The 71254-nt window shown below is 40.3% G+C and overlaps 4 protein-coding genes and 1 pseudogene across 24 annotated transcripts in view; 1 reads left to right on the top strand and 4 right to left on the bottom strand.

The window, feature by feature from the left end:
* The first annotated feature begins 890 nt into the window (after positions 1-890).
* TMEM126A (transmembrane protein 126A) lies at positions 891-9767 on the top strand. The gene is made up of 5 exons (XM_062196811.1): positions 891-1021; positions 3754-3853; positions 7102-7295; positions 7981-8095; positions 9398-9767. Exons 2-5 carry the CDS (start codon positions 3762-3764, stop codon positions 9588-9590), a joined length of 594 nt encoding a protein of 197 aa, XP_062052795.1. The 5' UTR covers positions 891-1021; positions 3754-3761; the 3' UTR covers positions 9591-9767.
* Positions 9768-11200: 1433 nt separating this feature from the next.
* Positions 11201-18795, bottom strand: CREBZF (CREB/ATF bZIP transcription factor). Of its 10 annotated transcripts, none has more exons than XM_062196808.1 (4): positions 17424-18795; positions 17136-17213; positions 15970-16038; positions 14206-15353 (listed from the first exon to the last, which is right to left on the bottom strand). In XM_062196808.1, the coding sequence occupies exons 1-2, from the start codon at positions 18530-18532 to the stop codon at positions 17198-17200; spliced, it is 1125 nt and encodes a 374-aa protein (XP_062052792.1). In that variant the 5' UTR covers positions 18533-18795; the 3' UTR covers positions 14206-15353; positions 15970-16038; positions 17136-17197. The 10 variants fall into 10 exon arrangements, with proteins under 10 accessions (XP_062052785.1, XP_062052792.1, XP_062052791.1 ...); XM_062196807.1 differs by having other exon boundaries at positions 16792-17213; XM_062196801.1 differs by adding an exon at positions 11201-14199 and having other exon boundaries at positions 15235-17213.
* A 1127-nt stretch (positions 18796-19922) lies between these two features.
* LOC133764606 (interleukin enhancer-binding factor 2-like) lies at positions 19923-21434 on the bottom strand (annotated as a pseudogene).
* Positions 21435-35864: 14430 nt separating this feature from the next.
* Positions 35865-38129, bottom strand: CCDC89 (coiled-coil domain containing 89). Its single transcript, XM_062198286.1, has one exon. It carries the CDS (start codon positions 37961-37963, stop codon positions 36851-36853), a length of 1113 nt encoding a protein of 370 aa, XP_062054270.1. The 5' UTR covers positions 37964-38129; the 3' UTR covers positions 35865-36850.
* A 10151-nt stretch (positions 38130-48280) lies between these two features.
* Positions 48281-71254, bottom strand: part of SYTL2 (synaptotagmin like 2) — a 127245-nt gene continuing 104271 nt past the window's right edge. For 5 of the 12 annotated variants that reach the window (XM_062196819.1, XM_062196816.1, XM_062196814.1 and 2 more), the window contains 9 exons: positions 69784-69878; positions 66902-67021; positions 65453-65622; positions 64178-64280; positions 61657-61827; positions 54938-55016; positions 52790-52889; positions 50886-51091; positions 48296-49322 (listed from right to left, as the gene is read on the bottom strand). In XM_062196819.1, coding sequence (XP_062052803.1) covers positions 49177-49322; positions 50886-51091; positions 52790-52889; positions 54938-55016; positions 61657-61827; positions 64178-64280; positions 65453-65622; positions 66902-67021; positions 69784-69878 — 1190 coding nt within the window. In that variant the 3' untranslated portion in view covers positions 48296-49176. Of the gene's footprint in view, positions 49323-50885; positions 51092-52789; positions 52890-54937; positions 55017-61656; positions 61828-64177; positions 64281-65452; positions 65623-66901; positions 67022-69783; positions 69879-71254 lie in introns of all 12 variants that reach the window. The other 7 variants (XM_062196822.1, XM_062196817.1, XM_062196815.1 and 4 more) reach the window with 3 other exon arrangements.

The raw sequence follows: 71254 nt of genomic DNA on the forward strand, positions 1-71254 counted from the left end.
GCCCAAGTGCTTGGGCCACTGCATCTGCGTGGGAGACCAGGAAGAAGCACCTGGCTCCTGGCTTCAGATCATCGCAGCTCTGGCTGTTGCGGCCATTTGGGGAGTGAACCAACAGAAGGAAGACCTTTCTCTCTGTCTCTCTCTAACTCTACTGTCAAATAAATAAAATCTTAAAAAAAAAAAAAAAGTGCTGGGCCAGCACTGTGACAAAGCAGGTTAATCCTCCACTTCTGGTGCCCCATCCCATTTGGGCACCGGTTCTAGTCCTGGCTGCTCTACTTCTGATCCAGCTCTCTGCTATAGCCTGGAAAAGCAGTAGAAGAAGGCCCAAGCACTTGGGCCCCAGCACCCTTGTGGGAGACATCGAGGAAGCTCCCGACTCCAGCCTTCGGATCTGCCCAGCTTTCCCCGGACCCCCACCTTGCGGCTATTTGGTGAGTGAACCAGCGGATGGAAGACACTTCTGACTCTGCCTCTGCCTCTCTGTAACTTTGCCTTTCAAGTAAATAGAAAATATGTGTAGCAAAGAAATCACAGATTTTTTGTTTGTTTGTTTTAACTTTTAAACCTAAAAACACATCCTATGCTAAGGGCAGTGCGGTTTTCACATAGCCCAAGTCGTCAAGAGGTAGATTCTCCGGACCCGGAAGTTGTTTCGTGCGGAAGGTTGGTTTTCAGAAAAAAAAAAGAAAGTCGTATTTAGGGTCACCCAACGTTTATATCCAAAATTTCACATTTTCTAAAGGCTCTGTACTGTTAAGGAGGGTGTGGGCGAAACGAGTACCTGCACTGCCAGCCAGCCCTCACCGCTCCGCCGCCGGGCTCCTCCCCAGAGCTGGAAGTCGTTCCTGGCCGCAGCCTCGCTCCCGGAGCCCAATCAGCGGCCGTCGCTCCGCAAGGCGGCAGTCACGTGCTGGCTAAACATGGCTGCGTTGGAGAGTTGAGAAAAAGCTACAGTGCGAGCCTCCGCCGTGGCTGAGGAAGACCAGGGGCGGCACCGGCTGCAGAGAGCGAGCACAAGGTACTGGCAATCCGGGGAAATGAGCGAAGTAAATGTCCCGGGGTCAGCAGCGCGGTGCGGTGGCACGCTTGTCACTGGCAGCGCGGGAATGGGACCTGGGAGGAGGGGCGGCTGCCCCACAGTGCTTTTGGCCTAGAAAGACCTTATAGTTGAGCCAGGTCAACAGAAAGGGAAACAACGCTTGTGGTTAGATTTAATCTCAGGTTTACTGCCAAGTTGCACGGTGACCTTGGCCAAATTTAATTTTCACTTTACACATTGCCTATCTTTCCGCGCTCTCCTGCAAGTGATAGTCAATGCAAAAACCTTTTTGAAATGTTTGTAGTATTTAGAAGTGGCATGGTCCTTTGATAGGCATTTATTATTAATAACGGCGATATAAAGCCCATAGGTGTTGTCCGAAAGTTTGCTGACTCTGCTCTCGGGTATGCCTTTAAGTCAAAATTGCCAGTGTGTGTCTTCTACATCCTAAATAATAACAAATTCTTTTTCAAAGTGGTTGTTCCCACTCAGATACAATTTACACTTCCACCAGCAGCACACACTAGAGATGCAGCTACCATACATATCCTTCAGTGATTGAAATGGTCAGATTTTAGGTTTTGCTAACTTATGGATACCTATTGGTATCACATTCCCTGATTATAATGAAAGTGAACCCATTTTTAGGTTTAATGCCTGTTTGAGTTTCTGCTTTTTTATCTGGGTGTGCACAAATATATTAGGAGCCTTTAAAAAGTTCATGGAGGGGCAGGTGTTTGGTGTAGCAGTTAAGATTACATATGATGCCTACATCCCATATCAGAGTGCCTGTGTTTGAGTTCTGGATCTACTCCTTTTAACCTACTGCTAAGTTGCACTTAGGGAGGCAGAAATGATGGTTCAAGGACTTGGGTCCCTGCTACATACAGGGGAGCCCTGGGTTGAGTTCCCAGCTTCCTACTTCTGCCTGGCCAGTCCTGGTTGTTTCAGGCATCTGGGGAGTGAACCAGCAAATGGGAGATCTCTCTCTCTACCTTTCAAATTTCTAAAAAAAAATGTTAAGTTCATGGAATATACATATTATGAAAAAACTAAGCATGGATTTGAAATTTTTTTGCACCAAAATAAACTTGTACTCACTTATTACAACATATCTGAATAGGATCTAGTTTGAGACACCAAGAAGAGTAAACATTAGTTTGAAAACAGACCCTGTCACAGCAAAATGAATTCTGCTAGAATTGAAGTAAAAACAAAGATCAATGATGAGATCATTGGTGCTTTATGAAAAGTTTATGAGTTTATGAGAAAAAGAGAAAAATAAAGAAATCAGCAGTTTGCAGATGGACAGAATACATTTTAAGAAGATGATGTTGGAAATGAAGCCTGCCTTAGCAGACCATCCACACCAGTTTGCAGGGAAAAAGTTAACTGTGTTCATGGCTCTAATAATTAACAGTAGAAATAATAGACAATACCATACACAGCTCAACTGGTTTGGCTTACACATTTCTTACTGAAAACTTAAAATTGAGCAAACTTTTCTGCTTCACAAATGCCAAAACAGTTGTGTCCGGATCAGCTGCAGATAAGAGTAGTTTCAATAGAAATTTTAATATTTATTTGAAAGTCAGATTGCAGAGAAAGATCTTTCATCCATGGGTTCAATCCCTAAATGGCTAGAATGGCCAGGGCTGGACCAGGTAGAAGCCAGGAGCTTCACCTGAGTCTTCCATGTGGGTGGTAGGGGCCCAGGCATTTGGACCATCCTCCACTTCTCTCCCAGGGGCATTAGCAGAGCACTGGATCGGAAGCAGAGTAGCCAGGACTTGAACTGGTGCCCATGTGGGATGCTGGTGTCTCAGGCGGTGTCTTAACCTGCTAAACAACAACACTGACCCCTCAATGGAAATTTTAACAAGGCAGATCAAGATCCTGAAGCATCTTATTAATTCTGAAGAATTGTAACTGGAGGTTAAATACGGCTTTATCAATCTGACCCTGAAGATGAAGCACAATCATAGAATGATAACCTAGAGGTAGAAGTAGTCCAGTCAAAGCAGAAGTGTACTGCTGAAGAGCAAAGCATTTGGCAACAGCTTTTGTAAATGCTCAAAGCATTTAGATTGTTGATTTTTCTGGAGGGTCAATGAATAATAATGTTTTCTTATTATGAGTGGGTTTTTTTGGTTTTTGTTGAGAAAGGAATCCAACGCTTTAGTAAAAAAACACCTGGGAGAGCTTCACCAGAGACTCTCCACACAACAATGCTCCTACTCATTCCTCTCATCAAACACAGGGGCAATTTCACAAGTGTTTCAATAGGAAATAATTAGGCATTTACTTTACAATCCTAATTTGTCTCCATTTGTTTTTTTAATCTCAAAAAAAAAAAATCTCCAAAGGATTTTTTATGTTTCTTCAGTTAATATGAAACAATGAATTGACACTGTTAAGTTCCCAGGACCATCAGTTTTCAGGGATAGACTAAATGGCTGGTATATTTCCTATAAGCTTAATATGTTGTTTCTCATGTTCTGGCTTCTGTTTCACTTTTTTGGTTTTGCAGGGTGGGGGAGGACTTTTGTTTTGCTTTATGATGTGGCATATATGCATTGGCTTTACAGTTAAACACTTAGTGTACAGTTCTTTTCCAATTAAATATGGTCAAGTAGAAGACTTTCTGAATTTTGTTTCCTTGTTTTTCTATAAACATTATTGCAAAAAATAATATTTTCATGTTTTTTTAGGGCTCAAGATGGGAAGTCATGAACCAGATACTGTCAAAGAAAATGTAACAATTTTGGAGATCATAACCAGAAAAATTAACCAACTTCCAGAACCAGAAAGGTAGCATCACTTTTTAATCTAAAAATATATTTTACTGGATGGATTTTCATCACTAAATAGTTATTTCAATTTTATCTGGTTTAAGGATAGTAAGTCAGAAGGAAACTAAGCCCTTTCCTTGCCTTGATGAGAAGACCAAGGCCCAGACTGATTAGCCATTTTGTTTAACATCACATAGCTACTTGTAGAGTCAGTTGAAAATAGGAAACATCTGAGGAGACAATTAGGGGGATGTATCTAATTGTATGATGATTCAGTTTTTCATTGTAAACATTTATGTATATATTTAAATAGCAAAACTATAAAATAGCTTTTTGTTATTTCTCTAAATTCATTTGTCAGTGTGCTTACCAGCCTAAAAATAGTACCATGAACCATACACAACTAGTTAGGGAATGTCAGAGAAATGGGATCATGGCTAAAGGTCCTTGAGGACAATATTGGGGGGGGGGGGGGTGGGTGCAGAGCTGTGGCAGTGGATAAAGCCACTGCCTGTGGCGCCAGCACCCTTTATGGGTACTGGTTCAATTCCCAGCTGCTCCACTTCTGATCCAGCTCTCAGCTAATGTGCCTGGGAAAGCAGCAGATGATGGCCCAAGTACCTGGGCCCATGCACCCATGTGGGAGACCCAGAAGCTGCTCCTGGCTTCTGGCTTCCAATTGGCCCAGCTCCAGCCATTGAAGCTATTTAGGGAGTGAACCAGCATGTGGAAGCTCGCTCTCTCTCTCTCTCTGATTTTCAAATAAATAAACCACTGGAAAATTATAAAAGGGCAATATAGGGAACACACTGATATTTGAAGATAACACAGGCAACTACAGTGCACTTCCCAAAATATTCTTAGACCTTTTTGGCTGTCAAGCAGGTCTGACTAGGTTACATTTAAACTGAAAATCAGGCCGGCGCCGCGGCTCACTAGGCTAATCCTCCGCCTAGCGGCGCCGGCACACCGGGTTCTAGTCCCGGTCGGGGCACTGATCCTGTCCCGGTTGCCCCTCTTCCAGGCCAGCTCTCTGCTGTGGCCAGGGAGTGCAGTGGAGGATGGCCCAAGCCCTTGGGCCCTGCACCCGCATGGGAGACCAGGATAAACACCTGGCTCCTGCCATCGGATCAGCGCGGTGCGCCGGCCGCAGTGCGTTACCGCAACGGCCATTGGAGGGTGAACCAACGGCAAAAGGAAGACCTTTCTCTCTGTCTCTCTCTCACTGTCCACTCTGTCAAAAAAAAAAAAAAGAAAAAAGAAAATCAGATGGGAACAGTGTTGTAGCATAATAGATAAAGCCGCCATCCCATATGGGCACTGATGTGTGTGTGTCCCAGCTGCTCCACTTCCAATCCAGCTTTCTGCTAACGGCCCACAAAAAGCAGTGTAGCATGGATCAAGTGCCTGGGCCCCTGTCACTCACTCAAGAGACTGGGATGAAGCTCCTGGGTTTGCTTCAGCCCTGGCCATTGCAGCCACTTGGGGACTGAACCAGAAGATAGAAGAGCATGCTCACTACCCACCTCCCTTGCCCCTGGGAACACTTTCAAATAAATAAATAAATCTTTGGGGGGGAAAAATAAAGACAGTTTGGAGAAGTGAGAGGGATGGTATCAGGTAGAGGGAATAGCATTGCCTAGGCTACAGGACAGTAATTAGTTTGTCATATTTGAAGAACCAATGTTACTGAAGTAAAAGGGAAGAGGGTATAAGGAACAGGAAGAATTTTAAGCAGGAGAAAAATGTGATCCAGCTAACATTTCTCAACAATATTCCAGTTGGTTTTTGGACAATGAATATGCTAGCACAGAAAGGAAATAAGAACACCAGCTGGAATAGTGATCCTTGTAAGTGCAGACATAGGATGGAGAAAGCTGAACTGAAAAGAGAATGGATTTAAAATACATTTTGGAGTTAAAATTTTTAGGAATGAAAACTGCACAATTTTAGTCTTGGTACCACTTACTTTTCCAATAAGGAGAACCTATAAACTTTTAGCAGTAATAAGAACTCGATTTCAAAAGTTCTATGTCCCCATGCCCTCTTCTCCCCTTTTAGTTGTTTTCCTGAGATAAAAATAGACAACCTTTTAAAGTAAAAAAAGGGCCTGTGTTCACATTTCTAGACCAGAAAGAGGGAAAGGCAGGCAGTCAGATTGATAAAAGGAATAGAATAGATATTAGAAGCTCTGAAGAAAGCAAGCTATGTCACAGGACCTTTACCAAATTAGAAAGACAAGCATAGGTGAGCAAGCTGCAACTGCAAAGATTTAATTTAGAGGTAATAAATTGTTTTTAAACACTGGCATTTGAACAAGGAAGATGACAGTGTCTTGTTATTTTTGTCCTATCCCTAATTTTCCTCTTTATTTCATTTGTTTGAAATCTCATCCCTTCTTGCATTATCAAATATCTTTACTTTTAATTTTCCTAAGTGTATGAAGTATTTTTGATAACTTTCCTGATCTATAGAATTTCATGTATCATATATTTAACTGCCATTTATTATATATTTGGTCTTACATTTCGTGTGTCTAGTTATTTCCTACATATGTCTTACCAAAAAGTCATGAGTTTCTAGGTGTGTGGGAAATTCTTTTTTGGAAAATTGGCAAGGGACTGCTAGATAATAAGAACTTCGTGCTACCTGCATTATTAACTAAAAAACTTTTTACCCATAGGAAATTTTTTTTTTTTTTTGACAGGCAGAGTGGATAGTGAGAGAGAGAGAGAGAGAGAGAGAGACAGAGAGAAAGGTCTTCCTTTGCCATTGGTTCACCCTCCAATGGCCGCTGCGGCCGGCGCATCTCGCTGATCCGATGGCAGGAGCCAGTTGCTTCTCCTGGTCTCCCATGCGGGTGCAGGGCCCAAGCACTTGGGCCATCCTCCACTGCACTCCCTGGCCACAGCAGAGAGCTGGCCTGGAAGTGGGGCAACTGGGACAGAATCCGGCACCCCGACCGGGACTAGAACCCGGTGTGCCGGTGCCGTAAGGCGGAGGATTAGCCTGTTGAGCCATGGTGCCGGCCCTGGAGGGAAATTTCTATACCAATATCCTTTGCAAACTAACAAAATCTAAATGTTGACTAATTCAAAAGCCTTTTAGAATAAAAATCTGTGTGTAAAACATGATTGATAAATGTTGTATCCAGTTATTCCCAAAGTCCTGGGAAGTTCTGTAACATATGACAGAAATTAGAGTTCATACATACAGTAGAGCCAAAAAAAAAAAAAAAAAAAAGCTGTTTTCTTCTCACCTTCTCAGGAATCTACTTGAACATGGATCAACATATGTTGGAATTAACGCTGCTCTCTGTGGCCTAATAGCAAACAGTCTTTTTCGGCGCGTCTTGAATGTGACACATGCTCGTATAGCTGCTGGCTTACCAATGGCAGTGATCCCATTTTTGACAGCACATATATCTTACAAAGGTTTTGTGAGTTTTCCTTTGAGTACAGGTAAATTCTGTTTCATTGTCACCAGTTTACCTTGGTATATGTTATTTGCTACTTTAATACTTTCTTATGTAACAAATCTCTTAAAGTACTACCTGTATGTGTATTTATCAAATAAGTGGGATATAATTTCCTTTTGAAAATTTACCATGTATACTAAATACTGAGTATAATCATGAAAAATCTTTTAATGATTTCATAGAAATATTACCATGAGGACTTAAAGAGCAGATGGTCCAGTTTTTCTGTTAAGTGCTACTCTAAATTTATTTAAATTGAGCATTTTGTTTGAATTCCCGTGACCAATGTGAAAAGAATTTTTATGGTTCAAGGATACCTTATGCCCAGTGAACTTGCAACATTGAGTGAAAATATCAGCTCAGGTCCGTTGATTCAAAAGTGCAGAAAGTTAGCAACAGCTCAAACCTTGAGATGATTAGATGCAAATTCAGAATAAATTACAGAATGTTCTTTCCTGAGATGGTTTTATTAGTCATTCCTGGTGATTTTAGGTTACTCATACATGTAATTCTGTCTTTTAACATGCCTTACAGAATTCTACTTGCTGAATTATTGTCTGAAAATTAAATATCTGTGATACACTTAAGGGACACTGTTCATTCTTTAAAATCATGTTTGCTTGACTATCAGAACCTTTACTTCCAGAACTAATTAATGCGTCTCCTAGGTGAACTGAATTGTGAAACCTGTACCGTAACACGGAGTGGACTGGTTGGTCTTGTTTTTGGTGGTCTGTACCCTGTTTTTTTGGCCATACCTGTGAATGGTGGCCTAGCAGCCAGGTGAGTAGGAGTCTTCATTTTCTCATAATCATTGAAAAACTCACAACTTAAAAACAGCAAATTTTAGGTCAAAAAGAGCAATCCTTTTTGATTAGAAGTTACTAACATTTATGTTGTTCTTGTAAGTAATCAAATTTTACTTCTCAAAAATTTGAACACAGTTCTAGAACTTTATCACACGGTGCCTTTTGGTGTATAGCTCAGGTTATTAACCTTAATTTGTGTGTTGAACGCCCACTACAAAATTGCAAAACACTATGCCTAGTAAGATAGCTATCTACCTTGTTTTCTTAGATGAATTTGAGTACTTGAACTGAAAAATAATTCTGTCAAAAAATGGCTGTAAGTTTACTACTCCAAAATAATTCTGGTTATTCTCTGTTGAACTCTTGCATCAGCATTCTATTTTATGAGATACCCTGGAGGTAAACCAAAGGAGCAAAAGAAAATCTACGGACTGAGTGGACATTTGGTGCAGTGGTTAAGACAGTGCTGGGGATGCCTGCATCCCATATTGGAATGCCTGGGTTTGAGTTCCAGATCCATTCCTAATTCCAACTTGTGTGTACCTTGAGAGGCAGCAAGTGATGGCTCAAGTACTTGGGTCACTAATACCCATGTGGGAGACCTGGATTAAGTTCCCAGCTCCCAGTTTTGGACTGGTCCAGCCCTGCCTATTTTGAGCATTTGGGCAGTGAACCAGCAGACCTCTGTCTCTTGCCTTTCAAATAAATTTTTAAAAATTTTTTCATAAAATTTTTTAAAAGTTTTAAAAAAAAGATAGTTTTGGCCGGCGCCGCAGCTCACTAGGCTAATCCTCCACCTTGCGGCGCCGGCACACCGGGTTCTAGTCCCGGTCGGGGCACCGATCCTGTCCCGGTTGCCCCTCTTCCAGGCCAGCTCTCTGCTGTGGCCCGGGAGTGCAGTGGAGGATGGCCCAAGTCCTTGGGCCCTGCACCCTATGGGAGACCAGGAGAAGCACCTGGCTCCTGCCATCGGAACAGCGCGGTGCGCCGGCCGCAGCGTGCTACCGTGGCGGCCATTGGAGGGTGAAGCAACGGCAAAAGGAAGACCTTTCTCTCTGTCTCTCTCTCTCACTATCCACTCTGCCTGTCAAAAAAAAAAAAAACAAAAAACAAAAAACAAAAAAAAGATAGTTTTTAGGGTTAATAGGTCCTGAGAATAGCTTTATCTTAATCTGTATCTAGTTTTATCTTAAGACTTTTAGTATTAATGTGTTATACGTAGATTTGCCACTTAATGCAATATCTTTTCTAGTGAAATATCTCAATATTTTCACAGGTATCAATCAGCCCTCCTGCCAGAGAAAGGAAACATCTTAACTTACTGGATTAGAATTTCAAAACCTGTCTTTAGAAAAATGGTATTTCCCATTTTGCTCCAGACTGTGTTTGCAGCATACCTTGGGTCTAGACAATATAAACTACTTATAAAGGCCCTTCAGTTACCTGAACCTGGCTTAAAATTTCATTGATTTTAAGCAAATATATGTACAAAAATAAAATGGTAAAAATAACCTATACCTAGATTATGAATACATGTAACTGTCATTTATCATGTGAAGTACAATTTTGGAACTTAACGAAAGATTACACAAAGCAACAAAAGGCTGAATGAACTCCAATAAAGGCTATCAACTTAAAGAGCATAACTTATCTAGTTTGCCCATATTTGTCTCTTGCACATTGTTCACTCCACTCTTTAACATTAGACACAAAATTTGAAAAAGTAACCGTATGGTAATTTCACTGAAGACTCATAAAGCCAAACAGGAATGCATACACACACACACACACACACTACACACATTGCAAAAGTTACTTATACTTCATTTTCTCAACTGAAAGTGTCCCCATAGGTAATATTAATCTTTAGAGCATATTTAGCAATCTTAAAAAAAGGAGCAATCCCAATCTATATCCTTGGAAAGTTGTATTTCTAGAAAATTTAAGCAGTGTATATTTCATGCATCTATGTATTGTGGGATGGCTTCAGAATTAAAACATGAGCCTCTGGGGCAAGTACTGTGGTACAACAGATTATGCCACTGCTTGTGACACCCAAATCCCATATCCAAGTGCCAACCTTCGTCAGGCTGCTCTACTGTTGATCCAGCTCCCCGCAAATATGCCTGAAGAGGCAGTGGAAGATGGTCCAAGTACTTGGGCCCCTGCCCCTCATGTAGGAGATCAAGATGAACTTTCTGGCTGTTGGCTTTGGCCCAGCCTCGACCTAGCTTTTTTACCCATATGGGAGAGAGCAAGGGATAAAAGATCTCCGTCTCTCCTTCTCTGCCTTTCAAATAAACAATTTTTTTTAAGTGGAACCTCTTCAAAGTACAGGACTGAGTAAATTAGTTTCTCTGGCCCTTAATTTACTCATCATTAATTTTGCTCAGGGTTGATGCTACATGAACTATTACAGATAAACTGCCTAACATAACTCTTGATATATCAGGCAATCAATCACATTTTTCCTATCCTGTTGGTTCTGCTTCCTGAAATATCCTGATTCAATTCCTGAGATCACTTAAATTTTGAAGTGTTACTCTTCTAAGACTTCTCATCCTAGTTCTTTAAACTCTTTTTTATGACAGCATCTGAATCAGCATTGTCCAACAGAACTTTCTGTGATGATGGAAATGTTTTACTTACACACTGCCATATGTTGAATGCTTGAAAAGCAGCTTTAGCCAGATGACTTTTAAGTTTTAATCAATTAAAAAAATTTTAGCCACATGTATATTAGCAGCTACCTTAATAGACAATACAGGTCTAGACCAGCACTTTCACATAAAGGAGAGCAATCACTAATGTACCAAGCAAACAGATCATATATATTCATGAGCATCTTAAATATTCCTTCCAAATATAGTGATTTATCTGTGTGAAACAATCCCATGCTACTAAAAATATATAAAAATGCATTTGAAAAAGGAAGCTTTGTGAATCAAACGGGTTTTTCAGCCTCTGCTTAAAGAAAATAAGGCAATGTAGCCAAAGATTTAAAATTCTAGTGAAATTAACTAAATATTTTTAATTTTTTAGAAAACAAAGGTGGTCTCTCAACAACCTTATAAAATGTACTCTCTATTAAGATAGGAAATGATCTTCAGTTTAAGGCAAAAGAATCTATATGCACAGGAGATTAAAAGAAAGTATACTGTGGATATTGCAAGGGCTAGAGTTACAAATGAGTTTTTTCAATCTTGATTCTTTCCTGGATTTCCCAAGTTTTTTGAAAATTTTGCAACTTAAGGGAAGAGAAGAAAACATCTGAGGGGGCTTCCAGAAGTTCCTGGAAACTAAGCACTACGGTTTAATTCCATTTTTCACAATTTTTTTTGAAGCCTCCTCATATATATAAAACTTAAAAGATATGGTAGGGGGGAACCCTCCTTATTTTCAAGCAGAAATATCAAGCCCTCCAATCCAAATTTACCGGCACTGTCACTCATATTCAAAGCAGTTTCCCTTATCACTGAAAACAGTAATGAATTCCTAATTTCAAATCCAAATTAATAGACTCCTTAAGAATACAAAATAGTACAATCAAAACAATTCAAAACCCACTGATATTGTTGTTTAATACTTGAGTACAAAATGTTTTCCTAATATCTTAAATATTCCCAGAATATTTACTTCTTCACATAATACTATCTATAAATAGGCTGAAGAGTTTCTAACAGTTTCTGTAATCAAAAAGTCACATCTGTCCTCTGTACATACTTCTTGAATCATCTTTTCCAATTAGCAGAAATAGGTGACATAAGCAATAAATTATGCTAAGTCTGCTACTTCAACTCTAACTAAAGTTTTTGGTCTGTGGGCAGGTCTATGATTTGAACTTTCTGTAATCTACATTATGATTCAGAGATAAGACCTAAAGAACACTACCTCAATCAGTAAGGAAAGTAAGTTTTTGATATTTCAGTCCAAACACAGTAGACAACCTACTAAAAATCTGTCCTACAACTCACTTTGTAGTTAATTTGACTTAAAAAAAAAAAAAAATGGGAGGTGGGGGAGGGCTCATACTTAAGATATCAGTCTACTTTTTAAACTCCAAATTATAGTACACTAAGAGCCAGAGGGTTCTAGGACATTAACATCAGTGGATATACAGGGAAGATACAGAATCTGGAGGTACATTCTAAAGTTGCTGGACTCCTAATAAAATTCATATCACTACATAAACAGAACTACACAATATACAAAACTACTGACTAGATTTTTAAGTTCATTCATTGTGAAAACTGAGCTAAGTATTTTCAACAACAGAAAGTATAGGGTAACAGAGGGACATCTGGCCTAGCAGTTAATGTGCCTGTGCCCCCATCAAAGTGTCTGGATTTATTTGATGCCTGGCTGTGGCTCCTGATTCCAATTTCCTGGCATTGTAAACCTTGGAAAGTATCAGTGATGGCTCAAGTATTTGGGTCCTGGGTCCCTGCCACTGACATGGGAGACCTGGATTGAGTTCCTGACTCCTGCCTTCACCTCTGGCCCAGTCTTGGCCATTGCAGGCATATGAGGGAGTAAACCAGCTGATAGATGGGAGCTCTCCTGTCTCTCGATGGTCAAACAAAGCACTCTGCATGATTTTAAAGGAAGCGCTTTGATCCCTAGCTTACATGGTAATTAAAGGAGAAAAATAGCAAAAATATTCTGGGGGAAAAAATATTAAAACATTTTACTAACCAACTTTCATCAATCATCAGATTATTTAGCTGAAAAACCTGACTAAAATTGGTGTGGCCCTTAACTACACCTTCAAAATCCTGAATTAGGCAATCACATATTAAAAAGATAATTACTCATCAACATTGGTAATCAAAATAGTAGTCATAGTCAACAAACAGTGTTAGTACTTAAACTTGGTTGTGCAATTACAACCAGCTAGACTGTAACAGCATTAACCACAAACATGTAAATAGCCAGCAGGAAGGCTCTTTGCTGCCTGGCTTCACAGGCACTGAATACATGAGTGGATTTAGAAAGATCTGAATGCCAAATAAAAACCAACTATACAATCATTATAAATAAGAGCCTATCTCCTATCCCCTCCCTCGTCTATATCTGCACTCTTCCCAACTGAATCAGTAAGATAAAATGACAGTCTAGACCAGGTGAAATACGTTAACACAATCCAATGAAAATGAAATAAAACAATCCAGAGTTTTGAGTGTTTTTTTACACTTGTAATAAACTGGAAAAAGTATTTCAATTAAGTAAACAACCATATGCCACGAAAAAAGAAACTCGCATCATCCAGAATACTAAAGCCCTTACATAACTCTAGATAAATTTTAATAAACAGTAGAAACTAGTATACCATTCATTAGAAACCGCAAAATATTTTTTTTAAGAAAAGTATCAAGTACTCAAAGAAAGCTCAAGAAGCCAAAATCTCAGAATCCACACATCCTGGTATTACCTAATTTTCAATTAACTACCCAGACATTTAATCATCATCAACTTTTTGAGATTACAGACAATTCAATGCATCTATTTTAAAAGACTATGAAGGACTTTACATTAACCTTTATATTCTACTCAGCAAGGTGTCTGTACTCCAAATAAGCTCTCATGTTCCAGGAAAGAAATACAAACTCATGATATGCCTTGTGATCACTGATGGCCTGTTTATGTAATTCTAGTCCACTAAATATAATACATAGAATATGCTCTTGATTATGTAAAGAAACTAGTATTTCTTGATGAGATACTCTAATTCTCTTCTCCAATGGTTACAATTTTTTAAAGGTATGCAAAGAAGTGAGTATCACTCCCATGAAAGACAAAAAAAAAAGTCTAATTCTGTTCCAAAATTAACTTAGTCTCATGTCTCATGTATTTCTATTAAGTCTTTCAAGAATTCCAGAGAATCTTTTCATAGCTCCATTTCTGGAAAGTAAAATCAGTATAGAAGTAATTTGGGAACTTGAAAATGGCATTCTTTTTTTTTTTTTTCAGCAGATGCCAAATTTTTGACCGACATGGCTCCCACAATTACTTTGTTACCATCAGTCCAGTCAGTTAACAGGTTGTAGGAAAAGATTCGTTTTTGCAGACACTGCTAAGCTGTTTAAAGAGAAGAGAGAGAGATTAATTTAGTGATCACAAAATGCACAAATATTTAAAATATTTTGAACACTTTTGTTGGATTATATCAGAGGTGTGGCTACATTTTTTTTTTTAACAAACGTGGACTTTTTAGGTAAGTCTGGTCAAGGAAGTACAGAAATAGTAAGTCAAGATGATAGAAATGGTAGGTCAATATGTGTTAGTTCAATTAATGTATGAATTCCTGCCACCATCAGAAGACAAATATTAAAAAGCAGCTACTTTAGTCCAGTTCTGTATAATTTTACCATTGAGGCACAATTAGGGGAAAAAAAAACACCAAAAAGGTCCCCCAATACTAAATTGTTTTTAACCATTACAATAAATAAAGCCAAATCTGAAAATTTCAAAAGCAATCCACTTTATATTCCAGAAATCTCCTTTATCCAAATATTAATCATTCAAAACACAATTTTCTAAAAATAGTAAGACAACAGTTTCATATTAATCATAACTTTTAATTAACAAGTAGTGAATAGGACACTTTAAGATATTATTTACTACATACTGAAATAAACACATCTGTTGTAAATTCAAAAACTCAAACATTTACAGTAAAATGTGCTTACACATAAATTTATTTAAAGCCCCTGTTAAATAGGTCCTAAATACATGCAATTACCGTGTAAAAACAAGACCATGAGTTGATGTAAAAAATGACAAAATCACTAAGTCACCAAAACTAGAAAAAAAATAATGAAATGGAAACTAAGAAAAGACAGTTAATAAAACATAAGGAACCTAACAAAGCAGCTTTAAAAATAGGTCATACTAATCTTTCCATTTTCAAAAGTTCTTAATCAAGTAATTCCAAAACTGCCATTTATAAAATGACAATCTAAAAATCTACACTTAGAATTTCAAAACATCTCAATTCAGAAAGTTTTGACTACTGTTTCTTCCCAGCCCCAAACTTCAAATGCAGGAAAAGCACTGACATTAGGAAGAAAATATTCCAAGGGAATGATATAATTTTTAGAAAAACGAACTTACTGCTTCCAGAACCTTTTGATTAAGACCCACAGTCAGCATTAACAACAATCATTTTTCCTATTTTCATCCATTATTTTCCAATGTCATGTTAGAGATGAATAAATTCTTTGAGCCCATAACTGAAAGATCAACAAACCTGGTTTTATTATGACACCAATATTTTTGTCATTGGTACTGCACAAAATTATATACAAAGAAATATATACAAAATGTTCAAGTATTAGTTAAATTTCAATTCAAGGCTTCTGTTTCAAAAAGCTACATTTAACATATTTCATAAAGATAGCACAAATTAGTCATTTCAAATAATTTTCCAACTACTTTTGGTTTATATATATATATGTATATATATTATTCAGTAGGCACTAAAAATCCATGCAGCTGCATTGTGAGGGGCTTGCTCCTGCCCTTAGGTATAAGCAGGTTCATCACTCCAGGTTGTGAGTTTAGCTACTACCCATTCATGCTCAAGTGCAGTAGATGATTTTACAGAATATGCTGTGATGCACTGGAAACCAGAGACCAATTTAGGTCTCAAATCTAGCAACAAATCATTTACATTGTGCAAGAACAAGGATTCCATTTTCATAACCAAATAACAACAAAATAAAAACATTTCATAATATAACTTACATCTTTGGACTGCTGGAAAATACTTTTTAATTATGAACATTTTAAAAACAAAAGACAGCAGAAGCCCTGATATTACCTCTTTTTCCTCATTTCTTATACTACCTTTTAAAATAAAGCAGGAAATGTGGCCAGCAGCTGGTCCCGTCTCTTCTGCCCCAACAGCTGTATCCACTTTAGCACAAAGAAAAACAAGGATGCTAAATACGTATATACTTTATCAAACAGTGACGTTTCACAAAGAATTTAATACTTCTTACACCGAGAGACACCATAACTGAATTTATACAACTGGACAATACATAATGAAGTATTTCAAGGGAAGAATACGTCCCATCTTTGGAAAAGTAGCATCAACCATGACATTTAAGTGGCCAGAACCACTCAGTTTCAAAAATTACTTCTAAATAGGACAAATACTCTTGAAATATAAAGAGTAAGATTCTTTGTGAAGCCTCACTTTACATGTTTTCATTCACATTTCACAACCTTCAATATCTAATCATACATACATAAATTTAACCTAAAATTGTAATACAACATAAAATAAGTGTTTTCAACAATTTATTCATGATCAGTGATAGGGTAAATCACTGTGCTGGTCCTCAAGGAAACATTTCATTAACCATTCTTAGTCTTTCCCCAGTTAACTAAAACACAGGAAGGAATCTTATATGCATGTTAATTTCCAACTTCTCTAATGGAGAGATATTAAAATGTTCTTTTCAGTAGGCTGAATTTCTGCATCTTCTACTGAAAACCAAAAAGGCATTCTTGAATATTTAAAAGATTTCTGTCATCTCCAGCAAAATAACTATCACATATATGCATGCCCCAAATACTTATTTGTCAACCTCTGAAAAGTTGCATTAAAATTGGAATTCCAATTTGCACCTTGTACAACTCGGAACTTCCATTCAACTTCACCTGTTTCACTGTCTCCAAACTGTATCTCTATAAGCAGGTTTCAGTGTACAGTTGGAACCGATGTCATCCAAGGCCATGTCCACACTGGGGACAGAAGAGCTAGGTACACGCAAGTCTGAACAAGGGGACACATTAACAGCTATTTCAACCAGAAGAAGCATCTTAAATACATTATTGACCAGCACAAGTCTGTTTCCAGGGTGGACAGGGCCCAAATTAGATTCCCCTCCCACCTTCCAAAAAAGAAAAAACAAAAAGATCACACACACACAAATTGAGATGTTGCCCATTAAAGTAGACTAAGCAGCAGAGCATGAGCGTTACGTGAAGAGATGGATCCTTACCAGGTTGTGAGGCGGGAACGACTGTTCTGTAACCCCTACAACGGAGCCTGGCAGGAAGGAAATCACCTAAAAAAGAAACTGTCAGAGAGATTTAATAGTCACAGGTTATCATTAGGAGTTGGTTACAGTGTCACATTCATGCTTTTAGCTAAACACTTAAAGACTCAATATTACTTTTTTTCCTCCTCTGAAATGTGTCCAGTGAAGATGTCCCACTAAGGTGTTTTACATGGAGTAAGGGAGTTGAAAGGGGTAAACGCGGATAAAGAGCAGATTACTTGACCCTACATTTTAAGAGACGACGACGCCTTCCGAGCGCACGCCGAGCAGAACTCCACCGACACCTTATCCTTGTCCACATGAAGACACACTCCTCCCGCTGAGTCGTCCTCTTCCAGCACGTCCTGCTGCTGCTTTCCCACGGGCAACGCGTAGTCGTGGTCACCGGCGGGCGAGTCTCTGAAGAGCGAGGTGGTCAGCCGCAGTCCCACGCCGCTCAGCCGGCTCAGCAAGCGAGCCAGTCCAGTCTCGTTGGCCAAGACGGCCCGTAGGTAGCGACTCTCCTCCTGCAGTGCCTGCACGCGTTTGCTCAGCTCCCGATTCTCGGCCCGCAGCTCCTGGTTCTCGGCTGCCAGACCGCGGACTCGACTCTCCAGCCCCATCACGTACTCCTTCTTCTTCAGCCGATTTAGACGGGCAGCGGCCGCCGCCGCCTTCCGGGGACTCTTTGTCGCCGCCTGGTTGTTGTCGTTGCCGCTGCCGCCACCACTGCCGCCGCCGCCTCCGCCTCCCGGGGACTTTCTCCGCCTCTTTTCGCCGCCGCCACTGTCACTGCTGCTGCTGCAGCCTCCGATACCGTTTAACAGCCTCTGCAGTAGGTCGGAAAAGCGCTGCATCTCAGCGGCCGCGGCCTCGTCGTCGTCGTCCCCTCTCCAAAGGCCGCCGCTATCCGAGCCTCCGCCGGACGAGGAGAGAGGCCCAGGCGAGCTGAGCCCGGGCTCCAGGTGCCAGTCCGGCTGCCGAGGGTCCAGGAGATCCGCCAGTTCCAGCCCTGACAGAAAGTCCATGTCCTCGGTCTCTTCCCCGGGGACACTGGCAATCGCTTCTTCCTCCATCTCCTCGGGGGAGGGCGCGCGGACGGCCAGGCCGCCGCGGCTCCCCCGCCCGGCCTCCAGCTCGTCAGCGTCGCCGTGCGGCTGCTGGCGGCCGGGAGATCCGGCCGCCGCCGTCTCCTCCTCCGCTGCTGCCGCCGCTGCCGCCGCTGCCGCCGCTGCCGCCACCGCCGCCCGAGTCAGGTCCGGGGGCAGCGAGCAGGTCGCAGCCGGCGCCGGGCTCTCGCTGCGGGTGGGGGAGTCGCTGCCCGACGCTGCCAGCAGCTTGGTCAGGCTATGCCTCATGGGGCCCAGCGACGGGCCAGCGTAGGCCCCGGCCCCTCAGACTGGGCCTCGCGGGCCCCAAAGGCCCCAGGCCCCAGCGCGGGCAGCCGGGGCGCCGGGCGAAACGAAATGGAAGGTAAATTTCAGTCGCCTGCCGCCTGGCTTGGCTGGTGGACCCCCCGCACCGGGGCGGGGGGCAGGAATGGAAGATGGAAGCGGCGAGGCCCGGCGATGACTCGGCCGCGCCACCCAGACAACGGCCTGGACGGAAGTCGGTCCTCCTCCAACAACCCCTCCCACCGCCTTTCGCGCGCCACCAGGCAGTGATATCGCGAGAGTTCAGGGTGCTTTGGAGTAGCAGTAATTCTGGTATTTAGTGATGTCATAGTACAGCGGCAAAATAAATAAATAAAACCTAGATTTTCACCCCCAAATAAATGTTACCCGATGCCCAGACTCAAAACTTCAGCACTTTACAAGTAACATTTTCTTCTTATATGTAACTGTTCGTAAGCAACTATGTTGGTGCTGAATCATTCCCAAATTGCAGACAGAACGCCCCACCCTACATATTCGTTTCGTATCTCTAAAAATAGATTCTCTTTCGTAATCATAATGCAGGTAACAATTCCTGAGAAGAGTACCATTCATTTACTAGTATTATTACTACACGGGACATAGTCAGATGTCCTCAGTTTCAAAATAATCTTTTGTAGCAGATACTTTCTTCTGAGCGCAGATTCAAGCAGTCAATTATTGTATTTGGTTGTTTTAGGGTTTTATTTATTTTTTCCACTTCCACTTCTCAAACTACAACTGTTCCCTCCACACTCTACTTTTTCTTAACATTGGCTTTTTGAAGAGATGAGGTCAATTACCTTGAACATTCTGGATGTGTCTTTTCATGTATTATTCCTCTGGCCCCTCAAGAGATTTGAGATTTGAAACAGTATATAATTATGCTATAATCTAGTGAAACAAAGCAATTCAAGTTTTCTTTAAAAATAAGACCAATGAAAGCATAGATGAAATAACCAGGTAAAGAATTCCAGTGGTGGAAAAGATTAATATTGAAGTAGTATGGATTCAATATCTTACATAGTTACCCAAGTTGAACTAAAAACAGATTAGGCTTCCTGGTAGTACAAATAAAAAGAGAGAAAACAAACTTTCCTTACTTTGTTCATAAATAAGGTGTGTATGAATTCTTTAATCACTTATCTACTTCATGGCTCTTAAAGGTCTCTATGGGAGTGAATATTGTGGCAGTCTCAACAATAGCTGCTTTTATAGGACTGTTTTTTTTTTTTAACTAGGAATTACTTTAATCATTTTTATTAGAAAAAAATTCCCAGACACTAAAACTTCACAACATTTCAACAACAATTCAGAGGTGTTTTCAGGAGTTGGGGATCCTAAGTACTAGGAAGAAATGTTGGTATCCTGCTTCATTACAGATGGATGGCATAGGTCATTAATGGGACACTTCTGCCAGCTAAGCCAATACCAAAACCCAGTGGAATGGTATTTCCTTCTAGAGTTAGTTTTCCTTCCTGCTGGCTCCCCTATGCCACAGAAACACCACTGCATAAAGCCAGCAGCAACTAGCCGAGGCTCCAGTCTTCCTGTTGAGCAGGAAAGGGAAGGTCACTCCTGAGTCTCCATGCTTTCCTCTTCCTCTCCCTAAGATGGTTCTTCTGTGTTCTCTTCCTCTTCATCTCCTTCATTCTTCCCTGGTGGCTTCTCATAAGTCTTTTCTGAAGCAGTCATATCACTCCGTCCCAAATAGATATTTCAGAGGCAAGATAGCTGGCATCACCCTCCTGGCTGAGGATCTCCCTAAAGGCCCCATGTGAAAGGATTCGGACCAGAGTCTGAGCTGTGTAGCAAACCATGTCCTGCTGCTCCAGGCTCACGAATGTGTGCACCCTAAAGCTGCCACTCTCACAGGGATCAGTGATATCCACTGAACCTGGAGGGAACAGTCCTGCAGCCAGAATCTGCAAGCAGTGCCTGTTGGCCACATTTAGGGCCAAAGGCTGTCTGGTAGGGTTATTCATCACAGCGTGGTGCCCAAGTAGACCAAGGATCCAGGGTGTGAGGGGCTCAAAGCCAGGAAAACGAATCCTCAAGTCCCTCAGCAGTCTGGTGAGAACTTTAACAGTGGATGGAGAAGCATTTTCCTCAAACCAGAGGGTGTGCTGGATGCTAAGGCACTCTGCAATATCTTGATATACAATGGAGTTCTGGGTCCAGTTTTCGGAGATTGGAAGGTACTGTTGTAATGAGAATCTTCACTGTAGCATCAGAAAAACTGACTTCAAAGCCCGTTTCATTGCTCAGCATAGTCAAAACTTTTGAAGGATCCTGTGCTTTCCAAAACTTTGTTCCCCAGGGCAGCAACAGCTTCCAATGTCAGCAGAAGCTTCAGTATCACCACCAGGTCAACCACATTGTATCCTGTAGTCATTGTTTCCTTTTTTAAGACCTGTCAGACTTCAATTTGCACTTCAAATGTCCCTGCAGCCACAATCAAATTGCCAATCACATTGTTTATTTTCGTTACCAGAGAAAGGATAGAGGCCTGTTTGGGCAGAATTGGGAGCAAGGTCCTGATTCCTCTTCAACAAAGCTTCACTGAAGGAATTTTCATCAGGGGCTGCCTTGACCCCAGGGAAAGCCATTTCACACAAATAGAAATCAAATGGGATATGTGGCACAAAGGGCCTGATCCCTCCGCCCAGGCCACCTCTGGAACCAAAGCTCCCACCGCAACCACAGCCTCTGTCACCCCTTCCCAACATTTTCGGTCAGATATCCACAATCGTCCCAGCACCTCGGTCCCCCTACATCATGGTGCCCTTAGCACCGAACAATAGGACTGTTTCTTGGAGAGACAGAAAACAAGTTCCAGAAAAGCTGGGTACTGATATACCCCAAATATCCAGTGATATGCCTGGCACAATGTAGACTTCAATAAACATTTGTTTAATGAAAGAATGATAAAGGTCTACAGTTTTGACTGAAGGAACAGCACTAAAGCTCAAGGGAACTAATGCAATTATGCAAAGGGCAAAAATGAGTATAGCCTGATATTTAGAAGAATATAGAGAAGGTTTTCTTGTCCTTCTTGACTTTTCCTTTACGAAAGACTTTGCTAAAGTAGAACAACAAACAAGACATGATAAGCACTCTAGTCTGCTTTGAGCACAAGTTTTTTATGTGGATGTTAATTCCATCTAACTGATTTTCTCCTGAGACAAAACTTAATATTATAGATTTATTTAATATACTTTTTCTTACACTAAAAAACCCTTGTTTGGATACACATGGCTTAAGACCCTCCAGTATTCATTGCTTTTCCAAGGCCACTAGCAGGGAGCTGGATCAGAACCGGCACCCATATTGGATGCCAATGTCACAGGTGGTGGCTTTTGCCTGCTACACCACAACGCCAGCTTCAGGGAGGGAAGTTTTTAAAATGTAGCCTCAGAAGAGAGAAAAACAACTGAGGCCGGAGTAAACCTCTCAGAAAACAACTCTTCCTCCTCTTTATCTTTCCTCCCTTTGCTCTTCCTTATCCTCCTCACTCTTGCCTTCTTCATAACTCTTCCATTATGTTTATAATGATCATTACATTCAAATAACACAAAGAAATGATTATAAAAATATTACCCATAATCTATTTCAGAACAACTAACATTAAAATTTTCATGTGTTTTCTCAAGAGCTTTTCTATGTACAGACATACATGGTTTTCTTTCATTTTTTGAACTTCTCTATTTGGGCATGAGTCTACTGGAGATATCTTTCATACAAATAATTAGAGATTGATGTTTTTAGCACATGTCTCTCTCTCTCTCTCTCTCTCTCTCTCCCTCCCTCTCCTTCTCTCCCTTTCTCTGTAACTCTTCCTTTCAAGTAAATAAACAAATAAATCCTTAGAAAATGAAATGAAATGTTTTTGTTGTAAAATTAGTGAAATCTTAGTAGAATGGAGAAAAAATTACTTGGGAAAGCAGAAAAACAATTCTTTCATAGAATAATCCATTCTATCGCAAAGGAGCAAGACCTCCAAAGCTCAGCTAAATACATTTTTTTTCAGAACCAGGGACATCTGGCAATCTGGCATCCACCTATCTCCCCTCTCTCTCTCTCTCTCTGCCTCTCCTCTCTCTGTGTAACTCTTTCAAGTAAATAAATAAATCTTAAAAAAAGAGAAAAGTCTTATTTCCTAAACAATGTGAATATTTTCCTGTTGCTTTGGTACTTCTTTGTTTCTGTTTTTATTTGACTAAGAGTTTTTTTTTTTTTCCTTTCACAACACAAATAGTTATTTATTTCATTTAGATCCAAATGGAACTCATCTGGTATAAAATGTGAGGTAGAAATATAACTTTTCGGGGCCCACAATGTGGCGTAGCGGGTAAGGCCATCGCCTGCAGCACCGGCATCCCATATGGGCACCGGTTTGAGTCCTGGCTGCACCATTTCCAATCCAGCTCTCTGCCATGGCCTGGGGAAAGCAATAGAAGATGGCCCAAGTCCTTGGGCTCCTACACCCACATGGGAGACCCAGAAGAAGCTTCTGGCTCTTGGCTTCAGATCAGTGCAGCTCTCCTGCCGTTGCTGCCTCCTGGGGCAGATCGAAGACCTTTCCCTCTCTCTGCCTCTGCCTTTGCCTCTCTGTAACTGTGCCTTTCAAATAAATAAATAAATCTTTAAAAAAACTTTTCAAAAAGTTATCTGCCGGGCAGGCGCCGTGGCTCACTAGGTTAATCCTCCGCCTGCGGCACCAGCATCCCATATGGGTGCTGGGTTCTAGTCCTAGTTGCTCCTCTTCCAGTCCAGCTCCCTGCTGTGGCTCCGGGGAAGGCAGTGGAGGATGGCCCAAGTGCTTGGGTCCCTACACCTGCATGGGAGACCAGGAAGAAGCACCTGGCTCCTGGCTTCGGATCGGTGCAGCACCAGCTGTGGCAGCCATTTGGGGAGTAAACCAAGGGAAGGAAGACCTTGTTCTCTGTCTCTCTCTCTCTCACTGTCTATAACTCTACCTGTCAAATAAATTTAAAAAAAAAAGTTATCTGCCTCAGAACAATTTCTTGTCCCATTGATTTCTAGATTTATATGTCATATATTAAATTCTTACACACTTGAACCATTTGATGATTTCTATTGATCAGTCAAATTTCTGGAAATAAAATAATTCCACTTTTGTTATAGCATTAATTTTTAAAAATTAGTTATGTATTTAAATATTTGTATTTATTTATTTGAAAGGCAGAGTAACAGAGAGACAGCTCTACAACAACTGGAGCTGGGACAGGCTGAATCCAGGAACCAGGAACTACATCCAGATCTCCCACATGAGTAGCAGGAACTCAAGTACTTAAGCCACCATCTGCTGCCTTTCCGGGTGCCTTAGTAGGGAACTGGATCAGAAGCAGAGTAGCCAGGAATCCAACAGGCACTCCTTTGTGGGATGCCAAAGTCAAGCATTGGCTTAACCAGCTACACCAAAACAACCTCCCCCTCCCACAATTATTTAAAAGGCAGTGAGAAAGAGAGGGGGAGAGACATTCTTTCCACTGGTTCATTCTTCAGATGCCCACAAGAGAAGGGGCTGGACCAAGCCAAAGCTAGTAGTCTAGAATTCAATCTGGGTCTCCCACATGGGTAGCAAGGACCCAATTACTTGAGCCATCATTACTGCCCCAGAGTCTCCATTAGCAGGAAGCTGGAATCAGGAGCTGCAGCCAGAACTCAAACCCAGGCCCCTCCATATGGGAGAAAAATTCAATGTCTCCAAGAATGTGCAAGAACTAACCTCAATAAAGCCATCATGTATTCAGTCATGCTACACATTTACCTACCACCACCCCCACCCACCAGACACACAGGGTCACCTTTGAACTATATCTTATTTTTGATATTGTACATATGAACAAGGTTTTTAACATTGAACAATGAACAAGGTTGATAAGGTTCTCATTCAGCAGGCATTATAGTGATAGAAACAACAAATAAATAAGAAAATATTAACCAACAAAATGATTGAAAAATGAATCTATAACTATTTTCAATTGAATGGTCAATGAACTATTTCCTGAGGAGATAAGATTTAAGCTGAAATGTGAATAATGTGTTAAGAAATAAAGACAAAATGGTTGAAGAGCCTAGGCAAAAAGAAAGATCAAGAGACTGGCCCTGTAGCATAGTGGGTAAAGCCACTGCCTGCAGTGCTGGCATCCCATATGGGTGCCAATTCTAGTCCTGGCTGCTCCACTTCAGATCCAGCTCTCTGCAATGGCCTGGAAAAGCAGTAAAAGATGGCCCAGGTCCTCGGGCACTTACACTCATGTGGGAGACCCAGAAGGAGCTCCAGGCTCCTGGCTTTGGATCAGCCCAGCTCTGGCCATTTGGGGAGTAAACCAGCAAATGGAAGATAACTCTCTCTCTCTCTCTCTCTCTTTGCTTCTGCCTCTCTGAAACTCTGCCTTTCAAATAAATATATGAATCTTTAAAAATAAAATCAAATGAAATTTCTTGGTATAGTGCTATCTGCAGCTTAATAAACTACATGTTTATAAATACACAAGCATTTCACTGGATCTGAAGAAAAATCCTGAAAGTTTCTAGCAAGAAAGTAACACAAGGGGGGCTGGCGCTGTGGCGCAGTGAGTTAATCCTCCGCCTGCGGCGCCAGCATCCCATATGGGCGCCGGTTCTATTCCTGGCTGCTTCTCTTCCAATCCAGCTCTCTGCTGTGGCCTGGGAAAGCAGTACAAGATGGCCCAAGTCCCTGGGGGAGACTGGGGAGAAGCACCTGCCTCCTGGCTTCAGATGGGCCACTGGGGAGTGAACCAATGGACGGAAGACCTCTCTGTTTCTCCCTCTCACTGTCTGTAACTCTACCTCTCAAATAAATAAATAAAATCTTTTAAAAAAAAAAGTAACACAAAATGAAAATTAAGATGTCAAAGTCATTGATATTTTGTTTCCATTTCTCATGCTGAACCCTTTCCCTCCCCATCAAATGCTAAATTCTTTTACTGTAAAAATTCCAAACACAGGTGTAGGATGTCAATTCATCCCTTATATACATGTACATAAATTTTTCAGTTGGGGCACCAGGATAAAATGTCCAATAGTGTGGATATCTTGATAGATTAGGAGAAAAGGCCATTGAGCTGTGTTAGGAAGAGGATAGGAGTTGTTACTGATTGAATGTGTCCCCACAAAATGATCTTCTGAAGTCATAGTCCCCAGTACCTCAGAAAGTTATCTTATTTGGAAATCTGGTTTTTACAGAGATAATGAAGTTAAAATGAGTTATTAGGGTGAACTAATCCAACATGACTGGGGTCTTTATAAAACAAGGGAATCTGGACACAGAGACAACAAAGATAGTGTGAGAACACATTGGGAGCAGACATTTCTATGAGTAGAATGATGGATCTACAAGTAAAGGAATGCCAAGAACTGCCAGCAAACACCAGAACCTAGAAGAGGCAAGGAATGATTCTCACCTAAAGCCAGCAGAACCAACCGGCCTGGTTGACACATTGATTTCTGACTTCCAGCATCTAGAGCCCTGACAATAAGTTTCTGTTGTTTTAAGAGGCCAACTTTTTGATATTCTGTCATAACAGTCATAACAGCCATAACAGTTGAGGGAGTTGAAGAGAGGCTGACTAAATACATGCAGGATCTAGCTCAACTGCCAGAAACAAGCTCTTCTAATCAGGTAGAAATGCAATACCAGACATTAACAATTTACAAAGTCCTTGGAAAAAATGAAGGAGTGGCCGAAGGGTGGGTGATCCAGAGAGCCTCCGTACAACATTACAAAACAGGTCTGACAGGGAGTTGCTGTCTCGGTTCCAATTGAGAAAATGGTAAACTAGAATGTCGTCTTCAAGAACACTCCATTTCACTTGGGACTGAGAGATCAGGAAAATCGCTGCTTCTGTCAAACTCCCAGTGTCAAATATTATCTATTGCTCCTTAACAAATTCCAGAAAACTTAAAAACAATAAATATTGTTGTGGCTTAAAACAACAATGGGTGTTTGTTATCTCTCACATTTTCTATTAGCTAGAAATTTCTAGGTGGTTTGGTTAGGCAGTTCTGGCTGGGAATTCTCATGGGGTTGACTCGGAGCTTTGGCTTGGGTTGCAGCCATCTGAACCCTTGGCTGGGGTTAAATGATCCACATCCAAGGTGGCTTCCTCCCATATCTGATAGTTTGGTCCTGGGTTGAGGCTTCAGTTCCTCTCCCATGTGGGCTTTTCCACAGAACTGTGGGAGTATCTACATTACATGATGGCTATCTTTGCTGAGAGTGAATGATCCAAGAGATCAAGGAAAAAGCAGCAAAGCCTCTTAACTTAGCTTAAAAAGTCCCTTGTGTAGTTTTCTGTTGGTCAAATGAATTCAACTTTATTCAGAGTGGAAGAGGACTACAAAAGGATGTGAATACTAGGAGACAAGCATCATGAAGTACAATGGGGAAGTGGGAGGGCTAGCTACCACAACCTATAAAGCCAGTGAATAAACACTAGGATGCTGCTACAGAAAAGTTTAGTGTCTCCAAGAATGTCCTTGACAGCAACACTAGCCAAAGGAGGGAGAAAAGGACAACTGCTTCATTTACACTTTTCAAATGTAGCTGCGAAGAAGTATCACAAATATGGCCTACTTTTTTGTTCTTTTGTTTTGGCTTTTAGTAAAGTTTCTGCAAAAACAAGAAATCACATAAAAATGGTCATTGAGATACAGCATGAGTACCATTCAGATCCTCCACAAAGATCATGACACAGAAAGCAAATTTTCTCTCCCATCTGGAATCCATCTCTCCTCCAAGGAATCCTTTGATTTAGTAGAAATCATTTTTAGAGGCCCCAGGGACATAGGGTTGCTCATTGTACTAGACTATCTTTGCTTTTAGGTCTTGCAGTTGACAGAACTAGACAATGTGCATTTTTTAAAAGACAAACTATCATACGTTTAGGTTTTCTTTTTTTCCTTGAGAAGCAGGGAGGGAGGATGGGAGGGAGGGAGGGAAAGAGAAAGAGAGGGAGGGAGGAGGGAGGGAGAGCGAGCTAGTGCTCCTACCCACTGGTTCACTAATCAAATGCCCACAATGGCCAAGATCACACCAAGGCTGAAGCAGGGAGCTGGGAATTCAGGGAATTCAATCCAGGTCTTCTGTGTCAGTGGCAGGGATCTAACTACTTGGGGCATCACTTGCTGACTCTCAGAGTCTGCAGTAGCAAGAAGCTGGAAGCTGGCTCTGGGTCCTAAACCCAGGGACTCTAATATGGGACACACACATCCTAATTGGTGTCTTTTTTTTTTTTTTAAGATTTATTTATTTTACTTGAAAGTCAGAGTTACACAGAGAGAGAAGGAGAGGCAGAGAGAGAGAGAGAGAGAGAGAGAGAGGGAGAGAGAGAGAGAGAGGTCTTCTATCTGATGGTTCATTCCTCAATTGACCACAACGGCCGGAGCTGAGCTGATCTGAAGCCAGGAACCAGGAGCCAGGAGCTTCTTCCGGATCTCCCATGCAGGTGCAGGGGCCCAAGGACTTGGGCCATCTTCTACTGCTTTCCCAGGCCATAGCAGGGAGCTGGATCAGGAGCGGAGCAGCCAGGACTTGAACTGGCACCCATTAAGGGATGCTGGCACTGCAGGCGGCAGTGCTACACCACAGCACCAGCCCCAGTTGGTGTCTTTTTTTTTTTTTTAAAAAGATTTATTTATTTATCTGAAAGTCAGAATTATACAGACAGAGGGAGAGACAGAGAAAGAGGTCTTTCATCTTCTGGTTCACTCCCTAAATGGCCACAATGGCCGGGGGTGGGCCAGGCAGAAGCCAGGAGCCAGGAGCCAGGAGCTTCCTCCAGGTCTCCCACCAATGGGTTCAGGGCCCCAAGCACTTGGGCCACCTTCTGCTGATTTCCCAGGAGCATTTGCAGAGAGCTGGATCTGAAGTGGAGCAGCCAGGACTCACATTGGAGCCTATATGGGATCCTGGTGTTGCAGACAGCAGCTTACCTTGCTGTGACACTGCGCCAGTCACTCTAAATGTCTTAACCACTAGGCCAAACATCTGTCACTGTCATGAATTTAGACATTTTTTTCCTGAATTTGCAGAATTTAACACTAAATAATTTTTTATTTAGCTATTTTAATATTTGCATTTAAATATTTTAAAATTTGTCTCTATCAACATTACCATAACTAGTTTTTGCTTGTCTGTCACTCACTATGTTTCAGCATAATACACATATTACAACTAGCAATAGGACTAATTAGTGAAATTTACTAAGATTTCTTTACAGTCCTATGTATCTTTGGGATACATTCCACTAAGGACATTCATTGAAAATACTGTTTTCTGGGGCCAGCGCCATGGCTCACTTGGTTAATCCTCCGCCTGCGGCACCAGCATCCATATGAGCACCGGGTTATAGTTCCAGTTGCTCCTCTTCCAGTCCAGCTCTCTGCTGTGGCCCCAGGGAAGGCAGTGGAGGATGGCCCAAGTGCTTGGGCCCCTACACCTGCATGGGAGACCAGGAAGAAGCACCTGGCTCCTGGCTTCGGATCAGCACAGCGCTGGCTGTGGCGGCCATTTGGGGAGTGAACCAAGGGAAGGAAGACCTTTCTCTCTGTTTCTCTCTCTCACTGTCTAACTCTACCTGTCAAATAAAAAGAAAAAATACTGTTTTCTAAAATCTTTTGGAAAGGGACTGGTAATGTGGCATGGTAGGCTAAGCCTCCGCCTGCGAAGCCAGCATACATATGGGCACCAGTTTGTGTCCTGGCTGTTCCACCTCTGATCCAGCTTCCTGCTAATGGCTTGGGAAAGACAGCAGAGGATGGCCCAAGTGTTGGGCCCCTGCCACCTTGTGGGAGACCATATGAAACTTCTAGCTCCTGGCTTTGGCCTGGATCAGCACTAGCCTTTGCAGCCCTCTGGGCAGTGAACCAGCAGATGGAAGTTCTCTCCTCTTCTCTCTCTGTAGCTCTTTTAAAATAAATAACTATATCTTTAAAAAACTAAATAAAATAAAATCACTTGGATAGTTCTTTCCTCTGTAAAGTTAAACTATGTGAAATTCATACTATGTCCTGCATGGATTTCTTAATCACTGCAGGTTTTAGCTTCCCAGTTTCCCCTCCTCCAAGAGAATCCTTTTTAAGGTCACCAGGTAACTGATAGGATTTGAACCCAGGCAGTCTGTTGCCAACACACCCTTACACTCTTTGCACTAATATCTTAGCTAGTTTGCAGATCATTCCCATTCATCTGAGTTTCCAAAAGGCCTGGTGACAGAGTTTGAGCAGGATGGTAGCTGGGGGAGGGGAGGAATTGAGTCAGATTATGAAGGCTCAGGCTTCCAACAGAGACTTAGGTAATACGGATGTGAAGATAATGGGATTAATCGGACTATAGAATCTCTTATTTGAATCTATTGTGACTGCTTATTCTGCAACCCTGGATAGTACAGTTCCTGCAAAGGCAGTTTTCCTACCCGAGAATAAGCTGCTGTGAAGGCTTTCAAGCTACTGCACTCTCATGTTTGCCTCTTCTCTCGGACAATCCTTACACATTCTGTAGACTTTAGCTTCAATCCACTTCTAGGAAAAGATTTCCCTAATCTTTCCTTCAGTTGGTGGACCCTGCTATACACTCACATATCATCCCATTCCTCAGCATTCTTCTCACCCAGTAAAATGCAAATTCTGAGTAAATTCTCTGCCTTGCTCACACTATATTTAACACATAACAAAATGCCTGGCCAATAACAGACTCTCAGTAAATATTTGTTAGCATGGTGTGTTAAATGCGTTATTAGGATTGAGAGATCAGAATGTCTTGGTTTGCCCTGCATCTATCATCTTATGTTCATCTGTTAGTGCGAAACTAGAAACCAAAAACCAAATATCCTGACTTTATGAAAACACAAGCTCTATAAAATCTAAAATTTATACAAATATGTGAGAATGAGAGAAGCTAACACTATCAAATCTTTAAACTTGGGGGAGAAATCCTAATCATTGGATACACTCTTCAGAGTGGGAAAAGATACTGTCATTAGCCTTATGCTGTTAAACATTTGTGAAAGCAGCAGCTTCCGGCTGAATGGCCTGACCCAGATCTGTCACGCCATATTTGGCTTTATCTAAAATAAGTCTTGCCTACTCAGTGGAGAAAGAAAAATCTGCAGGCTTTTGAGTCACGCTGAAATAAGGCATACTGGGAAGTTAATCAGATATGTAGACGATTCTTTTGTTCTTGGTTTTAATTTGATCCTTTGAATAAATATGTTCACATGGTTCAACAGTCATGATATAAAATGGTACACAATGAGAAGCTTCCTTCCCACTCTTGTTCCTGACCAATTCATTTGCTATATCCCCCCATACCACTACTAAACATGTTTTGAGCATTTTTTTTTACAGTTTTACTTATGAAGATGAAAGAAATGTTTGCATTCTTATTCCCCCTTCACTTCCCTCCTGTACATTAAGATAGTATTCTACAGATATTGTTTACACCCTGTAGTGGTTTTATTTTTCATATGTATCCTGAGGATATTTCTATATCAATATACAGAACTTTCTTTTTTGTGTTGTTTTATAGTTGTCTTGTATTCCAAAGGACCATAGTTTATTTAACCCTTTCCTGATGATATGTAAGCTATTTCCAGTCTTTTACAAAGAATGATATAATGAAGAACTTTAAACAGGAAAAGGAAGCTTATTTTAGGCTATTATACACAAGAATGGATTAAAGCATTAAATGGGGATAGTCTGGGGTAGTGAAGGAAGGAGCTCCTTTGTAGAACTAGAAGCGTTATGATCAGTTGAATATGTAGCGAATGACCAGGCAGATCTATCTCAAGGGAAAATTTCTCCTTGGATTAGTTTCTTCCAAGCAGGATAAACACAAGGTTTTAGTGAGACCAGTATCTAGTAAGGGACCTCGCTGCAGAGTTCTGGGTCTTCAAATTTAATAAGATGTATTTAGTGTTTAAAAATAAGTCCAGTTTTTCCTTAGGAAGAGAGGCAATCATTAATAAAGTCACTTCTCTCAACCCTTACAAGTGTTTTAAGAGGCCAAGATTTGTGATTAAAAATTAAAAAAAAAAAGATTGCCTGATGAAGCTCTAGTAATCTAAACAGATACAGTGCAGCAAACATTGTCAGTGGCCTATACAACATCCATCTGTCTTCAGCTGGACCAGCAGAGCTGTGCCTTCGTCAGGTGGCCACTTCTATGTAGCATAGATTGGCTTCATTCCCATTCCAGGAGTGAATCCTGATTGGTCAAAATCACTTGGCAACAGGCCTTATAAAGATGCTTGGCTGAGGTATTTACATATGACCCAATTTTGCCCAATGACACTGGAAGACGAATTGTCTAGAGGAGCTGGGTAGGCTTTGGGGAGAGCAATTAGAGTCATGGTCGTCTTTTACTTTACTCGTGTGTCAAGGGATGGTTTCTCAAAGGTCAGTACAGTTCTGATCTTGCCATTTTCTGCTTCTTGGGACAAAAACCAGCCACAGCTACTTCACAGGTATCTGGGTCACTGTGGGCTGGGTAGAATAGCAGGCACCTGGGTTGGTACCCCTTCAAACAATATTCTTTAAATAATTGTGTAATTTTAGTACAGAGGAGTTGTGGAGACATAGATTTTCTATTCATACTTTGCTTACTAAAAAAAAAAAATTTGCCTTGAACTCACTCCCACTATCTGAAGCAGAGTGATTATTCTGAAAATAACAGTTTACTTTTCCTCTAGATCTCCTCTTTCCAGATTCTTTCACAATGTTTTGCAACCAGAGAAGTTCCTTGAAGCACCCTGAAAGGCTTACAATTTAGGTAACCCAAGGGATCACACTTACCATCTACCCAGTACAACTCATGCATTATTTAATTTTAGAATCTTTATTCTGCTGACTACTAAGCTACTGGGCTACTGCTTGTGGATGTTGCAGGAAAATTTCACTGCTCAGAAAGGTGTTTTATTTCATTTTTTAAATTTCTCTTTAAAAGTAGTAGTTTGGAGAGAATCAATTTACATTTTGTCGATTTGTTCCGGTGATAACCATCATTTCACAGGGCAACAGCATCTGAACTGGTTGTTCATCCCCTAATGTGGCTCTGGGTCACAGGGTACACACAAGATGATCACTGAGAGTGGAATTCAAAGTGCCATAGAGGGGCGGGCATTGGGTACAGTGGTTAAGACGCTGCTTTGGACACCTGCCTCCCATTGTTCTGCAGTTTTCTGCTAACGTGCATGCTGGGAGGCAGCAAACGATGGATCAGATACTTAGGTCCCTGCCACATACATAAGGAGGACTACACTGAGTTCCTGGCTCCCGGCTTTGGCCTGGTTCATCACCAGCAGTTGCAAGCATTTGGAAAGTAAATCAGCAGATGGAAGATTTTTGGGTCTCTCTGCCTTTCTAACAAAAATTAAAATAATTTTTAAAATATTCTTTTGAAAAATTCCACGGAGTACAGAAGAAAAAAAAACAGTGCTAAAGGTGGCTGCTTGGATGGTTGTTTGTACAGTGGGAGAAAGCGTGAGTTTTAGAGTCAGAAATCAGGTCTAATTGGTAGTGCCCAGCATAAAAGCATAAAATGAAAGTTTGGGGCCTACTGGCTTAAAAAATTAAGAGTTAACTGGGGCCAGTGCTGTGGCGTAGCAGGTAAAGCCACTGCCTGCAGTGCAGACATCCCATATGGGTGCCTGTTTGAGTCCTGGCTGCTATGGCCTCTCTGCTATGTCCTGGAAAAGCAGCAGAAGATGGCCCTAGTCCCTGGGACCCTGCACCTATGTGGGAGACCTGGAAGAAGCTGCTGGCTCCTGGCTTCTGATTGGAGAAGAACCGGCAGATGCAGCTATTTGAGGAGTGAACCAGCGGATGGAAGACTTCTCTTTCTCTCTCTCTCGCTCGCTCTCGCTCTTGCTCTCGCTCTCTCTCTGCTGCTCTGTAAATCTGCCTTTCAAATAAATAAATAAATCTTTTAAAAAAATAAAGAATTAATTACAGCAACAGGGCTCTGTGGGGGCTTTGTGTAGGTGGCACACCCATGTATTCCACTCTTCTACATGGCCTTGGGTTCAAATCAGTCATACTCTCGAGTCATTTTCCCTTGGAAAGTTGGTATGCTAGTGAAGTAAAAAGCACTTGACACATGATGGGTGCATGTTCATTTTACTTTCTTAGTCTAAGCTGTGGACTCTTTTCTTTGGTTCTCTAGGGTATCCATCTATGACCTATTCTCATTTCCCACTTTCCTTTTAAAATACTTCAAAGGGAAATATAAAATAGCCCATATCTGGTCATTTAGCATCTACAAAACAGAAATTTTATATGGTTCAGCCTCATACAAACTCCTTAGTGTGACTTTGAAGAGCTCCATCCACAGAGTCAGGCAACTCAGCCCCTTCCCTTGCACCCATGTTGTAGGGGACAAGTGTTCCTGTCCATACCCTGTGCATTCCCTAGCCCTCCACATGCACCCTTCCTTCCATAACGAAGAGTTTCCAGATTAGGGTCCCTTCTAAATCATAGTCCAGTACCCAATAAGATTCCTTATGCAAGCAGTCCTCACTCTGCTTCCACAAACTTTCACCAGTGGTGGAGGGAACCTTTGTTCTACAAAGGGTCATTTGGATATTTAAATTGAATTTCCTGTTCTGCCCATGGTTGCCTTGGCAAGGCCAGACCAAGTGATTTCCCAGGGCCTTATACTGCCCCAGTGACCAGTTGGGGCAGCACTTTGGGGTGGGTGAGCAGAGGTTGGTGCTTGTGCAGGTGTGTTTATAAGAGGATCCCTTGCATGCCATTGCATATATATGCATGGGTTCTCTTGCAGAGTTCCCCAAACCTGGGTGGGAAGAAGAGAGGGACTGGGTTTATGATCGCCCTTTGCATGTTCGTCTCTCCCAACTCTCTTCCCTCTCCAAAAATATAAGGGGCTAGCCTGACTTCCAAGGTCTTTTGTGTGCTGGCCTCAACATACTGTTCCAATTTGATCTTCTTTGACACTCTTCACTTTCTCCCAACTAATTATGATTTCCCCAAGTAATTTAGGCATTTTTTTAAAAAGCCTTCTATATAATGTTTCTCAAATCCTTCTTTTCTCCATCTGATAAAATTTGACTAGTTCGTTAAGATCCAGCTTGTATATCAACTAATATGTTAGTCATCCCTGGGAATCTTCTCCCCAGTCCCAATACTAACCCTCAGGAAGATTTGTGTGTGTGTGTGTGTGTGTGTGTGTGAGAGAGAGAGAGAGAGAGAGAGAGAGAGAGAGAGAGAGAGAGAGAAAGGTCTGGCCGCTACCGCCAGCACGCTGTGGCTGGCGTGCTGTGCTGATCTGAAGCCAGGAGCCAGGTGCTTCCTTCTGGTCTCCCATGCGGGTGCAGGCCCCAAGCACTTGGGCCATCCTCCACTGCCCTCCCGGGCCACAGCAGAGAGCTGGACTGGAAGAGACAGGGACAGATTCTGGCGCCCCAATCGGGACTAGAACCAGGCGTAACGGTGCTGCAGGCAGAGGATTAGCCAAGTGAGTAGCGGCGAAGGCCCCTTTCTGCTTATTCTTAGCATCTATCCCAGTGCCTGACGTTCAGTAGTGATAATTATCCTTCAGTGTGATATAGTCATCAAAATTCCAGCTCACCTAATAGCCAAGTGGTCTTAAATGAATTACTGAAATAGTTTCACCTTCTTTGAAATAAGAATGGATGTAATTACCTTCTTAAATAGCCCTAAAGATTAAATAAAAATAACTCACCTAAATTTCTCCAGTACAGGGACAAGTGGTATGGGTTCCACAAAGAATAACCATGATTAACTTCTATATTCTGATTCTTGGTAAGCTGTAGAAGGAATTAAGTGGGCTTTTTAAACCAGCAATATGGGTGCTATTTTGATAAGAAAAATTTGTACTTAACAGTATCATTTTAATAGAAATATGAGAAAATAGTTTTAAAACATGCTTGAACTAAGGTAACATTTGCTTGGAAATGGTTTATTAAAAAGGCACTAACTTTTAGTAAATCCAATTTGTTATGTTAGTCTTGATACTCTTGTCATCAGATGGGTGAGAAAAATACTACATCTATTTTGAGAGACACTTATATGTTTATATATCAATAACTAAATATAGAGAAATAGGGAAACAAAAAGTGTCTATCTTTAAGAACTTTAATAAATAATATATAATAACTATTGCTTTTATAACTTCCTATAAAAATGCTCTTAAGCATAAGCAAACGAGGGTCTTCAAAAAGTTCATGAAAAGTTTATGTTGTTAAGAAAACTGTATTTCAAAAAATTTTTGCATCAAAATAAATACGTTTTGAAATTCCATTTTTTTATCACTTCTCAACCTTTTGGCTAAGATCAAGCGTAAATTCCATTTTCTGTGACCTTTGTGAAGTACCTTCAGACATGTTCAACTTAGACTTTTTAAGCAAAAAGTTTTACATGAAAATATGGTAATAAAACCAATCAATATGAATTATTATAAGAACTGCACCCAGTTTGCTACGACTTGTTACTCCACATTGGAACCTTTGGTCTAGCATTATATTGTTCAGTATTAAATGAAACTACTGACATTTGCATTACTGTGCATCTAAATCTTGTCTTTATTGAGAAAACCAGGGAAATGGAATGTGATCTAAGCCTGCAGAAAAAATAAACATTGGTTGATTTGCTTGAATTTTACTATTCATACAGAATGACTATTTCAAAGTCGGCCTACTTTAGTAAAAAACTTAATGATCTTAATTTTGTTCTTCAAGATAATGCAAAATAAAATTACTCTTTTTTTTCCCTGTGAAGCATCCATTCTATTATTATGCTGTTATCTGCTTGCTTACAATCTTAACTGTGGAAGACTATTGCCTCACTCATCTAAGAAGATTAATTGTGCTAACTTTTCCACCATGTCCTATCTCGTTGCACATTTTAGACTCCGTATAATCATAGACAATGCTAATTAAAATCTTAGGCTGTACCAAGATCTCTGAGGTTGAGAATGAATAAGTAATAGAGTGGATGAGAGGCTGATAAGAAATTTAAGATTTCAAAGAAACAGATGGAAAGCTTGTATATTCTAGATAGTAGAACAGAAAATTAGCTTTACAATAGCAACAACAACATCATAGAAAGAAGCTTTTCTTTGAGTTGCCTTTTGTGCTTAAAAGTATAATAAATGGCATATCATCTTTACTCTTTTCATAAGACTAAGGCACACATATCTGAATTCTCAAACGGAGGCTAGAGAAAGCAGAAGCTTCCTTATGGAGAGAGATGACGGAGTTTGGCATTGAGTTCTCTCTCCTTGCTTAAAAGATCCAGGCTGTGCTTTTTGAAGGCTTCTGACTGCAGCCTGAGTTCTTCATAGGCCTTCTGGATCCCTTCCACTCGGCGCTGAAGTTCCCGGACTCTCAAATTGCTGTTCACCGCCACTGCCTCCTGCTCAAACCGCTCCAGCGCATGCCTCCTGGCCACATCGGCAGTCTCCAACCTCTCCTCAAGCAGGCGAATCTCCACCTGCTTGTTCTGAAGCACTTTGCCTCTCTCCATGGACAGCTGCAGCAGCTCCTCCTTCTCGCTAGCGGTGGTCTGCAGCCTGGCCTGCAGCTCCTGGCTCAGGATGCTGTGCTTCTCCTCGGCCTTGGCCATCTGCTCCAAGGCCTGCTGGTGCTGCTGCTTGAGGCTTCGCAGCTCACTGCGCAGCTGCTCTGTCTCCTTGGCATGGGCGCGCGCCTGCTGGCTCTGTAGCTCCAGCAGCTCCTTCTCCCGGGCCTGTGCCTGGCGGGCATCCTGAACACACCTCTGTTTCAGAGACTCCACCTGCTTGGTGAGATCCGTGCTCTGGGCCGTGAGCTGCAACACTTTGGCCTCCTTGTCCCTCAGAGCCTGGCTGAAGAGGCTGCTGTTCTCCAGCCTCAGTTTCTCGTTCTCCTCTTTGAGCTTCACGTTCTGATTCTTGTGCTCATCCTTGAAGCGGATCATCATCTCGTGGTTGGCCGCCAGGGTCATAAAGCGCTCCTCCAGCTTCCGGGCATGCTGGCGCTGGGCCTGCAGCTTCTCCGCCTCCTGCTCCCTCTCCTCCTCCAGCTCCTTGTTGAGCAGCTCCAGGATCTGACAGCGCTCCAGGGCCTTATCCGACCTCCGCTTCAGGATGCAGATAAGCTGGGACTGCTCGTGAATGCGGGAGCAAAGCATCGCCTTCTCGCTCTTCTCCTCCTCGGACAGGCCCCGGAGATTCGCCAAGGCTTCCCTCAGGCCGTCCAGTTCCTTAAACTCCATCTCGTCTTCCTGGTTTCTCAATTTTCCACTTTCCTGATCTAAGAGCTCCTCAGGGGGTGGGGTGTCCATCCTGAGAGCTTGCTCTTCCTGTGGCATAGGCGCCCTCCTCCACACCCACAGCTGCCCACACAGTCTTTCCCCCTCGGATTTCAAAACCCGCTGGGGGTTGCTAAGGACTCTCCAGCCGTTGGTTTTTCCAGTAAGGAGCCCTGTGATTGGTACACAGGCCTTCCGACTGTTGTGAAGTAACAGGGGAATTTGAGAGCCAATCTGCTCAGGTTACACTTGCCTTTTTAACCAATGACAGCTCTCAGCTCATAGCCCAGTCTGGTGTGAATGGCACAGACGCGAACCCCACTCAGTTTCCAGCCAGCATCAGGGAGAAACCTGACTCCATCTATTTCTGAAAGAAGTAAACAAATCCAGCGGGCCGTGACAGATTCTTCCTCCCTCTCCCACTTTGTCACGAGAATAAATGCTGTCTGTGGAAACAAATATGTGTACTCTATGAGTACAAAGTAGCACAGGTGCTCTAAGGGCCAGGACCCTAAACACTGCCAGCCTGCACCTGTAGTGTTTGGCACAGCTCTGTCCTGATATTTCAGCATAAAAACAGCAAACCTTGGAACTGACACTGTGGTGTGGTAGACTGAGCCTCAACCAGAATCCCATATGGGCACCAGTTCAAGTCCTGGCTGCTCCACTTCTGATCCAGCTCTCTGCTATGGCCTGGGAAAGCAGCAGAAGATGGCCCAAGTGCTTGGGCCCCTGAACCCACAAGGGAGGCCTGGAAGAAGTTCCTGGCTCCTGGCTTTTGATGGGCTCAGCTCTGGCTGTTGCAGCCATTTGGGGAGTGAGCCAGCAGATAGAAGACCTTTGTCTCTTCCTCTCTGCCAGCCTGCAACTCTACCTCTCAAATAAAATCTTAAAACACACAAACACACACACATACCTCAATTAATTTTATTTCCTTTAGCATTGATTGTCCCCATCTGGAAATAGATACTCTTTATTTGATAGTCAGCACTTCTATATTTTAGTCTTTAATAAAATAGAAAGAAGTTGAACAATATATATAAGATAAACATTAAAGTGAAGAAAAATGTCCAAATAAGACTTCCAATCACATACCACAGTCAATTCCACATGGGTTACTTAAATGTAAAGTAAAACGCAGTTGAAGTTTTAAAATAAAAAACTAGATGAAAATGAAGGAAGCATTGAATCTCTGAGCCAGGATGGCCCTGCTTAGCTTAAACCTTTTGTAAGAGATCAGAAAGGGAAAGCTTAACTAGGTTTCATTGAACCTCTAAAGTTATGAATAATTTTTAAAATTATGTGACCTCTGAGGTTTCTCCAGCCTCTCCTTCCCCTGGACTTGCCTTTTATTTTACTCCCTAGCCAAGTGCAACTACTGAAGATTCATTCCACAACCACCTAGGTCTTCGGCCTTGTCTGTGGGTATCTCTGCCTAGAATACCTTTTCTGGCCTTGTCTCCTGTATCATAAACTGCACATCATCTTCACTCTTGCCATAATGCTAAGGCACACATACTTGAACTTTCTCAGCTTATCATACTGAGTTAAGAGTCATCTCTTTTGTTTTGCACCTGCTCCACGTAGAATTGGCCACTCACCTGTTTTTGGTGCATCTGCTACATCCTTCTTGTAGTTCCCATGGAGTAGGTGAAAGCGTTATTGCAATTGTTGTTTACCTGCTTGCTTCTCCCATTAGACTGTGGATCATTAAGGGCAGGGACTGTGTCTGTTTCATCTTTGATGATTAGCCCAGAGCCTGGCACACTGGAGACACTCGGATAAACACGTGTTGAATAAATGTTGAAGGCAAAAAGCAAATTGAGAGAAATATCCATAATCAATATAATATACAATAATTTCAACTTTTATAAAGAGCTTGTACATATCAATAACACATTAACATATTCAAAGAGAAATGAAAATTAAATTAACAGAAAAGGGAACAGAAACAGCCAAGAATTGGACCTCAACAGTGGTCCAATGAATACTAGTTAAAGTATATATCATTTCATCCATTAAATTTGTAAAAAAAAATTCTTTTATGACTACTCAGAGTAGTAAAGGTATAGTGAGGTGGCATTCTCTTATTCTGTTGGTGATAGTCAGTTGACAGTATGTATAGAAAACTTTAAACATAAACATGTTATGTATGTTGAACTAGTAATTGTCCTTGTGGGGAGGTCTGCACTTGCAAACTAATCTGAAAGAAAACATTTTGCTTATAGCTTTTCATTGTAGTATGGGATACTTTCAAAGTTAGAAAGCTAAAAGTCCTACAAGGGGAAATGTTAAGAAAATTATGGCACATTCATATAACAGAATATTATGTAGCCAGTAGACTTTACCTTGTTTTTTTTTTTTTTAAGATTTATTTATTTATTTGAAAGTCAGAGTTACACAGAGAGAGGAGAGGCAGAGAGAGAGAGAGAGAGGTCTTCCATCTGATAGTTCACTCTCCAATTGGTTGCAACAGCCGGAGATACGCTGATTCAAAGGCAGAAGCCAGCAGTTTCTTCCTGATTTCCTACACGGGCGCAGGGACCTAAGCACTTGGGCCATCTTCCTCTGTTTTCCCAGGCCATAGTAGAGAGCTGGATCGGAAGTGGAGCAGCCAGGACTTGAACCGGTGCCCATATGGGATGCTGGCACTGCAGGCGGTGGCCTTACCTGATACACCACAGCACTGGCCCTGATCTTGTTTATAGGTAACTTTAATGGAATAGAAAATGAATGCTTTCTGTTCAAAAGATAAATGTGAAAATGCAACATACAAAATTAAAACTCAGAATGATTTTAATGTTGTAAAAACTCAAGTATACTGAAAAGAGATGACTGTTCCTGTAATCACTATTGCTGGTGGGCAGATGTAATATCTCCCAAGTTATGAAGATTAGGAGAAAGCCTGGGTGTCACTATCAATATTGGATGAATTTTTAAATGGTTCAGATTTCACTTGGAGCAAAAGAGTTCTGAAAGAAGAATTTCAGATTTTCCCTTTGGTCTCAAAGATCAGGGTCTCGTTCTAAATCCTGAATCTTCTTGTCTATGTAAGGAAAGGAAAGTTGAGGAATTTCCTAAAGTGCAATTTTAACAACTATTAAAATTATAAGATATTGAAGGGTTGTGAAAATGGGTTTCAAATACTTAAAAATGTGAACTAAACTCATTTGTAGTTTTACCTCATTTCTTTTCTGCACTTTTCCTTAAATTTCAAGCTTCATGTTGAAATGGAAATTTAAGTCAAGGCAAGTGACTGATTGGTCCTCTTCACTTAAATAAAAGGTAATACATACAGTGACAATTTTATTTCTTAACTACCGTATATGGTCTGACGTACTAAATACTTTCTTCAAATAATTTACAGTTTAGTGATTATTTTTTTATCTCCCCCTACCATTCTTTTTTCTTTGTTCAACCACTTTTTGCCCAGCTATGTTTGATCATGAAAGCTTCAGTATATACCCTTCCTAGAGATCCAAGACATAAAACAAGGCCAATGCTCTCCTGAGTGGTGACCAATGAGACCCTCAACTGGCCTTTAATTAGTCTTTAAACGTCTCTCTAGCTCTCTCTCCCTCTCTCTCTTTTGTAAAGATATATTTATTTATTTGAAAATCGAGTTACAGAGAGGCAAAGGCAGAGAGAGACAGAGAGGTCTTCCATCTTCTGGTTCACTCCCCAGATGGCTGCAATGGCCAGAGATGGGCTGATCTGAAGTCAGGAGCTTCTTTTGGGTCTCCCACATGGGTACAGGGGCCCAAGCACTTGGGTCATCTTCTACTGCTTTCCCAGGCCAAACCAGAGAGCTGGATCAGAAATGGAGCAGCTGGGACTTGAACTGGCACCCATGTGGGATGCCAGCACTGCAGGCACTGGCTTTACCAGCTACGCCACAGCACTGGCCTTCATCACTCTCTTTTTTAAAGTTACTATTCACAGACCTCTTCTATATATCCTATACAGTGTGAGCATTTGTTCACCTCTCATTGAATCCTAACAAGATTCTTGAAAGTTAGGCATTATTACCCTCTACTATTATTTAACTATTATTTATAATCTACAGGGAACAAAGAAATCAAGGCTCAGAGAAACTAAGCAAATTGCTACAGGCCACCCAAAGAATAAATGTTAAAGCCACCATTCAAATGCAAATTTTTTGTTACCAAAGCTCATGGTCTTATGTTGTATTTCATTTATTCATTTGCTCATTCATTCATTCAGCTCATATGTACTAAGAAACTATTTTGCCAAAGGTTGTAGTATCAGCTCTTAAGGGGATTATGGTTTAGTGATAGAAACAAATGATAAACAACAGCAATTCAGTGTGACAACTGCTTAAGGAATCATGAGTGAATTATACATATCACTCCTCTCAAAGAATAGAATGGAAAGAAGTGAGGGGTTGAAGACCAGTCTTAGATGGAAAGGGGAGTATTACACAGGATTATTTTGATAGATGCCTAAGTCAATCTTTCCAAGCAGATGGAAATTTGTTGGCTCAAAGAGTGAGCACTGAGGAAGCTCACAGAATCGAAGTAGGAGTGGCAGGAACTAGGTAGGACCTCAAAAACTAAAAGTGTAGATTCAAAACCACCAAGACTCTTTTATTACTCTGTCAATTTCTCAATCATGACAGGTGGCTGTGTGATTTTCTCCAATTACGGTCTGCACCAATGGCATAAGAGCAGAGTAGTTTAGCTGGATTTATGTAAAACTGGGATATGTGACAGTGCTGTGATCAAGGAGTCAGTAGGAAAGAAAGAAAAAAAATGTTGAGGACATTGGTAAGACAGCAGTTGGTTTTATAGGGGAGGGATAATGAGAGGCAATTGTTAGGTTTTTGGGGATTGGAGAACTCAACGAGTTTTAAGAATATGAGTAGATGTTATAGAATAATGAGCTAAAGGCTGAAAACAGAAGATTTTGGTTAGAGTGGGATGTTTCAATCTAGTATTTCAGAAGTAAGATAGTTCCCAGTTATAATGAGGTCAGGGGTAGGTGTGGCTGAAAGAAATGGAGAAGGTTAAGGGCATTCAAATTGAAGAAGACAAAGAACTGTGAAGCCAGGGTGTTTGGTGAACATTCAAATACTGTAAATGGGGTTGGCTCTGTGGCGCAGCGGGTTAACGCCCTGGCCTGAAGCGCCAGCATCCCATGTGGACACCGGTTCGAGACCCGGCTGCTCCACTTCTGATCCAGCTCTCTGCTATGGCCTGGGAAAACAGTAGAAGATGGCCCAAGTGCTTGGGCCCCTGCACCCATGTGGAAGACCTGGAAGAAGCTCCCGGCTTCGGATTGGTGCAGCTCTCCTGCCATTGTGGCCAACTGGAGAGAGAACCAGCAGACAGAAGACCTCTCTCTCTCTGCCTCTCCTCTCTGTGTAACTCTGACTTTCAAATAAATGAATAAATCTTTAAAAAAAAAAATGCTGTGGAGTGACGCTCTTCAATGAATGAGATGAGTTGGGGAGGCTGGTAGATGATCATAAGGAGTAGAGGAGATAATCATAATAGCAAATCTTCACTGAATGTTAATTGTCAATCATGAATACTTAATATTGATCCACTTATTTTTATCTGTAGGGTAGGTATAATTTTTTCTTTTTTTTTTACTGATAAGAAACAAAAAGAAGTTCGGTAACTTGCCCAAGGTCACACAGCTATGAAATACTTCAAATAGGATTAAAATCTAAGCCATTTTGCTCTAAAGGCCACTTAACCACAACACCTTACTCCTTGCCTGATGTAACTGAGTGGCACATGTCTCTAGAAACAGAGACACTTACAGGAAGGTAGAGGAGCAATCATTTGAAAGTTGCTCTTATCTCCTGACTGGAGTACTGGATATGGGAGATTGGCTGGAGGAAAACCAGTTCTTTTGAAACAAGTCAGCTAGAGAAGCAAAGGAAATGTTCTGCGATTGGATTGAATAGGTGAGGGCATTTGTTTTATGAAACAAACTTGTAAAATCAGTGAACGAGCCTGGGAGGAGATGAGAGAGCAATTCCGAAGCACAATAGGAATGAGAGCACAGGAGATGGCGGATATTCAGGGGCTTTTTTGGATGGTGAGTATGGGCTGACAGGAATATGCTAAGAAGTATGAGTAAGCACCCTGCAGAACATAGCTTCAGGGAGAACAGGCCTTTCTGGAAGAAGCCTCCCAGGATCATTACTGCCTGCTTAGAAGCTGCAGCAGTCATAGTGGATGGAGGAATTTAGGCCTCTCTGGAAAAAATCAGAAGTGACTCAGAAATAGTTATTTCAGGGCTGCTGTTTGCAGTGCCTTCATCCCATATGGCCGCCGATTCGAGTCCCAGCTGCTCCTCTTCCGGTCCAGCTCTCTGCTATGGTCTGAAAAAGGAGTAGAATATGGGCCCCTGCACCCACGTGGGAGACCCTGAAGAAGCTCCTGGATCCTGGCTTTGGATCAGCTCAGCTCTGGCTGTTGCGGCCGATTGAGGAGTGAACCAGTGGATGGAAGACTTCTCTGTCTCTCCTTCTCTCTCTGTGTAAACTCTGACTTTCAAATAAGTAAATACATCTTAAAAGAAGAAACACAATTATTTTGTTTTTAAAAACAATGGAATTTTTGGGCCGGCGCCGTGGCTTAACAGGCTAATCCTCCACCTTGCGGCGCCGGCACACCGGGTTCTAGTCCCGGTTGGGGTGCCGGATTTATCCTGGTTGCCCCTCTTCCAGGCCAGCTCTCTGCCATGGCCCGGGAAGGCAGTGGAGGATGGCCCAAATCCTTGGGCCCTGCACCCGCATGGGAGACCAGGAGGAAGCACCTGGACCCTGGCTTCGGATCAGCGAGATGCGCCGGCCGTAGCGGCCATTGGAGGGTGAACCAACGGCAAAAAGGAAGACCTTTGTCTCTCTCTCTCTCACTATCCACTCTGCCTGTCCAAAAAAAAAAAAAAAAATGGAATTTCGAAATATTTTTACTTGGGAGATATATAAATTGAACGAATGCCCAGCTCTTGATTCCTCCAGTGTCTGTCTGTACAACACCTCATTCTTCTGATATTGGACCATTTCCCCTGACCACAAGGTGGGACCATTGCTCAGGCTGCAACAATCGTTAAGTTCTTACTCCACCTACACCTGGCCAGAATGAATGCTCCAGTAGGTGGAGATGTGATGCAAGCCTAATCGGTTTCCTTCAGAGATCTCTGAAGCTGAACGGTAGAAAGACAACTGCTTTGGTCTGCAGGTTGTGAAGCTGGAGTTGCCTAAAGTCTCATTTCCCACTCTCATGAAGACAGACAGACATTGAATTCCTGGTCCCAGCAGGTGCAAGTTCTCAAAACAATCTAGTTCCTGTGTATTTCCTTCATTCTGTGGGTTAACCTGGTTTGCTTTCAACGAATCTTTTTGTGACTTATTTCCATTTAGGTTTCTGAAAAAAAAAAAAAACCAGCCACCATCATAAAGACCTAAAACACGCAGCTGACAAACATGCCTCTAGTTTGCACTGATGTTCTAATAGGGTCTTTCCCTGAAAGTCTCACTGGCACAAAAGCCTTTTAACCTGAGTAAACTAAAGAATTCAGCTTGCCAACATTTTACAGGGTGTGAAGCTAACACTTAGCCTTCCTCTTGCAGCCAGGTGAGATTACATTTACCGTTTGTATTTTGTTTTTCAGCAAGAAATGTGATATGAAGTCCTTCTGGATCTCTGAGGCAATTGGAAGTGCTATGGACTTGTGCAGAGATGGAGTCATTCTGTTGTCCAGTCTGGCATTTTGCAGGTGAGGATCTGAGAATGGGAGGAAGCAGGCAATTCTGGTCCTTTGCAAGGGATATCAGAACAGTTCTTCTTTTTTTTTTTTTATTTGAAAGGCAGAGTTATAGAGAGGCAGATGGGGGGCGGGGGGAGAGAGAGAGAGAGAGAAAGTCCTCCATCTGCTGGTTCACTCCCCAGATGGCTGCAATGGCCGGAGCTGTGCCAATCCAAAGCCAGGAGCCAGGAGCTTCCTCCAGGTCTCCCATGTGGGTGCAGGGGCCCAAGAACTTAGGTCATCTTCCACTGCTTTCCTGGGCCATAGCAGAGAGCTGGCTCAGAAGTGGAGCAGATGGGACTTGAACCAGTGCTCAAATGGGATGCCGGCACTACAGGCAGCAGCTTTACCCACTAGGCCACAGCACTGGCCCAGAAAACAATTCTTATTGGTGCTCCAGTGCTGACTACATGCTGGGAAGTGGTTGAACAGATACTGAAAGAAAGGCCAATCAGCCGGCGTCGTGATTTAACAGGCTAATCCTCCACCTTGCGGTGCCGGCACACTGGGTTCTAGTCCCAGTTGGGGCACCGGATTCTGTCCTGGTTGCCCCTCTTCCAGGCCAGCTCTCTGCTATGGCCCGGGAAGGCAGTGGAGGATGGCCCAAGTCCTTGGGCCCTGCACCCGCATGGGAGACCAGGAGGAAGCACCTGGACCCTGGCTTTGGATCAGCGAGATGCGCCGGCCGCAGCGGCCATTGGAGGGTGAACCAATGGCAAAAAGGAAGACCTTTCTCTCTGTCTCTCTCTCTCACTATCCACTCTGTCTGCCAAAAAAAAAAAAAAAGCCAAGAAAGCAGTTTGTACTGGGACATGGCACAAACCAGAACAGAGTACTTCTGCTACTGTGTTCCAGACCAATCTTTGAGGTATACCTCTACTTAGCCCACTTTTCCCTTCTCCAAGGCCAGAGAAGGAAAACACAATAGTACTAGAATAATCCCTCCAATAAAGGACAAAGGGAGATAGTGGGGAAAGGTGTTGTCTCAGATTAGTTGCTCGTACTAGCAAGTGCATTCAAGGTTCTGCTTGGGAAAGAAGCAAGTGCTCTCTAGTTGTTTTCAGTGATAGGTACTTGGTGCCTGTTGTAAGGTCCTTCGCTCACCCATCACCCACACTTCCTCAAACCTACATTAAATCAGGGCTTTTGTTATTTTTAAACTTTTGTTTTAATTTTATTTGAAAGGCAGACAGGCATATGGACACATCACTCATCAGCTAATTCACTCCCCCAAATGCCTGCAACAGTCCAGGCTGCAACAGTCCACAGCCTGGAGCCTAGATCAATTGATCTATCTATCTATCTATCTATCTATCTTCCTCCCTTCCTTCCTCCCTCCCTCTTCCCTCCTTCCCTCCCCTCTCCTCCCCTCCCCTTCCTTCTTTCCTTTTTCCTTTCTTTAAGATTTGTTTATTTCAGAGAGTTGTAAAGAGAGATGGAGAGACAGAGAGGGAGAGACAGATAGAGATTTTTCATCCACTGGTTCACTCCCCAGATGGCCCAATGGCCAAGGTTGAGTCAGGCCGAATTGAGAGACTTTTTCCAGGTCTCCCATATGGGTGACAGGAGCCCAAGCGCTTCAGCTATCCTCTGCTGCTTTTCCCAGGCCATTAGCAGGGATCTGGTCCAGAAGTGGAGCAGCCAGGAAACAAACTTGCACCTATATAGGATACCTGCATTGCAGGCAGTAGCTTTAATCCAGCATGCCACAACACTGGCCCCAGGAGCCTATATCTCAATCTGGGTCTTCCACATGGGTAGCAGGGTGCCAAGTACTTGAGCTATCACCTGCTACCTTCAAGGGTGTGCATAAGTAGGAAGCTGAAATCAGAAGTAGAATAGAGACTGAAACCCAGACACTCAGATATGGGATTCAGGTACCCCAAGTGGCATTTAACTGCTACACCAAATGCTTGCAGTACTTAAGACAGATAAGCTACTTGGGGCTTCAGAAGGTATAATGCTTCATTTGCTAAATGTATCCCATAGTGTCCATGGAAAACCTTTTAAGAATAAATATTGGAGTGGATATGTCCCAATGTTGCCTCCTGGGATATCCACATCCATTACCAGGGTATCTGGTTCAGGTCTCAGCTACTCTGCTTCTGACTCACTCTTTGAGGTAGCAGGTGATGGCTCAAGTACTTTGGTTCTAGTCACCAATGTAGGAGATCCAGATAAAGTTCTGAGTTCTGGCTTCAGACTGACCCAGCCCTTGCAGTTATGGGCACTGGAGGAATGAACCAGCAGATGGTATGTTTCTTTCTGTCTCTGTCTCCCTTTTAAAGAGAATGGAAATAAAAATAAATTTAAAAAGAATAAATATTAATTTATCTTCAAAGCATTTTGACTGTTTTTTTTTTAAATAAAAGTTCTATTCCTAGTAATATAGCCTTGGCTGCTCATTTAGGGGAATTAATGTCTAGAATGGTGGTAAAGACAGGAAAAATATTAGCCAAACAGAAGTTCATTAGCTATGTTAGAGAATTTAGAATTTAGGATTCCTAGTATAAAAAATTTAACTAAAATAAAAATCAGGTTAATTTGTCAGTACAATCTAAATCATATGATAATTTGACTAAAGGGTTTTATAAAATACTTTATGAAAATTATACATACATAGGAAGTACAGTATAATTGAACAATTTACAGTCTAATTAAAACTTTGTTGCAAAGCACATCTGTGACTATTATGCTGCTTGCATACAGTAAAATGATAGGAAAAATAATCATATTATCAAGGGTTTGTTTGTTTACAACCTCTCACAAAATACAGGCTTGAGGCCTGTTTGGGTTACAAATAAGCTAAAACAAGCCAAGAACCAAATTCTGCTTATGGCCAGTTGGTGGCACCAAAGTACATTTGAAACTTCTTTTGTTTTAACTTGGGGGAGGGGGGGGAGAAAAGTAGTTTTTCAAGGCAGAAATACATCCCGTAAATTCAGTCTCATTGTCCAAACATGGAACTCTGCATTTTATTAGAGATTACAGATTAAGTCATTTTCTTATGGTATGAATCTGTCTCATCACTGATGATTTTTCCCCCCTCCAGAAGTACCTTTCTGTTACTTTTCTACAACCTACATATTTACAAGTCCCACAAGGGTTAGCAATAATCAAGTGGCAGGCCTTTTTAACTGTAGCACAAGACTGTGGTGTGAAACCCATGGTGATAAACTAAAACATTTTTCTAGTTAAAAACATTTCAAATGTAGTATTTTAGGAGCAGCTTTTTCTTCAAAGCAATAAACCATTTTCTTAGACTTGTTCAAATGTCTTCTTTGAATGTTGGAATAACAGGTAAGTCACAATTTTGTCATAATTTAAATCCCTTGGGTCTTGTAATCAAAGACACAGATGCACATTGACTTTAACATGCTGTGTAGTATTGTTAGTGGCAGCGAAGATCTTTGTCCATGTGGTCAGATTTTCAAGATGAGAGTCTCCTTTTCAGTAGTTTTCAGAGGAGGATCCAGTGGACGCTGGGCTCATTTGGAAATCTTGGCAATCAAAAGCATTCTGAGAGGCAGTGTTGCTTCAATCCAAGTGTTGGGGCAATTTACCATCTTTTCCCAGAGAGCAACTTCCTCTGAAGTAGAGTCCATCCAATCTACTTCAGTCCCATAGCTTTTACCTGAAAAAAGGAAGTTTTGTACTTAGAAAGGGAAAGGCTTCGATGGGGAGGAAATATAGTTTCCTAATGATAATAACCAATGGAAGGCAGCTAGGAAGAGTCCGAACATCACTGATAGGGCAAATCTGGTACTTAAATCAGGAAGAACCGTTTATTCATCTGAGTGGCTTTATCATGGACATCGTTCCAATAATTCCCAGAACAATGGTTTCTTTCCACATCATCATTGTAAAAGCTGTATGCCATTTAGGGCCACGTGATAGTTGGGAGGCTTCTGCATTGGGTTGGAGGTGGCATTAGATGATTTCTAAGGGAGTATGGGTAAGGCTTTAATGTCTAGCAGGCTCAGTTTCATAAATATCATGGCAACCGAACACTTTCACTTCTAACAGTTTGTTTGTTTGTTTGTTTGTTTTGACAGGCAGAGTAGACAGAGAGACACAGAGAAAGGTCCTCCTTTGCCGTTGGTTCACCCCGTAATGGCTGCTGCGGCCGATGTGCTGCGCCGATCCGAAGCCAGGAGCCAGGTGCCTCTCCTGGTCTCCCATGCAGGTGCAGAGCCCAAGGACCTGGGACATCCTCCACTGCCTTCCCGGGCCACAGCAGAGAGCTGGACTGGAAGAGGAGCAACCGGGACAGAATCCAGCGCCCTGACCGGGACTAGAACCCAGGGTGCCGGCGCCGCAGGCGGAGGATTAGCCTATTGAGCCGCGGCGCTGGCCAGGCTCAGTTTCAAATATAAACCCTGTTTTTTAGTGATTTTGTTGCTTAATTTCTTAGAGTATCAGTTTCTTTGAGAACAATGTTAGCAACTCCTTAAGAGTTTTGAGCATTACATGAAATAATGCAAATAAAGCAATTACTACAATGACTAGTGCTGCACAAATGCTGGCTACTATTATTCAAGGCACACATTTTACCTTGAAGGAATATAGATGTTTGAGTTGGGGGGAGTAGTGATGAAGGCTTTTCTTTTTTAAATTATTTATCTATTTAAAAGGCAGAGTTAGAGAGGGAGAGACAGACAGACAGACACAGAGAGAGAAAGAGATCTTCTATCCACTGGTTCATTCCCCACGTGGCCACAACAGCTGGAGCTGGGCCAGCCCAAAGCCAGGAGCCAGGAGCTTCTTCCAGGTCTCCCACATGGGTGAAGGAGCCCAAGTACTTTAACCATCTTCTGCTGCTTTCCCAGGCACAGTGGCAGGGAGCTGGACTGGAAGTGGAACAGCCAGGACTTGAACCAGTGCCTTTATGCAGTGCTGGCACTGAAGGCATGACTTTACCTGTTACACCACAGTGTTAGCCCCAAAGGCTTTTCTTTTTGTACCGACCATTCACAATAACTGAAGCTCTATATGGACAGATAGTGCACCCTACTGATCCTCATACCCAGATCCCTGGGCATATAGCCTGACTTTCCTTTAGTCATTCATTTCATTACACTTAATAGAAGTAGAGTATCTATTTTCATTAGCAAGAAGCAAAGCAACAAACAAACCAGTCTCTAGTGTCTCCAGAAGAATCTGGCTCATGGAGGATTCAAAGCTCAACAAATGTTACCTGTTCCAAAGCCAATCCGAAGACCTCCCAAAAACTGGTTGGTTAATTTATAATGGTCCCAGACAGTGAGCTCTACACAGGCTTCCGTCAGATCTTCAGGTCTGAACCCATCATACACCATGGTGTGGTTGAAAATAGGGTTGGTGGTTTTTCCTACAGCTCTTGTTTTCTGGCGACTTTTCCTACTTGTATCTGGAAGGATGGTACTATAAACAGAGGCGTTATTGTGAATGTATTATAGTAAGAGAGTGAACATTTATGCTTTCAATATACTTCAGCACAGCTACTACATATTAGCAGTGGAGGGGAAAAGTGCGGGAAGCTGGAGGTGGTGGTGGTTTGGAGTGGGGGGTGTAGGTGGGGGAAGCACATCAAATACAAAACACCAGTTCAGTATCTACATTTAGTAAGTTCTTAATACGATAGCAATTGTTTGAGGGCTTCTTTAGCATTTAGCATTTAAAAGCATAGTCTATTCCTGAGTACTTAAGATATTACCTAAGGAATTAGAGCAATACATATTTTAAAACAGGAAAGGAATCCCTCCAATTAGCTAGATTTGACTTTAAGAATAAATTACACATTTTTCACAATCATATATGTTTCATTTATTTCATATATATATATATCTTCCATCTACTGGTTGATTCCCCAAATGGCCACAATGGCCAGGACTAGGCTAGGTCAAAGCCAGGAGCCAGGAGCCTCATCCAGGTCTCCCACAGGTGTGCAGGGCCCCAAGCACCTGGACCATCCCCCATTTTCTTCCTAGGCAATTGGCAGGGAACTGGATTGGAAGTGTAACAGCCAGGACTCAAACTAGCACCCATATGGGATGCCAGCACTGCAGATGACAGTATAACCTACTGTACCACAGTGTCAGCTCCCATTTATGATAATTATTGAATAAACTTTAACCTATCACATCTCTTATCAAGCCAAGGTCTGAGAGTCATCTTGGAATAAGAGACCAATCTGTACTTAAAAGTGAAGAGTATGTATAGGAAAAATCATAAATAATATCATATATACTTACATATAGGTCACATATTTTTAAAAAGCTACAACAGTCTTCTGGTAGAACCTATTTAGTTAAAATTAGCCATAGAGACCATAACTATCTTAAGCTCTTATAAGCTAACTATTAGTAAGCATTTGTTTAGCAAGTCATTTTTCAAATATCTGCAGTGTGAGATGAAGGCCCTCTAAAAGTGGGCCACAAAATAAGTGAGATAAAGGAAAGAAGGAATTTATCTGTGTTCTACAAAGGAGCCAAGTGCTGCAACATCCTACCATTAGAAATTAGATAAATTCTTTTCTTAAAAAAGAATTACTTAAATTTTTTTAAAATTTATACTTGAAAAGCAGAAAGAGAGTGAGATCCCATGTGCTGGTTCACTTCAGGCTGAAGCCAGGGACCTCAGTCTAGGGTCTCCCATATGGGTGGTAAGGACCTAAGTACTTGAGCCATCACCTGCTGCTTCCTAGTATGTGCACTAGCAGGAATCTACAATCAGAAACAGAGCCAGGATTTAAATCCAAATACTCTGACATGGGATGTGGGTGTTCCAAGTGGTGTCTTAACTGATGCACCAAATGCCTGCCCTCAATAAACTCTTTTATACTCATTATTTCCCTCAGTAACAGACATAGCTCCTAGAAGACATTATTTGAGTGTGAGGTCTCTAGTTTCATTTGTATATATGACCTCTTAGCTTTATGATTTTGAGAATAAATGAAACCTTGTAAGTTCATCTATAGACTCGTGATTCATGTCTCCATTGTTTCGAGTAAATCCATTTAAGCTATAACTGATGGGTTTCAGCATCAGAGAGAGAGCTGAAACCAACCAACAAAGTCCAGGCTATAGCAGGACTGAAAAAAGCAGTCATCAGTGCTGTTACCATTTAACAAAAGAATTCAGATGGTTTCCCCTTAGCAGTGGTAGATCAAGGCATTCCTTCACCCAGATGTGTACTTCTCCAGTTGTAGGAAGCTTTTTACCTGTAATAAGAGAAAAATTTTACTGCTGTTCTTTTTTGGAAATACTGTATCCAAAGGAGTTAGCCCAAAAATGGTCTGGCACAGGGGTACTGGCTAGTGTTTGGTGGTATAATTCCAAAAATTCTTACCTATGTCTTTCCTGGTTTGAATGAACTGAGCTTGAGTAGCTTTATAAAAACAACACATATTATACATCCAAGTACAGAGTATTACATTCTTTTGGGGGTTTGCTTGGTTCGACATGAACAGATGTTAGGCATGTGAATCATCCATTTACAGTAGTATTCAAAACATCTCAATGAAATGCATATGCCTTTCAAACACGAATAGCAATATAAAGTCATGCTGGTAGGAGGCATTTTAAACATAATTTTAGTATAAAGTAAACTAAACAAATATTGGGTGAGGTATATCCCCTCTTCTTAAAGTGGCTACACATTTTGTAGGAATATTGTATGTACATACCTAATAGTTAATACTGTGGACAGGGAACTACTAAGAAACTGGCTTAGTCTGAAGTGGTTCTCTTGGTTGGGTGTATATGGACAAAGGAATGTTACCAGATTTTTCTGGTTGGGTTAGCCCAATAAGTCAACCAAATGATATTTAATTAGCATATATTATATACTCATTCTGTGCTAGAAATTCACTTGATACAAAAGGAATGCAAGAAATAATCTATGCCCTTTTGGGAAATATTTATAGTTAAAATCATAAGTATTTGTAGTTAAAACCATAAAAATGTAAAATTGAGTGAAATGTCAAGTATTACTGCAGTATTCTGGAAGATGATGTGATCAGTGAAGGTTAATAAAATCAGGAAAGTTTTATGAAGGAGATGAATTCATCTAAGACTTGCATAGGTTGAGGAGAAAAGAAAGCCATTCTAGGGTAGAAACACTACATGAGCAGAAACTCATACAAGGTGGAACCCATCACGGGCTACTGACCCCTCACCATCATCTTAACACCAAAAGATAGTGGGGAAATGGGAACTGGAGTTGGCAGAATGGCTGTATGTTGGCCATAAATGATAGGATACAAATTATTTGCAAAGGAATCTGCCCTTTAGGAAGACCCAGCAGTCAAAAGATGGCAGCAATTTGGTATCAAGATACGCTTTGCTTGCCCTCTGATTTTTTAAAAAAAATAAATTAGAATGCCTATCTCTAGTTCAATCATAGCCCTTATCATATATTATTTCTTCCATCTCACCTAGTTTCACTGCCTATTTACTAAAAATATTTGAGTTGGCAACTCTGATTCCAGCCATAATGTTCATACAGATCTTTAGGAGAATAATCTGGGGAACTTGCTAGAGAAACGGGGGTGAGAGGTGACTGGCATTAATTCTCTGATTCCTTAACTGGGCTGAAGAAGGTCTGATGCCAAGGATGCACTTAGTAATCTTAACAAAAAGTGTTATCTCCAAATGAGACACTGAGAGAAGAAGATCAGTGAGCTCTAACTTCTTAGGGACTATTAATATGCTCAAACTGTGATTATAAGGAAGGCTATTTACACTGTGCAGATCCAGAATTTTTGGAGAATGAGGTGAAAATGAAAACAGGTTTATAAACTAGAGAGAGAGAGAGAGAGAGAGAGGGAGAGAGGGAGAGAGGGAGAGAGGGAGGGAGGGAGGGAGGGAGTTTGAGAGAAAGAGAGAGAGAAACTTCTCTTATAGAATGATGGTTACCAGGAACTGGGGGAACGAAAAGGAAGAGTTGTTGTTTAATGAGTAGAGAGTTTCAGATTTTCAAGATTAAAAACTTGTAGGGATCCATTTCACAACAATGTGAAAATACTTAACCCTACTGATCTGTGCACTTATTAAGGTTCTTTAAAAAATCTATGAATTTTTTTTACCAAAGTAAAAAAATGAAAATTTTCTAGTTTACAACTATGAATAGATTTGTTGGGTCTACACAATTACCAACTTAAGTTTGTTTGGGACTTCACCTCTGAAAATATTATAGAACCCAAAATAAACCCTTGGAGAGAAGACGGGTAAGGAAAGGCATGGGCCTGGATGGAGAATCATTACATACCGGGGATTGGCTCAGGAACATACTGGAGGGCTAGCTTCATCTCACCTCTGTTTTCTGTTTCAAGGGCAATGGGTGCGGTCTGAAAAATGAAAGGATGTCATCAGGAGTGAGACACACTTGTTTTCCTGCTTGTTGGTTTCGGTTAAGGACCACATCTGTCCCTTTTCTGAGACTACATCATTCATGAGTGCCCTAGATTAAAATCTCCCTCTGCATCAGGTTTAGACAGTTTCTTTTATATCCAGAAAAGCTATGCTGTATGCCTTGGAAAACCTTGCAAAATATCCAGAAATCATTCAAAGTCTTTAGTATCAAAGACGGTGGAGAAATCAGAATTGCTTTCTTAGATTGAAAGAAGTATTCTGGGATGCTTTAATTTTTATGTCTGTTACTCATCCTAACCGGCACATTAAACAATTTATTTTTATTCTCTACCTTTGAAGGAGTATGGGAAATAATGTGGGAAGAGAAGGAAAAAAAGAAAAAGTCAAATCTTACATTTTCAAAGCTGCCATTAACCTGATTATTTTAGAGCAAATTCACACAACTCTGTAAGAGTAACAATGACTGCTCACAATTTTAAAATGTATATCTGTTATTTTCACTTATAAAATAGATGATTTTATTTTCACATTCTAGTTCTTTAGAGCCTTATTTCCTTTTTAAATGTTCATTTATTTGACTGGCAAAGTGGCAGAGAGAGAAGGACAAAAAGATATTTTATCCACTGGTTCACTTCCTAAATGCCTACCACAGCTGGGGCTGGGCCAGGCCAAAGTTAGAAGCCAGGAACCCCAAATGGGTCTCTCATCATCTGCTGCCTCCCGGGCACATTAGCAGGAAGCTGGATTAGAAGCTCAGAGTAGCCAGAACTTCAACCAGACACTTCACAAGGAACGTGGGAGTCCCAGCTGGTGGCTTAACCTACTGCACCACAGTACTCATCCTCCTAGAGTCTTATTTCTTAAACATGGGCACACACCAGAAATACACTGGGAGCCAGTTAAAAAACGAGGTGCTTTGGACATCTTCTGAGTTCCAGTAGGTTTTAGACAGGGTTAGAAACCAGTGTTTTGAGTTATCTTGATGCAACACTTGAGGATTAATTCTCTAGTAGAACTGCTTAATTGTGTGGATATTAAATAATGGTTTGTATTGTTTGTATTTAGCACTTCCAGCTATGATGGACTAGCTTGGGCCACATTAATCCTCACACTGAAAACAACAACAAAACAAATTGAAACAAACTCAGTTGGAAGGTGCTAAAATTTATAAAGATAATTATAAAAGTTTATAAAAATTACAACGATTCAAGTGAACAAGAACTTAGAGCCTGATATTCCTCTGTGCTTTTTACTTTGAGGCAGTAGCTGCTTTTTAAATAGGGACAAACTAACAGCATAAAAAGCCTGGCAGAATGATAGTGGTAAGCTAAGCAGGGCTTTTAGCAATCTCATGAGGCTGGGAGGCAAAAATTAGTCCATGGCCAGGCAAAGAGCAATAACATTGGAAAAATACCCTAGGCCTGTGACTCTCAAGATACAGTCCCCAGGAGCCAGTGCTATGGCACAGAGGGTTGAGCTACCACCTACAGCACTGATACCCTATATGAGCGCTGGTTTGAGTCCCAGCTGCTCCACTTCTGATCCACCTCCTTGCTAATGTGCCTTGGAAAGCAATGGAAGATGGCACAAGTACTTGGGTTGAGGCCACCCACATGGGAGATCCAGACAGAGTTCCAGGCTCCTGGCTTCAGTCTGGCCCAGCATGGACCGCTATAGCCATTTGGGGAGTGAATCAGTAGATGGAAGATCTGTGTGGTATATGCGTGTGTCTTCCTTTCTCTAACACTGCTTTTTGAATAAAATAAATAAATCTTTAAAAAATACATATGGTTCCCAGGCCAGGAGCCCTGAGGATCTGTTAAAAAAAGCATATTCTTGAGCTCACATCTTAATAAATCAGAAAATTTGGGAATTAGGGGGTCCAGAATCTGTGTTTTAACAAGTCCTTCAGCTGAATCAGATGCATGCTGAAGCCTTGAGAATTCGTTCCATAGGCTTTTACTTAGAATCCCTGAAAGTCTACAACCTAGAAATAAATATAGGCAAACAAAAACTAGACTAACTAGATGAAAATGAAATTTGAGCTTTAAGTCAATCCATTCCCAGGCTAGGTTTAGATAGTTTGTCTCCATCAAAAGCAAAAGTAAGCCCTCTCAAGTAGTCACCAGAATTTTTTCATATGCGATACTCCACATGTGCTAAAAAATAAGCATTTCATTACAAAGACCAAGTAATCAAACTAAGATTTAAAAAAAAAATAGACAAGCTCCTAAATGTTTAACATATTTGAATTTTCAGTATATATTTTAAGTAACTTTGGTCACTATATTTATAATGTTAAAATACAGAATTTTAGGAGAAAAATAGAATCAAAACAAATGATAATCCTATTCTGAAAAATGTCTTATATTGTAGATGGGTTTAAGCTATATGGTGGGGGTAGGCATTTGGCCTAGAAGTTAAGCTGCTGGTTGGGAGCCATGGTCCTGTGCTGGAGTGCCTGGGCGCAAGTCCTGGCTCCAGCTCCCAAATTCTAGCCTTTCTGCTTAATGCATCAGATGATGGCTCAAGTAGTTGGATCCCTGACACCCACCCAGAGACCTAGGCTGAGTTCCTAGCTCCATGTTTTGGCTTAATCTAGTCTTAACCATTACAGGCATTTGGGGAGTGATCCAGCAGATAGGAGATACCCCTCTCCCTCTTTTCCCACCCTTCCCTCTGAAAAATAAACCAACCAAAACTATATATGGTCTTAACAGTAATACATTAGATAAAATATGATAGGTTAGAAAAATGCAGCAAAAGAAGTACCTTGGAGCATATGGAAAAAAAGAATATACAATACAGGAAAGAGCATAAGAGACTTAAAGAGACAGAGTGAAAAGATTTAACATATATTAGAATTTCCAGAAGAATAGGAGAACAACAGTGGGCAAAAGAGTATTTCAAAAAATAACTGCTAAGAATTTTCCAGAAGCTGATGAGTTGATGAAAGAATTGTTCAGAGTTGATGGCCAAAGAGGATAAATACAAAGAAAACTACATCTAGGCTCATTACAGTAAAACTGTCTCAAATTATTACAAAGAAAAATATCCTAAAATCTTAGAATTAGACATAATTTTCAAAGGAACAAAACTAAGAGTAATAGCTGATTTTGCAACATAAAAGTGAGGTCAAGATACAATGGAATGATGCCTTCTAAGTGTTAAGAGAAATAATTACCAAGCTAGCAATGAGGCAAAAATAATCTTCAAAGATTAAGGTGAAAAAGGCATTATAATGCAGAGAAAAGCTGAAAGGAACAATTGCCAGTAGATAAGCACTGCAAGTGGAAGGGATGTTTTGGAGTGGAAAAAATAACTTCACATAAAAACACAAGAAGTAGGCCGGCGCCGCGGCTCACTAGGCTAATCCTCCGCCTTGCGGCGCCGGCACACCGGGTTCTAGTCCCGGTCGGGGCACCGATCCTGTCCCGGTTGCCCCTCCTCCAGGCCAGCTCTCTGCTGTGGACTGGGAGTGCAGTGGAGGATGGCCCAAGTGCTTGGGCCCTGCACCCCATGGGAGACCAGGAGAAGCACCTGGCTCCTGCCATCGGATCAGCACGGTGCGCCAGCCGCAGCGTGCCAACCGCGGCAGCCATTGGAGGGTGAACCAACGGCAAAAAGGAAGACCTTTCTCTCTGTCTCTCTCTCTCACTGTGCACTCTGCTTGTCAAAAAAATAAAATTTAAAAAAAAAACACAAGAAGTAATAGAAAGGTTAATATGTGGTTGAATTTAATGAATAATTTTATAAAATAATAATAAATGTCTAAAGATATTTAAAATATATGGATAGTTAAAACACGATCAGCAATAATGCAAAAAACCAAGAGCACTGGTAAATGGAGTTAAAACATTCTTGGTTCCTTTCATTGTCCTGGAAGTGGTAAAAGTTCTTATTTATGTTAGACACTTTTATTTCCAGGATTAGAATTATAATCTCCTTAGTAACCAAGACGGAAAAGGGAAAATAAACCATTGCTTACATAATAATATTGTGAAAAATGGAATGATATAATAATTGACTAATTTCAAATAAGATAATTATGGAAATGAGAAAACTAAGGCAAATATTAAGATATTAGACTTGGACCCAAATACAAATATATCACCTAAATGCCCATCAACAGAAGATAGGAAAGAAATTATGGGATATGTACTCTATAGAATACTACACAGCCATAAAAAAAAATGAAATCCAGTCATTTGCAAAAAAAATGGAGGAATCTGGGAAACATCATGCTGAGTGAAATAAGCCAGTCCCAAAGGGACAAATGTCATATGTTCTCCCTGATCTGTAACAACTAACTGAGCACCTAAAAGCAAATCTGTAGAAGTGAAACTGACACTATAAGAAGCAATGACTTGATCAGCCCTTGTCCTGACTGTGGAAGAACAGCCTATTATTTTTTTCTTTTTAGTATTTTATTTTTTCTACTTAATACCACTGGTTGAACTCTTTACTTACTACAGAATTATTCTTAGGTATTTAAATCCAATTGAAAATTGATCCCTGTTAAAAATAAGAGTGGGAATAAGAGAGAATGGAAGTGTACAGTTCAGCACATGCTCCCTTGGACTTACGTTTAAGGATAAAGCTAAAAACTTACCATGGGAATCCAAATCCCATTAAGTTGGCAGGTACCAATGTTATCTTACTTGTTAAAGTGATCAGTTTAAGTTCATAACTGATCATAAAGATAGGATTAAGTGTCAAAGGGATTGCATAAATAAGATCAGTGTCTGCTAATAATAATTGATAGAACTAAAAAGGAGAGAATGATCCAACATGGGAAGTGGGATACACAGCAGACTCATAGAATGGCAGATGTCCTAAACAGCACTCTGGCCTCAGAATTAGCCCTTAAGGCATTCGGATCTGGCTAAAAAGCCCATGAAAGTATTTCAGGCATGGAAAGCCAAGACACTGTGGCAAAAAATGACCTAAATGAAAGATCTCTGTGAGTGAAATCTTGGTGGAAAGAAGGGCCATCAAAGAAGGAGGTACCTTTCTCTGAAGGGAGCAGAGAACGTCCATTTTGTTATGGCCTTGTCTAAATAATGTTGGAGTTTGTGGACTCAAAAGGCTTCCATAGCCTTGGCAGCTCATGACAAGAGCCTTGGGTGATTACTGATGCTATAAACAAGAGTGTCAATTAGTCACTGTGCACTTTCTCCCCATGTAGGACCTCTGTCCGTATTGTGCTGTACTATGAGAATTAATGCTAAAACTAGTCTTCAAACAGTACTTTATACTTGTGTGTCTGTGTGGGTGCAAACTATTGAAATCTTTACTTAGTATAGAGTTGATCTTCTGTATATAAAGATAATTAAAAATGAATCTTAATGAAGTATGGGATGGGAGATGGAGTAGGAGATGGACTGGTTTGCGGGTGGGAAGGTGTTTTTGAGAAGAACCACTACAATCCAAAAGTTGTACTTTCAAAATTTATATTTATTAAATAAAAGTTTTCTATAAAATATGTCAATAACTACATTAAGTGAAAATGGGTTAAATGATTATTTAATAATAGTTAACAAATACTCTCAGACTGGAGAAAAATAAAAACTACTGCTTATAAGAAATATATCCTAACCACAAGAATTTAGGAGAGCTGAAAATGAAAGGATAGAAACAAGCTTCTAACCAGAAGGAAGTATAAAGAGCTATACATATAGGATGAATATTCAAAAACCTCATGGAAAATGTAGTATTATGAAAATTTATGTATGAATTTCAAATTCTGTACCAAAATAAAAGATCTTTTTCAATTCCATCTCCATGAATTTTTTGAAGTGTATCAGACAAAGTAGATTTTAAGACAAGAAGTATTACTAGAGATTAAAAAAAAAGTGTATTTATAAAGGATAAAATGATCATTTCATCAAGAAAGTAAAACAATGCTAACTATGTATATACTTATGACAATTTCAAAATAAGCAAATCAAAAACAGCAAAACTAGAAGAAAAGACAAATCCATAATCATATCTCCATTAGTAATTCACAGTACACACAAACATTAAATCAGTAAGGATATATACAAAGGCACTTCAAAACATTCATGGAAAAAATGGAATTAAAAGAAGCTTATTTGGATGCAAAAAAACCCTAAAAATCCATGTATAGTTTCTTTCATAATACCCACTTTTCATTAACCTGTTGAAGTCTCCTCATCTGCATGAATTTCAAAAAAACATTTTTGTAATAACATATTTAATTCCATTTTCCATTTTATCCTCATAGAAGATTTGAACAATCATTACTGACTTTGTTGATAAACGGCATTACATCCAGCCATTATAGAATGGACTTTCAGGTAACACATGGAAGACTTATTAAAATTTGACCATATTCTAGGTTAAAAATATGTCTCAAATACCAAAGAATTGAACTCTTTAAAAGACCTGATTGAAGTCTCTGAAACGTTTGTGCTAAATGATTGAGTTTTCCACCCTTTCTTCACTGAATGTATGTGCAAGCTAATAAACCAATCCTAGTCGAAAATGATACCAAACTATAGATCAGCACTCTGACTCAAATGCAACTGTAGGGTTTCCTGCACACTAGACCCCAAACCAACCAACCAACCAAACTAAAAACTCTGAACTTACCTTCCGCTTCAGAGGGTACCACTGCAATTGCTTATTTTGTTTGTTGTCCCAATCCCATGTTTCCAAATCAAGCTCCACCTCCCCTAGGAAACTGTTGCGCTTAAAAGTATCCCGGTGCCAAACAGACAGGTTCAACTTCTGCGTCTTTAAAATTTGCTTTTCTATTTTATACTGCAGTTCAAAGAAGAAAATTAAACTGATGAATAACATTACTTTATACCAAAGTTATGACACAGAGATGATAAAACTCATCTGGTAGAACAGATTTTCTCATCTGTTAGGTTTCAACTCTCAAAAACATTGCAAAATCATCTTATTCTAAGTGTCTTATTTCAAAGGGCTAATATCCACTTTTCACAAAGTTGGTTTTCTTCTCCACTTCCCATCCCTGATGAAGCAGACCATGGCTCAAATATCATAGCCAGTAATAGCTCTCTAAAAACAAAAGCCAATTCTCAATTTTGCTGGATATTTTTAGACTAAGCATATATCAAATTCAGTCTAATAACACAAGTAAAATTTAATTCAGTTCTCTTGTTTTCTACCTGAAGATCAGGTATTTTTAAATAAACTTTATTTTCAGAGCAGTTTTAGGGTCACAGTAAAACTGAGCATAAAGTAGCATTCCCATCAACTGCTGCCTCCACTTACATACACCTCCCCTACTATCCACACCACAAGGCCAGGTATTTTTCAAAAACAACAAACTTGTTTTTCCTGTTCATATGGCCAAGCAGGAAATATTTGGTATCCCAACAATTTTTCATTTCAAGTGTAGTCAATTCTTGATTATATATAATCATGGAAGAGATAACAGTACTTGTCTAACAATAATCTCTATGTGGCTGTAGGATGTACAACTTGAATGTCCATTTTGGTTACAGCAGAACTGCCTTACTGTGAGCTTACCATTAGCTAGCTTTTTCTGAGTATACTGTTGAACTAACTCCCATAAATAGCTAGGTACTGGAGTATATCATAGTCAAATACTAATTAAGAACTTGCTATAGAAAATCCACAAGCTAGCTAATTTACTCATGGATGACTGAGAGTTTATTTAACTGCTTCTTTTCCCAGAGAACCAAATACTTGAACAGAGTTTTCAGTGAGAATGAGCATCTTTTATATTTCTAGTTCTAAATGATCTGTCAGTCATAACTAAGCTTGATGTAGTTATAGGAGAAAAAGAACATAAATATGTGAGCCAGGTTTACTTTCCATTCATCTGTCAATTCCTCTATTCTTCCAATCAACATCTTTGAGTACCTATCATAGATATTATATTGAGTCAAAATTTATTAGATGCGGCCGGCGCTGTGGCTTAACAGGCTAATCCTCCGCCTGCGGCGCCGGTACACCGGGTTCTAGCCCCGGTTGGGGCGCTGGATTCTACCCCGGTTGCCCCTCTTCCAGTCCAGCTCTCTGCTGTGGCCCGGGAAGGCAGTGGAGGATGGCCCAAGTGCTTGGGCCCTGCACCCGCATGGGAGACCAGGAGAAGCACCTGGCTCCTGGCTTCGGATCAGTGAGATGCGCCGGCCGCGGCGGCCATTGGAGGGTGAACCAACGGCAAAGAAAGACCTTTCTCTCTGTCTCTCACTATCCACTCTGCCTGTCAAAAAAAAAAAAAAAATTATTAGATGCTTAATGTGTGCTAAACACTTCACTCTTATTTACTCTTTCAATGTTCACAACTACTGATAAGTACTGTTAGTATCTATCTCCCTTGTGCAGATCTGAAAACAGCCACTATCCCCAGTTTGCAGATCTGAGGTGCACACATATGAAGTTATTTGCTCAAAGGCATCCAATTTATCAATAACTTAGAGTTAGTTCCTGCCCTCATGGAAATTACAATTTAGTGGTAAGATAAATACTGAAATCACCAGTTAAAAGTGCCAAATACTAACATTGCCTATTATAAAGCAAAGTTATTGAGGGAGCAGCCTGTAGGGAACCTTAGGGGCTAAGGAAAACCTCTCATAAGAAGAGGCATTTAAGACATAATATTCCAGCTGAAGGAACAGAACACCCCAGTAGTGCAAGTACATCATCCAAGGTGACTGGAGCAAAGATTACAAAAGGGAAAAGTTGAGGCTGGATAGAGCTCAGGTTGTAAAGGATGCACTTGTCCCTTAGGACAATGGGAATCCTAAAAGATTTTAAGCAGAGAAATAATGCGATTAGAATTGTGCTAGAAGAAAATTCTGGTTGCATTGTTTAACTTTATAAGTTATGTATCCTTGACTAATTTACTTTATTTTTCTAACCTATATTTGCCTCATCTGTGATATACAGATAATGATGCCACTGGTTGGGTCTGTTTGGGGAATGAATGAGATAGTGTAGGCAACACTCATGCTATATCATCAAATACAAAGCAAATTCTCGGGAAAATTTCATTCCTTTCCTTCTTTTCGTCTGGTGACTGACTTTATATGTAGATACATTACTCAAGGGGGTACAGTTATTTAAATGCATAGGTATTATTTAGCTTTTTCCTCTATATAAAGTTCAAAGATACCCGCAAAATCTCATTATACACAGGATTCAAGGTTTTCTTCACCACGAGTGTTTTCTTCTTGCCCACTTTGCCTTTGTCTGGTAACAAATAGGTCTTTACATATCTAAAAAGAGAATTGAAAGACAAGAAGTTCAGAAAAGATAAAAGTGATGTTTCAGCTTCTACTTTCAAAAAATGCATTGAAAACTGACAGCAGATATAATTATTTAATGACATTGAAAAAAGCAGTTAGAAACAAATCTTTCTGTCAACATCTTTATACTTAAATGTTTAAACAGATTTTAGTGCAGTTGAGCATTAGTAATGTTTTGAGGATTTTTTTTAAGGTCTTTTAAGGAAGATTTCCTGAATTACTGTCTTATTTCTTGACTTTCTCTAATATGTGGGGGATACCACAGTGGGACAGACCTCTTACACAGTGCTTAGTCTGTTGGTTTGTCTCCTAGCGAGAAAAGGCTTTGGTGCTTGCAGTTTTTTTCTCTTTTTAAGTTTCTTGACAAAAATTGATCTTACCACACATCTAACTAAGCCATATTCATTGTAAAAGAGAAAAAAAGGACCTTAAACCCAGTTGTTTTCATAATAAGAATTAAAGGACTGGGCTTGTCCCAGCAAAATAATTAAGCAATGAACTTCTGTGTTGGGATAAGTGTAGAATACCATATTTTGCAAATAAACTGAAATGCATCAAATCTGTGATTGAAAACATAAGTACTACCCCTAAGCTGTACTTTGGAAATTTATATTCATTAAATAAAAGTTTAATAAAATAAAAAAAAAAGAAAACATAAGTACTATCCCTTGAGTTCTTTAGGACATAATTTAAATATAAAAACTAGATTTCTGGACTCCTAAATAATTTTATATCACTGAACTGAGTGTCTCACATGTCCCTGATTTTATAAAAAGTTCAAGAATGTGGTAAAAAGAAACCAGAATTCAAGCCTTCATTCCTCATTTTGCTGCTACCTGAATTCACATATATGAATCAGTGACTTTTTCTAGACCTTGCTTCCTTACCTGTAAAACGAAGGAACTTGGCAAGATGGCCTTAAAGGTTCTTCCAAGTTGAAACATTTTGTGCCTCTCTGTGATTTTTATAATTTAGTAAGCGTATGCAGTAAATCAAACAGCATTTCCCCCCAAATTTTCAAACATTCCTTCTAACACAGTCACCACATGCCTTCCCTTTAATTACTTTCTTTCTTTCCCCATTCCTACAAGATTAACAATTTGAGAACTAAGAGAAACTAGTTGACTCCAAAATGTACTTACGGGTCTGAACGTTGTCTTTTAACATCTGCAGCTGCCAAGTCCTTACACTGGGCCACAAAAACATGCAACTCCTTCAGTGAGTCCACATAGTCGATTGCAAACTGAATGTTTCCTTTAACTTCCAGATTTCCAAAGTCTCCACTATAAACACTCATTACACTGCCACTCACCTAAAAGCATTAGAAACATGCAATACTCATCTCTATTTCATTCTTGAATCCAGCACAAGGATCATGGATATAATCCTTGCTTGGCATTATTTCTCTAGCTTACATGTAAAAGCAGTTAATTTAATATGGCATCAAGACATATCAGTACAGATACCTTGACATGGTACAAATGACTACTGTCGCCCAAAACAATGTCCCATTAAAGATACAGATGAAAAGTGAAACGCAAAGTTATGTGCATGTTGGCTCATTTCAAAACAGAGTGATTTTATGCTAATGGCATTCAAAGCTCCATTTTTAAGCATGCTTAGTGTTTAAAGTGCCAAAGAAAGAGGATAGGAGAAACTCCAGGCACACAAATCACAGTGACACATTGCTCAAATTTCCAAGGCACTGAAAAGGAATTTTACCATGTTACCCACCCACTGAATGTAGGAAAATGCTTATTGAGCCAGGGGCTTTAAGAGGTCAGGAAGGGTAGAAAATGGATGATTGATGAAGGGAGTATAAAGCCTTCCCAAGGGCATCCATTAAATTATCAGCAGAAACTCAATTTATATAGATTTTTTAAAAAGATTTCAGAAATGCAAGGCTAGTAAGAATTTAAGCACAGCTTTATCATTTGTCTAGAATACTTTGTGAGATATATATATATATATCAGAAAAATATTTGGTGAGTACATGTGGATATATTTACATATATGTATTTCTACATATATACTACATGTACAAACCATATCATTTAATGTAAATTCTATGTAAAATCAATTCTCTTAAATCTAAACAAGTAAATTTGAGGAGCTTTCCTTTTAAAAACCCTGTTCTGAATCCTCCTATAAGGTAGAGAATCACCTCTCTTACCTCTTATTCTCTCATGTGAATCAGCACATTTATCAACCAAGCTGACAAAAAGAGGAGCATAATGCTGTGACTGTAAATAGTATATAAAAGCATATTTGATATAAGCAGAATTTATAACAGTTATCCCAACTTTTACACAGAAAAATTTAATGATTCATCTTGTTGGTAATCTAGGTTTATTTTTGAAGTATTTATATTTAAAAAGATACATTTATTTATCATGGATATATACCCCTTTCTTCTTTCTTTTTTTAAAGAAAACTTAGCCAGCAAGAAGTTAATTATGGATTAGAGAAAATGCTTGTGCCCTTGGAGTCTGAGAAATACATTAAGAGGCCATTTTACAATGACCAGGAGCGTGGCGGAGAGAGGTTCGGAGAAGCGGAGAGATATTAACACAGAGCCTTTGTTTACATACAGAAGACAAGGACGTCATGCCAGAGGAGCTGCTAAGATTGGTTAAAGAGCTGGGGCTCTTCTTGTGTCTGCTGAGCTGGTAACTGCTTTCTGATGCTGTATCTGTTTCTCTGTCATCACTCTACAAAACATCATATAATAGGCATAGTGTTTACATTCAGAATGAATCAAGGTCAGAATTTCTGTTTAGGCACAGATGATATCTTGGTATCCCATTGATCAATGACATTTCTCAAGGCCAAAGGATACTAGTACTAAGCACCAGGGAGTAAGATTCAGGATGGGGTAGGTGCTCTGCATTGACCCTCCTAAAGAGGAGGCAAATGCTTAGCTACAAAAATTAAAAGATTTTGGCACCTATAAGGTGGGCCCAACCATCACAGAAGAAAGCACTATTAAGAGTTTTCTTGTCACTCTTTGAATATATATATTCAAAAAGTATTAACTTTACAAAAAATCAATACATGAGACACTATTAAACTAGGAAAAAGGAATGTTGCATTGACTTATTATATATTTGTATAATGATTACATATAATTTTAATCTATTCCTTAACATTTCTACAGTGTTATTACATTAAACCTGTTACTACAGGGAACTATATTAAATTACACATTTTACCCACTTTAGATTTTAACACATTTTTTAAAAAAATAGCAAGAAGATACTTATTTTAAATATGTTCCAGGAAATAATTACCTGGGACAAGAAAGAAAAGTGGCATTAACACATTTTATTATATTTAGTTTGAAAGGTTATTGGGTATTAGCTTTAAAAATTCATGATTCAGAATGAGCTCCTTTTGGGGTTAGACAGCTTATGGAGCAATTCAGTGGCTTCTGGGGTTAAGAAAACAACTTTAGGGAAGAGTGGTTAGTTCACGCCAGCATATTCCAGGATCATGCAATTATGCATCAATATAATGGATGCCAATTCTAACGCATATTAACAAAAGGATTAAAGAAAAACAAAATTAATGACTTACATGGATAAGAAAAGAATACTCTCTCAAGGGTTAATTCTAAATCCATGCTTTTTAAATGTCTCTGCTGCCACACTCTGTCTACATGCTTAACAATCCACTTCCCTTTATCACAGTATATACTACATTCTACTTAGTACATGAAATCATTGGTGAATTAAGGAAAGATGGGGCTCTGTCTTATCTACTTGGAATAATGTTTTTCACATAGGTGGTATCCCCAAAATGTGACTGATGCTAAGTCTCAAAGGGACAGTGAAAATTAAAACAAGACCCGATTTCCTCTCCACTTTTTATCATTTGGTTCAACCCCATGGACTTTGAAACAAAAAATGAATGGTTTAATTCTGGTATCTCTAACATACAAACCTAAATGATTGGAACTCTCCTTGATTTAGAACTGATATAAAGGTTAAAATGGAAGAGAAAAGAAATATTAAAGATCAGAAACCAACATGATTTGTCTCCCAATTACACGGTCCATTCATATGACTATCCAAGAGCAAAGCAGATCTACAAAGGTACAGAACCACAGGAACTCTATGGAATACCTACCACTGGCTTCCAGCTGATGAGTTATTTCCAAAGAGTGAGTGATTCTTTCAAAAGGAAACTACAATATGGCTCTTAATCATATGCAAAGGCTGAATATTTGCATATGCTGTTCAACTTTAGGCCCAGAAATGGACAGGTGGTTGCCCAGGATAGTGGGAGGAAATATAATTTATCTGTTGCCCAGAGCTTTCCTCACTTTCTGTGAGGAGAATGCCTGAGGGTAAAACTTTTTTGTCACCATAAGGAATCAGATCAAAATCACAAATAGTAGCAGCTAACATTTACCAGGTACTGATTATGTGCCAGGTACCATGCTGTGTGTTTTCCCTGTATTGCTCCACTGATTTTCCCAAAGTTAACATGGTAGGTACTAGGAAACAAGACACAGGGAAGCTGAAAAATTTGCTCTCGATTTCACAGCAAATTGGTATCATAGCCAAGACTGGAATGTCTGATTTCAGACCTCAAACTCCTAACTATCTTACTGCAAGAATATGGAATATTAATGTCAAAGGATCTGAGTTAAAGCCCTACTTTTTAGTAGCTGTTGGATTTTGGAAAAGTTAATTAACCTCTCTGAGGCTCTTTCCTCTTTTGTTTTAAATGAAGAAAATAGTACCTTCCATATATAGTTAGAGTTGGACATCAGAATGAGTATTAAGTGTCTGGTATATATTAGATTCTCAAAGAATAGTAGGTAATAGGTTCTCATTTGAGACAGTGTGGGATAGTGGATAACATCATGCAAGTCAGATCTGGGCTCCAGTTCTGGTTCAACCCTTCCTAGCTGAGCGAGGTTAATTCCCCTCCCTTAGTCTCAATTTTGTACCTGTAATATCTGTGCATAATTATGATGTCTACCTTCCAGGGTTGCTGGAGGACTAATTCAAATGATATATGTAAAGTGGGTGGATTCCAGTAGAAAATCTGTAAAGTCTGTCATATCATTATTACTTTATTGTTTTAACAAAAGCTTTCAAACTACCTAGAGCGAGCTTTTACAAATCAACTCTAAACTGAAAAATCTAAACTACAGAGGAGTAGTTCATGCCAACATATTTCTACCTGGATTTCTTATTTTATCCCTACTTGGAAACAGAAGTCCAATTCCCTAATCTATGCAATTTGACTTCACTAATCAAAAAGAGTTACTGTTTGAGTCAAATGAGACGTGCCTTGCCTTGTTCCAGGATCCACAACACTACCTCCATTGACTTGGAAGGCAAGGGTCATTCCTGCTGACCTCTTTGGTCTCTGCCACAGCAGAATACAAATAGATCAACCTTAGCAGAGCATATTCACCTATCTGGTTCCATTTTTCTGAAGGTACAAAAGACAAACTTGCCTCATCTTGAAGACATGCTGGAACAGACTTGCTCATCCTTTTGAGTTTGTCAGGGTGGGAAAATTGATTATCGGGTTGTGAAGGCACTGTGGAAACTAAACAGCATTTCCATTTCAAAATTATTCTTAACAATCACCAGACAACATTAGCCATGAGTTGAAAACATTTTCATTTATGAACAAATATGTTTCTATAAAAAGGTTAAGGGCACAGTAGTTCACATGCATAGGATTATGAGGTAAGCAACATGCAGCTTTTATAAATTATATATAGAGAGAACTAGCAAGGAGTTGAACCAAATACAAAATAAAAAGTTTTTAAAACACTAGTCCTAAAAAAATAAATATTAAAAAAAAAAAACACTAGTCCTTACTGAACTGGAGTTAGACCTGAATTATATTATACTATCAATGTGAATTGGTTTTAACTTAATTTTTCTCCTCAGAACTTTGAAACATAAGGTCTATAATTTATTGGTTCATCTTCTTGAGATAGGTCTACAGTACTTACATGCTACAGGCTGAAAAACTATTTCATCCAGACACTAAGAGTATTTGTACAGAACTTCATAATAGAAATGTCCTGGTTATTAAGTGTCTAAGGCACATTTGCTTATTTAATAATGATCATGGGGATTACTTTTCTGATGGTATTTCTCACTTAGAATTATGAAAGGGTATAGTTTAAAAATTATGTCTTAAAAATAGAAATTATTTAAAAACTTGTCAACTCTGAGAACTTTCATTATCAAAAGGCCAATTTTGAGCAGTTCAAGTTAGGACATGCTAAGTATTTAATATGAAAATATAGCATATATATTCTTTCTGATACAGAATTCACAAGATGAATTCTAATCCTAATTTGCACACCTCTATTTAGAAAACTATTCATTGTCTAAGGATCACTATGTTTAAGCTTTTCTGATGGTGAATCTATGGTGAATCATAGAACTTATGATGAATGAGTTAATATTTTCCAAGGCCCTGAGAACAAACAGTTCCTGACACATAAAAGCTTCCATATACATTTTTTTCTGAATGAATAAATATTATCTCATAGAGACTCTTAACTTACATCATGAATACAATACTAATATATTGGCTTGGCTTTGTCAGCAAAAGAAATATTGGGGGAAATATATTAAAATCAAAAATCAAATTGTATTTTTACATGTAATCAAAAGACTCAAATTCAGTCCTCACCATTAGCAAAATTCATCCTTAGTTGAAAAAAAATGTTAATAAAGGAAAAATTGAAATTTGAGCTACACATATGAAATATATGCCTGTTCATATAACAGTTCTTATCTACCTTATGCTCACAAAGTCAAATTTGCATCAAAATACATTCATGGTATCTCAATCAGAATGATGTCTACATTAATCATCACTTCAATAATTCTCTCCGTATGTGTATCTGTATACAGAGGAGCGTTCTATTGGCAGCAGTGCAAGCTTAGGTTCCACCATAT

The sequence above is a fragment of the Lepus europaeus genome, chromosome 7 (assembly GCF_033115175.1).
Source record: "Lepus europaeus isolate LE1 chromosome 7, mLepTim1.pri, whole genome shotgun sequence".
NCBI lineage: Eukaryota > Metazoa > Chordata > Mammalia > Lagomorpha > Leporidae > Lepus > Lepus europaeus.

What these genes read in the sequence shown, in the direction of transcription:
- TMEM126A (XM_062196811.1), top strand. Translation starts at nt 3,762, where the DNA reads ATGGGAAGTCATGAACCAGATACTGTCAAAGAAAATGTAACAATTTTG. An exon ending in CAACTTCCAGAACCAGAAAG is followed by an intron (nt 3,854 to 7,101) that starts GTAGCATCACTT and finishes TCACCTTCTCAG; the next exon opens with GAATCTACTTGAACATGGAT. An exon ending in AATGGTGGCCTAGCAGCCAG is followed by an intron (nt 8,096 to 9,397) that starts GTGAGTAGGAGT and finishes ATATTTTCACAG; the next exon opens with GTATCAATCAGCCCTCCTGC.
- CREBZF (XM_062196801.1), bottom strand. Translation starts at nt 18,532, where the DNA reads ATGAGGCATAGCCTGACCAAGCTGCTGGCAGCGTCGGGCAGCGACTCC.
- CCDC89 (XM_062198286.1), bottom strand. Translation starts at nt 37,963, where the DNA reads ATGCCACAGGAAGAGCAAGCTCTCAGGATGGACACCCCACCCCCTGAG.